Source organism: Hyla sarda, chromosome 6 (assembly GCF_029499605.1).
Source record: "Hyla sarda isolate aHylSar1 chromosome 6, aHylSar1.hap1, whole genome shotgun sequence".
NCBI classification, from domain to species: Eukaryota; Metazoa; Chordata; class Amphibia; order Anura; family Hylidae; genus Hyla; species Hyla sarda.
In genome coordinates this window covers 282,010,066-282,082,154 of record NC_079194.1, presented here as the reverse complement: position 1 = coordinate 282,082,154, position 72,089 = coordinate 282,010,066, and the positions used below count along the sequence as shown (strand labels likewise).

The window sequence follows — 72,089 nt, the reverse complement described above, 5'->3', positions numbered from 1 at the left end:
AGGAAGAAAGGAAGGAAAAAGCAGATTAAGCTTTTTCTTTTCTTCCTTCCTATTTCTTTTCCCTTCTCTCTTCCCCCCCCCCCCTTTGTTTCTTTTTCCTCCCCCCCCCCCCCTTTTTCTTTCCTCTCTTCCCCCTCAAATCTGAAATATACTATAATTTATATGCATATGAATACACAGGGGTCAAGTCCTGGGAAAAAAAGTGTGGGAACTCACCCAAGATTTCCACTCAAGTGCTGGTACTGCTAATAGGAAAGGTGTTCCTGCTATGGAAAAAGTGCAGGAACTCGGTTCCCACGTGTTTCTGCAGGACTTGAGCCCTGTATATACATATATATACAGATATCCTGCAGAGAGGCCTAGAGGACTGATATGTTTTATCATTTCTTATCCAATTCTGCCTCAAGTACTCTGAGTATAGAGCGCTCCCTGTTAAGCTCAGACTTTTCTGACATCAGGTTCTTGTCATCTGAACTTTTCCTTTGCACAGGTTTTGATAAATCTCCCCCAAAGTGTTTGTATTAAAGGGGTATTCCAGGATTTTTTTTAATTTGACTTTGCTACAGGGGCTGTAAAGTTAGTGTAGTTCATAATATAGTGTCTGTACCTGTGTGCGACGGTTTTCTCACAATTCTTAGATAGTAGCTCCCACCATCCTAATTTTTTTTTTTGCTAGCCCGTTCCCCCCCCCCCCACTACGGCACTAGCCCGTTCACTCTCACCCCCCAACCCCTACACCCCCTCCCCCCCGGCCCCGCATACCCCGTTCCCTCATTACACTTGTAGTTGCTGCAGAGTCCGGCAGCGGGCGTGCAGGGACAGCGGCAGCAACGAGGCGACGGCGATGTGTGGGAGGAGTGGCCTCCCAGCCAGTGGCCGGGGAGCCAATGCGCTCGCTTCTGCCTGTCTGATTGACAAGCAGGGAGCGAGTGCAGCCTAACTGGAAAAGGACTGATTGCCACTCCAAAATCAGTCCTTTTTCAGTGGCCGGTTTTTAAATGTAAATTAAACCTTTTTAATGAAAAAAATAAAATAATAAAAGTATATTAGAGATATGTTGTAGTACATAAGTACTACAACATATAAAAAAAAAAAAGTTGGTGACAGTGCCCATTTAAGTGATTTTCACCCCAATATTTATTTTTAACAGCATACAAAATTACTGTTGTCTCAAATTTTTCCCAGGTTGCAATGCGGCCGAGATCTAACTCACTAGTCCGCTGATGACAGGGAGCCTGTCTGCTTCAATGGGTGGAGGGAACACTTGGTGGGAGAAGGATCAATCTGCAACTAATGCAGGCACCGTGATGGAAAACCACAGGTCTTTTGAATGGATGCAGCTCATTTATGTTTCAATGGGTGGGGTGGCTGATGTGTGGGAGGGAGGAAAATGGAATTGTGGGATTTGTAGTAAAAAAAAGAAAAGTCAAACAGGAAATACAAGCTCACAAAAAGCTAGCCACATTAAGCCCCAAGACAAACACAGCATGTCCATTACTGCCTGCCAGGTATGTACCAAAATCACCTTATAGTGGATAACCCCTTTAAGTAGGAAAGGAACTCACCTTTTTGAGTTGTGTAAAGACACAATACCTATGAAAGAGTTTCAACAGGTTCAGCCATCAAACCACAATCATAGGTTGACATGATAAGACCACAACATACTATCAAAACAAAGAAAAATCCATGGATTCTGTACTGACACCATCAGAGTAAGAAGCAATATAGATGGAAGAAGGGTACAGAGCAGTGCACCATCAAGACTAATTGTGTTCCTCCCTTGGGTTCCCAGTTTAAAACTTAATAGGTAAATTACTAAATCCTGGGTCAAGATATTGTTTTTCCCCAATTCTGCAACAGGTTGTGATTTTTACTGGTCCAATCCAGCCCTTGGATGTCACCATCTTGAGTTTCCCCTCTCTCGTTCTTATAGATTCTATAGAGAACATGCGGACAGCTTTATTGCTATATACTACTTCTTTACAAATAACACTCTTTTAGCAAACATACATGTATTACCAATAGAGATATAGAAAAGTATGTAGTTCTAGGTTATATACCCTTGCAGTGACGCATAAAACACACAGATTCTTGAACATCAATATTATGTTATGTTATTTTACGCCTTGGTTACTGTAGGTCAAAGCTTAGAAACAAAATAGCATGTAAGGATAAATTCCTTAAAAATGTTACAGCACTGATACATTTCTCATGCCACGGATAAGCATGTTTTACATTCCCCTTCATAAGTTATGTAAGGTGTTTTTGTTCAGGCTTTTACAACATATAAATGTATCCTCGGGATAGGTCTTCAATATCCAATCATTGGGGTCAGCAGTGCTCTAGCTGGGCATTATTGCCTGTTCAGTGTCTATATGTGCCTGTACTAGTACACGCCATACTTTTTGTAGGGGTTATACAGCAGCCCGTTTTTTAATTTTATGTGAATATCCATACAAATAAAATCTTAGAACATTACACTTTTGAACCACACACACAACTCGCTGTCATTTCCTGTTCTTGAGGCTTTGCTTTGTAGACTAGAACAAGGTCAACGGTGAAATCTCATTATTATAATTAAAGGGCAAGAAATGTAATGCTAGATGACAGCTGTATTGTACTGGGGCAAATAAAGTAGGATAACAACACCGTCCACTGTAGCATTTCGATAAGGCACTGTATGCATGTATATTGTCACTACCTGGAGATTGTTATAGTCTACCAACACTTTTCTGACCATGACTTCCCATATTTTGCAGTATACACCCTTCTGCTTAGTATAGCTGCCCTATTATTTCTCATCTCAAGCCCTAATCTTGCACACACCCTCTGTCCCTGCTTACTTGCATACCCATCCTAAACAACAGGTCCACAACCACGAGGACGGTCCCTTCCTATTATATGTGCAGGGACAGACAGAGTCAAAATAATAAAATAATAATAATAAAAAATACAATAATAAAAAATTCAATACAGATGGAGTAAAACTAAACACATACAGTAAAATCAGAGTCAAACTAGCTGAGTCAGTGTTACGCCTAGCGCTCCGGGTCCCCGCTCCTCCCCGGAGCGCTTACGGCGTCTCTCTCTCCGCAGCGCCCCGGTCGGTCCCGCTGACCGGGAGCGCTGCACTGTCATGGCCGTCGGGGATGCGATTCGCACAGCGGGACGCGCCCGCTCGCGAATCGCATCCCAGGTCACTTACCCGTCCCGGTCCCCTGCTGTCATGTGCTGGCGCGCGCGGCTCCGCTCTCTAGGGCGCGCGCGCGCCAGCTCCCTGAGACTTAAAGGGCCAGTGCACCAATGATTGGTGCCTGGCCCAATTAGCTTAATTAGCTTCCACCTGCTCCCAGACTATATCTGATCACTGCCCCTGCACTCCCCTGCCGGATCTTGTTGCCTTAGAGCCTAGTGAAAGCGTTACTGTGTTTGTCCATACTGTGTACTTGACCTCCTGCTATTGCCTTATTGACTACGATTCTTGCTGCCTGCCCCGACCTTCTGCTACGTCCGACCTTGCTTCTGTCTACTCCCTTGTACCGCGCCTATCTTCAGCAGTCAGAGAGGTTGAGCCGTTGCTAGTGGATACGACCTGGTCACTACCGCCGCAGCAAGACCATCCCGCTTTGCGGCGGGCTCTGGTGAACACCAGTAGTGACTTAGAACCGGTCCACTAGCACGGTCCACGCCAATCCCTCTCTGGCACAGAGGATCCACCTCCTGCCAGCCGGCATCGTGACAGTCAGCAACAGGAGATAGCAAGGTACCGATACACAAAAGCAGAAGAAAGGTGAAAACCGAGCCAAGATCAATATCAAGATTACAGAGACAAACAATGCTAGTTACTCAAAGACAAGTTCTTTCACTGGCAACTAAAAACAGAGTGAGCTAGACTTAAATGATCACCCCACAGGTGCAGGCTCAGCCTGGAAAGCTGCTACAGCCCAGATTGGCTAAGGCATAGCCAAGGAACCAGGCGAAGCCAAATCTCAGGGAGGGTTAACCCTTCGAGTTCTTACACTTACATTGAACTTCTAATCCTAAATACATGGTGGCTTAGGGGAGGATCCACCTCCTGCCAGCCGGCATCGTGATAGTAGATCCGGCCATGGATCCCGCTGAGGTTCCCCTGCCAGTTGCCTCTGACCTCACTACGCTGGTCGCCCAGCAAGCTCGACAGATCGCCCAACAAGAGCACCAGCTGTCGTACTTGACCACCATGACTCAGCAACTTCAGTCGCAGCTACAGCAGCTTCAGTCTCAGCTACAGCAATTTCAGTCACAGCTACAGCAGCAACAACCTTCTCCTCCGCCAGCTCCTGCACCTCTTCCGCAGCGAGTGGCCACTCCTCGCCTCCGCTTGTCCCTGCCGGACAAATTTGATGGGGACTCTAAGTTTTGCCGTGGCTTTCTTTCACAATTTTCCCTGCACTTGGAGATGATGTCGGACCAGTTTCCTACTGAAAGGTCTAAGGTGGCTTTCGTAGTCAGTCTTCTGTCTGGGAAAGCTCTGTCATGGGCCACACCGCTCTGGGACCGCGTTGACCCCGTCACTGCCTCTGTACACTCCTTCTTCTCGGAAATTCGAAGTGTCTTTGAGGAACCTGCCCGAGCCTCTTCTGCTGAGACTGCCCTGCTGAACCTGGTCCAGGGTAATTCTTCCGTTGGCGAGTACGCCATACAATTCCGTACTCTTGCTTCTGAACTATCCTGGAATAATGAGGCCCTCTGCGCGACCTTTAAAAAAGGCCTATCCAGCAACATTAAAGATGTTCTGGCCGCACGAGAAATTCCTGCTAACCTGCATGAACTCATTCATCTAGCCACTCGCATTGACATGCGTTTTTCTGAGAGACATCAAGAGCTCCGCCAGGAAAAAGACTTAGATCTCTGGGCACCTCTCCCACAGTCTCCGTTGCAATCTACGCCTAGGCCTCCCGCCGAGGAGGCCATGCAAGTGGATCGGTCTCGCCTGACCCAGGAGGAGAGGAATCGCCGTAGGGAAGAAAATCTTTGTCTGTACTGTGCCAGTACCAAACATTTCTTGGTGGATTGCCCTATCCGTCCTCCACGTCTGGGAAACGCACGCTCGCACCCAGCTCTCGTGGGTGTGGCGTCTCTTGATTCTAAGTCGGCTTCTCCACGTCTCACGGTGCCCGTGCGGATTTCTCCTTCAGCCAACTCCTCCCTCTCAGCCGTGGCCTGCTTGGACTCTGGTGCCTCTGGGAATTTTATTCGGGATTCCTTGGTGAATAAATTCTGCATCCCGGTGACCCGTCTCGTCAAGCCACTCTACATTTCCGCGGTCAACGGAGTCAGGTTGGATTGCACCGTGCGTTACCGCACGGAGCCCCTCCTAATGTGCATCGGACCTCATCACGAAAAAATTGAGTTTTTGGTCCTCTCCAATTGCACTTCCAAAATTCTCCTTGGACTACCCTGGCTTCAACACCATTCCCCAACCCTGGATTGGTCCACAGGGGAGATCAAGAGCTGGGGTACCTCTTGTTTCAAGGACTGCCTTAAACCGGTTCCCAGTACTCCCTGCCGTGACCCTGTGGTTCCCCCTGTAACCGGTCTCCCTAAGGTCTTTATGGACTCTGCCTGCCATAAGAAGTGCCTCTCCCCCCCTCCCAGTCCAGTCAGGCAAGCCTCGGTGCCTCCTCATGGCCCCCGTCCTGGTGTCACACTGCCCCGTGCCAGGCCTCGCCCTCTGCCCTCCCTCCCCATTCCCACTCCTGCTGTACTGCCTGCCGTTGAGGAAACCCTCCATTCTTTCCCGGTGTCCTCATCCCAGGGGAGGCAGTTACCGGACAAAGAGAAGGGGAGACCTAAGGGGGGGGGGGTACTGTTACGCCTAGCGCTCCGGGTCCCCGCTCCTCCCCGGAGCGCTTACGGCGTCTCTCTCTCCGCAGCGCCCCGGTCGGTCCCGCTGACCGGGAGCGCTGCACTGTCATGGCCGTCGGGGATGCGATTCGCACAGCGGGACGCGCCCGCTCGCGAATCGCATCCCAGGTCACTTACCCGTCCCGGTCCCCTGCTGTCATGTGCTGGCGCGCGCGGCTCCGCTCTCTAGGGCGCGCGCGCGCCAGCTCCCTGAGACTTAAAGGGCCAGTGCACCAATGATTGGTGCCTGGCCCAATTAGCTTAATTGGCTTCCACCTGCTCCCAGACTATATCTGATCACTGCCCCTGCACTCCCCTGCCGGATCTTGTTGCCTTAGAGCCTAGTGAAAGCGTTACTGTGTTTGTCCATACTGTGTACTTGACCTCCTGCTATTGCCTTATTGACTACGATTCTTGCTGCCTGCCCCGACCTTCTGCTACGTCCGACCTTGCTTCTGTCTACTCCCTTGTACCGCGCCTATCTTCAGCAGTCAGAGAGGTTGAGCCGTTGCTAGTGGATACGACCTGGTCACTACCGCCGCAGCAAGACCATCCCGCTTTGCGGCGGGCTCTGGTGAACACCAGTAGTGACTTAGAACCGGTCCACTAGCACGGTCCACGCCAATCCCTCTCTGGCACAGAGGATCCACCTCCTGCCAGCCGGCATCGTGACAGTCAGCAACAGGAGATAGCAAGGTACCGATACACAAAAGCAGAAGAAAGGTGAAAACCGAGCCAAGATCAATATCAAGATTACAGAGACAAACAATGCTAGTTACTCAAAGACAAGTTCTTTCACTGGCAACTAAAAACAGAGTGAGCTAGACTTAAATGATCACCCCACAGGTGCAGGCTCAGCCTGGAAAGCTGCTACAGCCCAGATTGGCTAAGGCATAGCCAAGGAACCAGGCGAAGCCAAATCTCAGGGAGGGTTAACCCTTCGAGTTCTTACACTTACATTGAACTTCTAATCCTAAATACATGGTGGCTTAGGGGATACAGTTCTAGGTTCAAATCTTACCATAACTAACCTCTTCGTTGAGTTTGTATGTTCTCCCTGTGCCTGTGTGGGTTCCCTCCAAAACATACTAACAGGTAATTCGCTCTTTGCATTGTGGGCTCACAATATAAATAAAGGAGCTAATATATAGAGCTAAACCAGAATCAAATTTTATGACTGAGCTACAAATGTTTCTAACCTGCTTTTAAAAATATGAAAAACTTTAAAGGGTTTGTCCAGCGAAAGAAAGAGCCTGTGTATAGTGTCAAAAAATATAATAAAGCAACTTACTAATATAATATTATAAGCCACAGTGCACAGATCTCTCTATATGAGCTCTGCTCACTCCTGTAGCTGTGACATTACTTTACATTCAGAGCTTGCATCCCTTCCTCAGGTTTAGACCAAAACTATAGATCACGGCACAAAAAAAATGATCCCATACAGCCCCGTATACGCAAAAATGAGAAAGTTAGAGGTGGTCAAAATAGAGTGATTTTAAACAGACTAATTTTGTTTAAAAAGTTTGAGATTTTTTTAAAGCAGGACAATTATAGAAAAGCATGTAACCATGGGTATCATTTTCATTGTATTGTCCCACAGATTTAGGAAAACATGTCATTTCTACCGTAAAGTTTACAGCCTGAAAACAAAACCTTCTAAAATTAGCAAATAATATATATATATATTTTTTGGTAGCTTTATACATTTTATGGTAAAATTAAAGGTGTCATTGCAAAGGACAATTGTTCATGCAAAAAATAAGCCCTCATATGGGTCTGTGGATGGAAATATGAAAGAGTTATGATTTTTAGAAGGCGAGGAGGAATAAAGGGGTACTCCGTGGGGAAAATAAATTAAAATCAACAGGTTTCAGAAAGTTATACAGGTTTGTAAATGACTTCTATAAAAAAAAATCTTAATCCTTCCAGTACTTATCAGCTGCTGCATGCTCCGGAGGAAGTTGTGTAGTTATTTTCTGTCTGACCACAGGGCTCTTTGCTGACACCTCTGTCCATGTCAGGAACTGTCCAGAGTAGGAGCAAATCCCCATAGCAAACTTCTCTTGCTCTAGACAGTTCCTGATACAGACAGAGGTGTCAGCAGAGAGCACTGTGGTTAAACTGAAAAGAACTACAGAGCGATCTCTGTAGCTTACAGCACCCGATAAGTACTGGAAGTTTTAAGAATTTTAAAAAGAATTTAATAGTAATTCACAAATCTGTTTGATTTTCTGGCACCAGATGATTTGAATAAACATTTTCCATTGGAGTAACCCTTTAAAGGGGTACTCCGCCCCTAGACATCTTATCCCCTATCCAAAGGATAGGGGATAAGATGTCTGTGACGGGTCCATCTGCTGGTTAACCTCTTGGCCCCAATTAGAACATTGTGGTTAACCGCAGACACCTCTCTATTCCATTTGTACGGGTGGTTGTCTTTCGCCAACCACGAGGCGGCGGCCGTTTTTGGGACCCGAGGAAAAATCAGCAGTGTGCTGTACAAATCCTATGGAACTAAAAACGTACCCTTTATCTACCAAACACTGCTGGAAGCTGCCGCCCGACTTCTATTTCGTCATTTATATGTTTCAATGTGTTTTCTTGTTGTGTTCTGGGATGGTGATTGTCTCTGTCCTGGGAGATAATTGGATTTCTTCGTCCTGGGAGATAATTGGATTTCTTCCCAGTTGTCTGGGGGATAGAGAGGAGGGAGGTATGGGTAAAGTGGGAAGGGCTTATGTTGAAGCCACTGCGATTGGCTACTGTCCACTATGTTTTACAGTCTTCCATCAGGTCTCCTAGGGGAGTGTCCACCTGGTGGAGACCTACATAAATACCGGGCAGGTGGCCCCATTAAATTCATTCCTGTTTGACCCTCAAGACGGAGCTGGTCTCGTTTGTGGGGGGAATTACTATTTGGACAGCGCTTTCGTTATTTCTAGCTATGGAAGGAGTTCGACTGATTTGCTGATCGGGAGCGGCCGTGTTCGTATCCTCCGGTCGGGAGTTGGACGGTCGGCTGGAACCAACCTGCGTTCCTAGAGAAGGGGATCATTCCAAGCGGCGGCTTCCTCTACCTGTCGGGGAATGTCATAACAATGTCAGATCGCGGGGGTCCCGCTACTGGGGACCCCCGGGATCTACCATGCAGCAGCCACCTTTAGCGGCTTCCGGAACCGCTGGAGGTCCTCGAGTCCATCTCGACCATGAGGACGGAGCATAGTGACGGAGCAGCTGTCACGCCCCTTCCCATAGGCTTGCATTGAGGGGGCGGAGCGTGACGCCACACGGGGTGGAGCCGTGACGTCACTATGATCACCGTGACATCCCCTGATCACCAGTAATCAGACCCGGAGCGAACACGGGGTGCAGCGTGGAAGATCATGGGGGTCCCCAGCGGTGGGACCCCCGCGATTAGGCATCTTATCCCCTATCCTTTGGATGGGGATAAGATGTCTAAGCGCCGGAGTACCCCTTTAAGGCCTTAAGGGGTTAACTATTATAAAAAGTCCAACATGGTCAGATTTCTTGTGATGGACACAAGGTCCCTCAATAAAGACTAGTTAAAGACCGTGACCGTGATGTCTAAAGGTGACCTGTTACCTCCATTTTGTTTAGGAAAACACCTGTGTTCAAAGGGACCATTAGATGTAGTAGAAGAATATGGGAACTGGGGTAACTTAGGTTTTACTAGCAAAAAATTACTGTCACTGTGGCTATGGTACAGGTTCGTTTTAACATCAAATACAGCTATCTACCTTCAATATCAGTCGTGAGAATAAAGTGTCCATATAAATGAAGTTCTGCCCGAATCCCCTTATAAGTTTGTTGATGTCGGCCAGGAACAAGCCGGCCTCTCAGATTAGATTCCAGGCTGGTGTGCTACATTCTTGAAATTCTACACTGCGGACACATGAATACAATCCCTCCCACAGGGCAACATGGATTTATAGCATAATAACTGTGTGAGTGTTTTTCTATTAGAAATCAACAGACAAAACATTCAATGAATGAAACCACAGAGGGAAGATATTCATGGAAACTACACAATGAATAAAACAAGTGAAACAACCATGGCAATTATGTATTTATTTAAAGGGGTTGTCCAGAAAAATATTGCTTCTTTCTTGCAAAAAAACAGCTCAACTCCTGTCCACAGGTTGTGTCTGGTATTTCAGCTTTGCTGCAGAATAGGACTGAGCTGCAGTCATACACACAACCTGTGGATAAGAGTGGTGCTGTTTTTTTGCAAAAAAAGAAGTGTTTTTTAAATCTTGGACAACCCTTTAACTTGTTAAGGACATCAGGCATACAGGTACGCCCTTAATGTCCGTTACTTAAGAAACCAGGGTGAACATGTATGCCCTGAAGCAATAAGGGACTCTGAAGCAAGAGCAGCTCTTGCTATCAGTAGCTAAACACTCAGCGCTAGTTACGGGGAATGGCGATGCTGACACTTCCCATCGTTAGCCCTTTAGACACCGTGCTAAGTCAAAGATGCCGGCTAGCTCAGGGGGCTCATCAGACCCCACAACCCGGTTGCAGGGCTCTAATGAGCTAAAATGGCAGCACAGGGTCCATTTCCCCAATGTGGTCCGCACTCCCCACATCCCATAGGAACGCCATTGCCCTAACTCTCCTGGTTTGACCACTGCTTCAATTACTTTGTTTATGAATCTGACTTGGTACTGCATTCATCTTCTGATCCTCTGGCTTGTTTCTGTTTTTCCTCACCTGTCAGACCGTTCCCTTAGCAACCCATGCACATAGTGAGTGTAGGGATGTTTATGGTGGATTATCAAGTAGGTAGTCAATGTGGGTCCTTAATGGATCTAACTTGCAAATTGGGAATTTAAAGGATCTGACTTGTATTTCCGGTACATTCGACAAGTTGAAATCTGTGGTATTTGGAGGACAGATAGACACCTTGAATACTATGTTCTTCAAATTATTTATGAGCAATTTTTTGAAGTGTGCAAGGTGCATCTTCCTGCAGAGAGATAGAGAGGCTACTGTCATTAGGGATCACTATTACCACTAAGTCATGTACTTGATCTACAACAATGTTTAGGTAGGTAATATGTGCCAAAAGTTATGTCCACAAGATTCCCAGGACCCAAGGTTTTCCAGCAGAAAATTGCCCAGAGCATCACACCACCTCAGTGATCTTGTCTCCTTCCCACAGTGCATCCAGGTTCCTTATTTCCAAGCCAGTAACCTTGCAAGATCATTCACACCAAATCACCTTCGGATGGTTAGGTACCCATTTTTCCCAGGTAAACGTGTCAGCATGGGCAAGTTGAACCGTATACACAGTAAGTTGTTACATTTCTAACATCTTTCTATTATTATCAGTAATAAATTATTTTAGCAATTTGTGTTACCATAGCTTTTCAATATACAAAGAGATGTATGCATCTAAAGAATTTAATATTCTTCTGGTCAAGTCATATGTACTCTAAAACAACAATCTAGACAAATTCCCTAGACTATGGGGAGATAGAATATTTCAGGAATTTCAGGATGCCAGAACAGATTCAAATATTTGACTCCGCTAACCAGGTTACAGGCAAAAGTGATGAAGTGAAAAAGGATTAGGAACAGGTAGCACTAAAACACCCAATAACTGATTTATCCCATCACGATGTGCCCTCCCGTGTCACATATCGGCATCCTGTCATAATGGTATCAGATATATACGAGCACGTGTTGGCACAAGTCCCATTAACTTTATTGGATTCAACCTAGTCAACTAGAGACTACAATTGGATAATTTCCTACACGTTCACTTTCATTCTGTGTGTGGGACTCAAAAGTGTATTTGCTAGTTGACTACGTTTGTATCGTTAAGACCTAGAAGACGTACGACATACATTAGCGCACAGCGTTATATATGTACATCACAGAATGATGATCTGAGCAGAGGAGTAGGAGTTACTGTCCTATCTGGCGGACTCTATTGCAGTGTCCCCTGAGTCCCTCATTAAGCTGTGTGTTATGAATAGTTAATTATGCCTTGAATTATCTATTGCATTGTCTGCATAATGTATATGCCTTTAAATGTTGTTGCTATGTCTTGTAATCAAGGAAGATGCCAGTGATCAGATGACTTGTGGGTGACCTATAGGACCCCTCCAAAGTCTCCCCCATATCAACCCTGGGAGGAGCTAGTTCAGTCTTTTTGAGAGTGCAGTAAAGTCAAGAACTGGAGAGAGTGTCTGGTGTCCTGAGGAGACCCAAGGCCTACCACACAGCCACGCTTCCACTAACCAAGTGCCCCACAGGTGAACGTCAAAACCTGGTAAGCTACATACAGGGTGAAGTCTGTCTAGTCAGTCCTAGTCAAGTCAGTCAAGGTCAGTTTGTATAAAGTAAGCATGGGCCTGCAGCAAATTGTCCAAATCCCCTACCACTACCCAGTCCCAGCTAAGCCCTAAAGTCTCTGAAGTCACTGTTCACCTCCTTGTGCCTAACTGAGCTGTAAAGACTATTCTATCTGTCTGCCTCAGTAAAGCTGCTATTGTTCCGTAACTTGGCGTCGGAGTCATTATTTGCCCAGTGCCTAGCCCAGAATCCAGTGGCCATACCTTTGGGTGGGGTAGAGGTAAAACCACGCCCTGGCATCATGAACATAAGGGGTTAATGCCATCTGCCCCTAGGGAAATAACATCTGCCCTCCATCACACCCTCACCACACTGCCTTCCGGGTTTAGCAAAGTAGTGGTGCCAAAGCAGAGCGATTACCTACGTCACATCCTAGTGAGATGAGAGTAAATACATTTGCATATTTATCACGGGCAGGCCGAGAATATAGAGGAGGCAGCGGCCGAGAATATAGAGGAGGCAGCGGAGCTTGGAGAGCCAGCTCCTCACCTCAATTGCGTACAGCAGTGCAATAACAATGGTAGAATAAACAGGAATAATCAAATAAGGATAACTTCGTGAGGGTAAATAAAGTTATGGGAGGTGCTTAAAACTTAACATTTATTTCTATATACACATAAAAGGTCATTCACTCAATAGTGTTGCGGAGTGGATAAAGTTAGGTTGGTGTAAATAGTGCAACACCAATCTAACACCATAGGAAGCTACTGTTAAATGAATATTAATCACAAGCCTCCAATGTCATTTCAGGAGGCTAAACCTATATTGGTATGTCTTCCAACGCGTTTCTAGCGCACAGAGGATGGTGGCGCCATCCTCAGGAGAGTGACAAGAGGGTAAAAACTCTGTATGGGGAACACTGGGAAGTAATCCCTACATTGCATGTAGAGTACCAGTATAGCAAAGGTCCACCACACAGTTATATATCATAACACTTAGGTTAGGTCAAGCTGATCATGCTTCCCCGTGGAGTCATATGGTACATGTCTCCATGTGCGGGTACAGTTACGTATATCCACTCTCAGTATGACCAATGACACGCTGTTGCAGTGGCAGAGATGCTGACTTGCTCAGCCTGGCACATGTGCTGAACAGGAATAATTGAAGGAGAGGCACGAACTAGGTGCAGGGCGAAGAGGGCTCAGTGCCCCGTAGCGGCTGGTTTAGCAGGTGCACAGTCCAGAAAAGCAAAACGTATGTCAATACAAAGAAGGCACAGAAGACGGCACTCACCATCCAGAGGGCAGCTTGATTCAGGAAAAGCAATGCATTATGGGTACAGGTATGTATGGCAGATGTGGCGGGGGCAATCCGGGATAGACCGTTTCATGCCATGACGCACTTCCTCTAGCAGGTATGCAGCTTCCGCTCTCGCACCTACGCATCATATTGCGGAGGTGCTGAGTGGTTGCCTAGAAAATCAAGCATGCTTATGAAATCATGTGACATAGGGGAAGGATAGGGGTAAGTACAGACTAAAAACAAGGAAAGGCATCAAAGAAAAGAACTGAGCTCATTGCGATCATTAAGCCCTAATGGCCCTGTGGCCTCAAGCTTTGCAATCCAACGAGCCTCTTTTTGCAATAATAGCAAATTACGATCCCCACCATGAGGGGGAGGAAGAACTTTATCTAGGCCAGGAAATTTAAGGCCAGTAAATATTACTCAGTGTGTCTCTTTCATGTGGGCAATAACCCTTTCCTTGTTTTTAGTCTGTACCTCCCCCTATCTTTTCCCTGTGTCACATGATTTCACAAGTATGCTGGATTTCCTAGTCAACCACTCAGCACCTCCCCTAAATGATGCGTAGGTGCGAGAGCGGAAGCTGGATACTGGCTAGAAGAATTGCATCATCGCATGAAAGTCTGTCCCGGATTGCCCCCACCATATCTGCTATACCTACCTGTACCCATTATGCATTGCTTTACCTGAATAAAGCTGCTGTCTGGATACTGAGTGCAGTCTTCTGTGCCTTCTTTGTATTGATAAACTTTGAAACTATTACACTGATTAAAGTAAGTGACCAATGTTTTTTATGCTGTAACCCAGTATATTGAAATAAATGGTATATATTTGGTGCTCTGTATAAAAAGATAGGTTTGTACTCTAACACGCAGGCCTATCTCTGTTAGAGCACACATTTTGTTGTGTAAATGTCAATGAAATATGATGTGTATACAAATATACCTGTCAGGAAAGACACTTTGCATAATTACAATGTGTAAGGTCAGCAGTCGGTATGTGCACTCTTGGCACTCATCGCTGCCGGGTTGTTGCCCTCGGCCCGTCTCTCCCACATTCTATATCACCTGTGCCTGACTACAATACCCTGCTGCCTGCTCATGACCAATGCATGGCTTCTGACCTGCCTTTGATTGACCTCTTTGGTGACAGCAATCACGCCCCCCCCCCCCCCCCCATAGGCTTGCATTGAGGGGCGGAGTGTGACGTCACACGCCGTCGGCCCTGTGGCCGCCGGTAATCAGACCAGGAGCGACCACGCTCCGGGGACTGATTATAAACGGGGTGCCGGGTGCAAGATCACAGGGGGTCTCCAGCGGCGGGACTCCCGCGATCAGGCATCTTATCCCCTATCCTTTGGATAGGGGATAAGATGTCTAAGCACCGGAGTACCCCTTTAACTAAATTTTCCTACCTTCAATGTGAGTGTGACATTTCCACCTGATCACTTTGCATAGCTCAGAGCTGCTGGGCAGAGGTTATCTAGCCTAAAAAATAGTTGCTCAAGTGTCTATACTATTTTCTTCAACACTCCTTGAAGCATATCTCCATTTGCTACACTAAAGGCATACCAGCACTTTCAGTTGTCATTTGGGTCTACATGAGAAGCAATATTTCTGGCCATTACAGTATATAACTTGTATACAGCATTGTTGGCCAGTCTTCCTGTCTGCAGACTCGGTCTCTATGTGTCAGTTGTCTTTAAGCTAGTGGGTTTAGATTAAAGGGGTACTCTGCCCCTAAACATCTTATCCCCTATCAAAAGCATTTGTTTAGAGTGTCGGGTGCAGCGCCAGAGGCTCATGACATCACAGTCACCCCCCCACTCATGACATCATTGCCATGCCCCCTTAATGCATGTCTCTAGGAGGGGGCGTGATGGCCGCTGTGAGGTCACGAGCCTCCGCCCCGCATCGCCAGTCATCCGGCACGGAGCAAAGTTCTCTCTGTGCACCGGATGGCTGGGGTGCCGCAGCCTTTGGTTAGGGGATAAGATGTCTAGGAGCGGAGTACCACATTAACTTCTATGATGTCTCACACACAGGCAAGAAGATTCTACTCCTCTACCCTCTATAGCACACTATTAGTGAGAAATAATACTAGAAACTGCAGCCTGAGTCACTGTCTGCTTCTGTCTCTTTAGCCTAACCTGATCCCTCAGTGAGCTAATCTGTCTCCACACACTTGTTTAGAGGGGTAAAGGGAGGGTATTGGTGTCAGAAAAAGTAGCCTGATAAAAGTAGAAAGAAGCATTTTTCTCTGATAAGATACTGTTGGTTTATGCTATTTGTTTTCAGTGTAGTACATATTTAAAGACTGGATAGTATTCTGGAGTAGAAGAAAAAAAAAAGAATTGGTTCTATAGGGAAAATAAAAGAAAACAGACATACACAATAACCATCAATATATTTTTAATATAAAAATACAGCTTTTACATTTCATGTAAAATAAAAATAAGTGCAATGCTATTTTGCTTTACATTACAGATACAGTGAATACATAAAAATTACACATCTTGGCATATCACAGATTTTGTATATTGACAATAGATAAAATGAAGGAGCTGGTCTTAGGATCATTTATGCCACCACATTTATATCTTGCGGATGGGGGCATCAGCGCATTTGTGTAAACAAGCTCTAAAAAAGTAACTATTAGTAGTGTTTTAGTATGTCACAGTATCATAAATCACATTAGGAAGGGCAGCAGACATGAGATCGTTGTGAATCTGCTCTGCCGAACCATACCGAGCGAGCTCTGCTATCACAACTTCCACTTACAGTAAGTTACCGCACCAAAAAAAGTGTGCCTGTAAGGTTTTATGCCTAACCCAACCATCCGATCCATCCAAAGGACGTGGCGCACAGTTCATTCAATTTAGTAGGTTAATATCAATACACAGTATTTCCGTAAATTAGTCAAAACATTAAAACCCCATTAAGAGATTCATGATAAGGAATTGTCGCGAAAATAATCAAATCATTTACCAATAAAGTTGTACTTCACATTTTATATAAAAGAAAAGGAACAAAAAACAAAGACTAGCCATGTAATACTGACTAAGGGTAGGGTCACACACAGAGCATCCGTAGTGTATGTCACGGGGCGAATTCACTGACATCAGAGCAACGGCTGAGGAAACTCCCTGCTGCGGCCGGGTAGTTTCGTGTGTCCGGTCGGTGCGCCGGATTTCCCACCGGCAGTAACAGAGCTACCCAGCCACAGGAGAAAGCTCACTCTGTCGCCGCACTGTGTGTGACCCTATCGTTACATAGAAATATTTCAAGACAAAATGGTGTCCTGTCTAAAACATAACCTCAGGCAGTGATGTTTTAATATTTACCCACATTGGAAAAGAGTGTCGTATCCGAATTTTTGTATTTGCCATTAAAGGATTCCTGTCATTTATTTAAAAAAAAAAAAAAGAAAAGCAATGTCAGAAGTTTTGATTAGGAGAACAAGCGGGGATACTAACACTGTAGCGCACTTTACTTCCCTGCACTCCGCGATCTTTGTCTCGTTGTTCCATCGACTAAGGCTATGTACACAAATTTTTTTGCTATTCCACTCAAATTACTCACAAAAAAGCAGACTGCGCATTTTTCACAGTTTTATGGAATTTGAGCGATATTCCAGCAGATTTTTCACGTCCAGGTGCCGGCCCCAATTATCGAGGAATCTCGAGCCCTAGACCACTTTGTCTCTATTTTAAACTCTTGCCATATAAATTGTAAGCTTCACAGAGCAAACTATCTGAGAAATGAACTACAGACGGCCCAGGCACCCCCCCCCAAAAAGCTGAAATGTATACAAGGACCCCTACTGAATGCTAAAATGGAAAACAAATCATGAAGATATTTAACAATTTACAATATTTACATTCACAATTTTAGATACTGAATAACACTTTTACCGCTACCATGAATTTCAAAGCAAAACTGCATGATGGGCAAAAAATAAAAAAGCATCCATTCAATTCATCAAGCGTCAGAATGAGAGGCACTACTATGTAAACCTCAGGTATCTTAAAAGTTCCCGATGAATTGATAGATTTCATTGTCAAACATTTACTCAAGAGCAAAGGGCAGCTCCCCAGTGCCCAATCCAGATCATATTCATTCACATTATGGGTTCAAAATACTTCCGGAAACCTTCAATGCGACCCATTTGGAACAGGATGATTTGCAGAAGATGGTATTGAAACGTTTTAAAGCTGGGTAGGTTTTCCGATCACCGTCCATGCAGGTAGGACTCACAGTCCCAACTTCTTCTTATGTAGGAAATAGGCATCAAACCTCGCCATGGCATATTCCTTCGCAAACAATAAAAAGAGACACAGAGTTAAGACAGTTTGTATACACAAGAATGATTTAGTGTGTTCTCTACTAAAGTGGTTCCTTCACTTCATTGTACTAATGACTTAAAGGGGAACTCCGGTGGAAAACAAGTGGGAAACAAATGTTTTCAAATCAACTGGTGCCCGAAAGTTAAACAGATTTGTACATTACTTCTATTTAAAAATCTTAATCCTTCCAGTACTTGCCAGCTGCTGTATGCTCCAGAGAAAATTGTTGACACCTCTGTCCATGTGTCAGGAACTGTCCAGTGTAAAAGCAAATCCCCATAGAAAACCTATCCTGCTCTAGACAGGTGTTAGCAGAGAGCACAGTGGTCATACTGGAAAGAACTACACAAATTTCTCTGTAGTTTATCTGTAGTATACGGCAGCTAATAAGTACTGGAAGGGTTAAGATTTTTAAACAAAAATAATTTACAAATCTGTATAACTTTCTGGCACCAGTTGATTTGAATTTTTTTTTTCCCACCGGCGTTCCCCTTTAAGTGTATTATGGTCCAGATCTGAGATAAAAATTTAAGAGAAATACTCACCTGCCCTGATCAAGACCGAGCAACACTTGCTGCTTTCTATCCACATGCTCAGCCAATCACTAGCTGCAGTGGGTCCTTACTATGGCCAGTGGCTGATCAGGTGTTTCCTTGTTAAAGTGGTACTACGGGATACAAAAACTTAGCCCCTATCCTAATCCTTCCCCCTATCCTCCCATCTGGTGTCCCCTTAATGCAGCTATGTAGGAGAGCCAGAGATTGCAGAGATAGCACTCTGTCTCTGCAAGAGCTGCATTGAGGGGGCGTGTTGGCCGCTGCTTCGTGCAGTGGTCAAACACACCCCATTCAGGAGGAGAGCTGGGATGCCGTACGGAGATGGCTGGGGGTCCCAGCGGTGGACCCCTCGCAATCTGACACTTCTATCCGTAGGATAGGGGTTACGTTTTTGTATCCCGGAGTACTCCTTTAAAACCGAAGTGGTGGTCAACTGGGAAAGGAACTAGGTCAGAAGTGGGGGGGGATCGAAGCAGGTGAGTATAATTTTATTTTCAGTCTTTTTAAATGTTAAAGTAGTATAAGTTGAGATATGATCGGCACCACTATCTTATTCAAAACTACAGGAGGCTATGTGTTTTACTGCCAGAGGTCCATGGCATACGGGGATATCAGATCTCAAAATAAATCCTTCTTTATTGGTCCATAACAGGATCCGATGGGAGGATTGATCAGAAAACCGACAAGGGCTAGTTTCGCGTAATTACGCAAAACTAGCCCTTATCGATGTTCTGATCGATCCTCCCATTGTATCCTGTTATGGACCAATAAAGAAGGATTTTTAGATGCTATCACAGTATGTAACACAAGGCACTTAGCCCAAAACAGATTTCACATGAGCATATAACATGTGTAATTTGTGCAGCATGTTTTGGCCACAAGTCCTAGTCTGTGACAGCACTTGTATGATCCCCAACCCTGCACTAAGGTGCAGAATTCTCCTCTGCAATTGCATTGCTCACAACTCAAGTGAGCAAGGTAAAAAGCTGATTTAGAAGACTTAAGGAATCCTTGATGTCACTTGTAGCCACTGTTTTTTGTCTAATATACATCATATACGGATAGTCTGTCGCTTGGACTCCCCCCCCCCCTGCATTCTATGTGGGGCTGCTGTTCCAGTCCTAAATACCATGCAATAACACATCTTATCCCCAAGAGGATAACATGTCTTTGGCCGGAGTACCCCTTTAAGAGAACTACACAGAACCCTTGTAAATAGGGCATGCCAAGCGGAGATATTTACTCAGCAAACATAACCTAGATTAATTTCCATAAGACTAAACCACAACCCTGTAGATTTTAGGGAAGTATGCACTGACTCCCGCATGTCTGGCAGAAACTGTGCATCACATACAGCTGCAATGGGGCCAAGGGGACAACTATAAACAACAGCTATTGCCTGGACATCATCATGTACAGACCGGGTGGTGAGGGGAGAATCACCAAGTATATGGCGATATCTGCTGCCTGCCTCTGTGTGGAACCAGTGCACGGCTCCAGGGGAGCAGTTCAGATGCATCACTGCATCTGTTTTCTACATTTTTGTTCCCGTAGTTTCCTGTTTGATGTCCATTTGGATGTCAGAGGGAAGACGAAGGAAACAAGGGGGCTGGGGAGAGCACAGAGCCAGCGGGGGTGAGACTTCTGGGTGAGACCTGGGGCCACACTACCAGCTGCAGCCTTACTAGGAGGGCACTGGCAGAGGAGAAGCACATGTCACCCTGTAGTCATTGCTGCCCAACATAGGATTGGTTAGTGATGACCTGGATAGAAGCACTGCAGTTTACATGGTTAGAAGGCAGAGTTGTAGACAGCGTATATATTATATCCAGTGTATACTTTATATCCCCTGGACACATTATATTTGCTCTACCTACACATGTAGACCTGCCTCTAAACAGTGGAACACAGAGCATCCTGAATGGTTAATGTGGATGATCAGTGCTATGGTCACCCCTGGCTACACACATATAGGAATAATGGGGGGCATTCGTCATAGTAGGTGTAAGAGAAGCATTTTTCTATGCCTTTTTATGTGTGCTGGTAATGTGGAGGGCATTTGATACATTTTGTGCAGGTCACATTTTCTGAAATGTCACTCTTCACATCCACCAAAAAACTAAGCTAAGTCTGGGCTGGTTTAGTTTTGGGACTTTTTGGTGATTTTGCCCTGCTGCACCCGGTGTTCGTTTGGAGTGTCGGGTGCAGCACCGAAGACTTGCATTGAGGGGGCGTGGCCGTGATGTCACCAGCGGGCATGAACTTGACATCACAAGCCTCTGCCCCACATGGCCAGTCATCTGGCATGCGGGACCCCCGCGATCAGACATTTTATCAACAGGGGCATAGATGCCCATGACAAGGAAATAATTCTACCGCTGTACAAATCACTAGTGTTGAGCGCGAATATTCGCAATTGGAATATTTATCGCGCTATATATTCACAATTACAAATATTCGTAATTTTTTTTTTCCCCCCACAGAACACATTACAGTGATCTCATCCCTGTTTCCAGCTTGTGGTCTAAAGAAGGCAGGAGCACCCAGCGTGTTCCAAATGCTAGAGAAGTCTCAAGTACCAGAGTAAATATAAGTTCTCCGATTGTGAGAGTCTTTGTCAATGAGTTTATATGACCCCATGGGAAGGGGATATCTGCTCTGTAAACAATGAGTAGTCTCATAAGCCTCATCCAAAACTTGTACTGAAATGCAGGTATACAGCATTCAATATCATGTGATGTGAGGTTCTCTCTTCAGAGTAATACTGATATGATATCTGAACTAACCAACTTCAGTGACTATGTTTGATGTTGGGTACTAAAATATAGTTACTAACCAAACTTATTGATCTGTCATTGATTTTAAACATATTAATATCTGACAGCGTGTCATTGATATTTCTTATACATACTCAAATATATCATGGTGTATTCATATACTCTTTTACATTGATCAATTATAACCAATAAACATGCATGTTTTTATAATAACTGTGTTATTATTTTATTATATTGCAAAAGTTACTAATTAGCACTACTGAGACTACAAAACTCCCAGCTGCTTAAATAGTCAGGCCCAGATAAGGTATATTGCATTATTTGTATCTTTCTGGCGATTTATGAAGGTCATAATATTTTTATAATTTTTGTTGAGCATAAATAATATTTTAGTTATGGTATTCTTCTGACATAATGGAGGTCTTAGCGAGATAATGTCTCCTACATAATTAGGTCCCGGTGTCGAGGCTGTTTCCCGACAGGAGCTATTCTTCTATCACAGATCATCTTGCTGTGCTGCAGTCTACTATCTCAGGAGATTTGCACAGCGGCGTGCCAAGTTCTACAAGTTGTTTCTGCAGGATCGGGGCTGGAATCATCAGGTTTGTACTTGATTATACAGTAGGTTTTTACAGTCAGACTAGTCACATGTGTAACATTTAATCTTTTGAAGAATCTGTTTATTTAGGCATGTGAGCTTGGCAACCCAAGGTTTTTACATTTTTATCAAGTTCAATGTACAAACGTATAACTATACTGCTAAAACAGCTGTCAACATATCTAATGAATAAAGCCATGACCAAGTCTAGAGTATAAAGGTATGTTCCAACGTTGTGTTAGACTAAAAACACAAAGCAGAGGCGCTCCCTGTGGAGAATCACAAGTGCTAATGCCGGACAGGGACAGGGGTCAAGATGGTCTCTTACCCGCTCCGGTTGTGTACCGACATACACAACAATGGTTAGCACGTTTTAAATGATGGAGGATTCTTTTGTCCGTCAGCAGCCTTCCCATATAAACTTGTGCAATCCAATGAACTTCGTAGGTGGCAGGGAATTCTATGGCGCTGACCAGGACAGAGACAATTCCAGTAGATAGGTTCAAATAAAAAGACTTTATTCAGCCAAGATGCAACACGTTTCACTGCGCTTGCGCAGTGAAACGTGTTACATCTTGGCTGAATAAAGTCTTTTTATTCGAACCTATCTACTGGAATTGTCTCTGTCCTGGTCAGCGCCATAGCATTCCCTGCCACCTACAAAGTTCATTGGATTGCAAACGTTGTGTTAGGTCAGTGTATTAATGTTGTTCTCCTCATCTATCTGCAGAGAGCTGAAAATTAAGGTAATCACTGAATACCGTGACTGCTTATACAGTACAGGTGAGGGGTTAAAGTCAGCTTGCCCTGCCCCCTCCTGCCCAGACAGTAGTGATTGACAAGCTGAGCGTGGACTGATTGGTGGGAGGGGGCGTGGCAAGCTGACTGTAACCGCTCGCTGTATAACCAGTCACGACCGGTCAATGATTAAATTTAGTTTTCAGCTCCGTGCAGCATCACAGAAAGCTCAGCAGAACAGTGTTGGGACGCTGTTCTTCTGACCCGAGGCCGGTGTGAGGTCTCATGGATCTGACAGGTTCCCTTTTAAATATTCTGTATCTCCATAGATAATGACAAAAATTAAACTTACCATATACCCAAACTCAATAGATGAGATTTTTGCTTGAATAATAGACCACAAACCCCAGAAGAAATGGGACGCCAGGGCAAACCTAAACAAATAAATGTCAATAATGAATAATATGTGTTATATACTGAGCTAAAGAATAATACATACAGTATATGTCATTTACAGTAGGTAAACATCATTTTATATTTGCATTGGATTAGTATCTGCCAGTGCTCCTGGTGTTGACAGAGGTATCACGTGGTCTGGTTTGCCTAGTACACCTTGTTCCTAAAGTGTAGAACATTTACAGTATGCTAAATATGTGAACTTTTTTTGGGGTGTCATCCTTTACATAAAAAAAATCTTGTATAAATGGAAAACCAAGAAATAATTAAGCTTTCATTGTGTTCACAAAGCTAAGAGAATTACAATAAAGTAGAAAACTGATGTTCCATTCCTAGGGAAGGCCATCAATGCTATAAAAGTAAGTTATAGCCGGGTGAAGCGCACCGCAATATGCTTCACTCCTCAGACCAGTGTTTCCCAACCTGGGTGCCTCCAGCTGTTGCAAAACTACAACTCCCAGCATGCCGGGCATGCTGGGAATTGTAGTTTTGCGACAGCTGGAGGCACACTGGTTGGGAAACACTGCCTCAGACGGATGCCCAAACCAACTGATTATGGTCTACGAAGTGCATAAGACGGATCAGATGCAAGGGATGCGTGCTTTACCAGGCTATTATTAAAATTAAAGCAAATCTGTCATCAGTATCATCCGCACTAACCTGTCATACAGGCTTGTAGTGCGGGTGATACTGATCAAAATGATACTTGCGGCGTCCCAGACCGTGAGTCCTTTCCGCCGTTCCACTGTGACGTCATCTTCCCCATATTCATAATCCTCCTCCCTGCTCGCTTGGCCTGTACTGAGCACGCAACGCTTCCTGGGTGCACCCGGAAGTGGCGTTTGGTAGAGATTGACTCCCGGCGAAGATAATGTCACAGTGCCCGGAGCAGGGTTCGTAGCTCTGCCCATGCCCAAGCAATTAATTTGCATACACTGAAAGAGATTCATTATGGCGGCATGGAGTGACGGTTCGAGGCGCTGTAAGTATCATTTTGATTAGTATCACCCGCACTACAGGCTTGTATGGCAGGTTAGTGCAGATGATGCTGATGGCAGATTTCTTTAAGTTCACGCCCATCTGACTGATTCCCTGAATGTCATACAAAGTATAAACCATCACATCTCAGGAATGGAAGAACAGATCAAAAAAAGTGTGTGATCAGGACACCAGAAGATATTTAATGATAATGCAATAACATTCTTGTGGGGGTTGGTCACAGCTCCCCTCTAACTGTACGATTACCAGCTTACAATTATAAAGTGTGTCCTAGACTCCCCTCACCTGTTAACTTCAATTAGCATTTCGTTCTCAATCTTACTTCTCTCTTCTTCGCTCAGGTTTTCAAACCCAGGTTGAAATTCCATAAGGTAACTAGATATAAAGTGAAGCTAAAAAGCAAATAAGACAAGTCATGTACCTTCAAATGAATAGCTGTCAGGTGCAGGCAAGATTTGCTTTTGACTAAGATTTACAACATTTAAAATAAAATAATAATGAATAGCTTTGTAAACACTTTCTCATCTGACATGACTTTCTGAATGTAGTCTATATTTACCATGATTTACCATTTACCAGAATCCCACGGGCTTTGACAAAGCCAGAGGGATCATCACTGTGCTGGAGTCCTAAGTGCAACAACTGATTGACACAGAACTTTTGTTCCCTAATTCACACTATGAAGAATCATCATAAATGCAACCATTTTCCCTCATGATATATTTTTCCTGTCAGCTTTTACATGCAGGAGATCAGTGTCAAGGATACACTAGAGAACCTGAGCACAGTACTGGTGGCCGGTAGCCATAAAAAAACAGCCTTGTGTATGAATGTGATGTGGATATAAAACATACATAAAATTAAAGAGTACTTGTCATCCAAAAAACTTTTTATATATGGTGTATTAATGTATGGCAAACAACTTTCTAATTGAATGTAATTAAAAAAATGTTTATTTCTAACCGTATTTACTGTTAGAAAAATTCACCACTAGGGGTCTCCCTACATGTCCCGGCCGCATAGATTTCAGACTCATGCTGGCCTGGCATGAGTCCAAAATCTCAGACTGCATCCGGGACACGTGACCAGCACAGCACTGCTCCTTGCCTGTCAATCAGACAGGCGAGAGCCCTGTGCCCGCAGCTATTGATTGTGGGGGAGAGTCACCACGGCTGAATCCCCCCCCCCCCTCTGCCTCAAGCCGGGACAAGCAGGGCCGTGTACACCGAGGACAAGCAGGGCCGTGTACACCGAGGACAAGCAGGGCCGTGTACACCGAGGACAAGCAGGGCCGTGTACACCGAGGACAAGCAGGGCCGTGTACACCGAGGACAAGCAGGGCCGTGTACACCGAGGACAAGCAGGGCCCTGTACACCGAGGACAAGCAGGGCCCTGTACACCGAGGACAAGCAGGGCCCTGTACACCGAGGGCAAGCAGGGCCCTGTACACCGAGGGCAAGCAGGGCCCTGTACACCGAGGGCAAGCAGGGCCCTGTACACCGAGGACAAGCAGGGCCCTGTACACCGAGGACAAGCAGGGCCCTGTACACCGAGGACAAGCAAGGCCCTGTACACCGAGGACAAGCAGGGCCCTGTACACCGAGGACAAGCAGGGCCCTGTACACCGAGGACAAGCAGGGCCCTGTACACCGAGGACAAGCAGGGCCCTGTACACCGAGGACAAGCAGGGCCCTGTACACCGAGGACAAGCAGGGCCCTGTACACCGAGGACAAGCAGGGCCCTGTACACTGAGGACCTCACTTGCAAATGCGGGATCACTCGCACGCGATCCCGCGCCCTCCCCCAGGCGGCTCACTCGCATTCCCGCTGCCTTCAACCACAAAGCTCGGACAGCGAGGCTGTGTGAGCGGACAGCGGGGCTGTGCAGCTGAGGCAATGTGGATGACAGTCGTCAGTAGCCGTAGGCTGGGGACAGGTGAGAGCGGTCGCACCTTCTCCAGGCCAGTGTAATGCAGTTTCTTATTCCGCTGCTCTCCTCGGCGAAGTGAGGGCAGGTGCAGTCCCCCCAGCAGGCTTTAGTGATGTAGCGCCTGCTATGGCACGCCCACATCCTCCTGCCGACAGCTCACACTATGTGAGCAAGAAGAGAGGCAAGATATATAGCTTTTTAAAGCTATTACATTTTTTAAGGGCAGGGAGGGTGTTAGGTGTAGTTAGAGAACATAGCCTGAGTTAGTTTAGAAAATTTTATTTAGTTACAGGTACTCTTTAACTAATAACAATACTTAATACTTAATCAGAACCCCTTCATCAGCTACCATCTATATGCAGATACTGCATGATATTTACCTGTTGTTTCTTTGTGGGATACTTTGAAAAATTGGCTTTGAAGAATGGAAACTTCTCGTAGGTGTAATCGTACATCCATTCACAAAAGTGATTACCAATGTCAAATCCCCTGAAAGAAAAGAAACGCAGGACCGTATCAAACACCATAGTTCAGCTTCACCATTGGGGTCATATCAGTACAATAGGGAAATAGGGCTATAAATGGGACAACTGACTGCAGCTGCAAAATGAAAACAAGGTGAAAAGTGCACCTCTAGGATTGAGAGTCTGCTGCATAATCCCTTCCAGGCAACAGCGGCGTATACATGTAATCTGATCACCACAGGCAGGCATCACTAATGCCGGCACAATAGAAGATCTTTCAGACCAAGCTGCTTACGATGGAGCATAACTCCGTCATGTTCTTAATGAGTTGGAAGAACTTACTGTACCGGTACAATCTCTACACTTCAGGGACCTGGGAAACCCATTGATCGCGAATCAACAGAATTAATTATGTATCATGAATAATGGATTCTGTCCAGTTCATGAAAAACACAATAAAAAAGGTTAACACTGGATGACCTGTTATATCCCACTTAGTAGAAAATAGGGCAGGATCAATGGTGATCAATCCTGGCTCCCCTACTAACTCCAGCCCTCGTAGCCAATTCTGGAATATTATAATGACTGCGACCTATTGACCTGCTTGCATACCTTCTTGTGGTGGTTAAAGGGATACTCCGGTGCTCCAGCGTTTTGAGCATTTTGTTCAGAACACTAGGAGCCGGAGGCCGTGATCATGATGTCACGGTCACGCACCCTTGTAACATCCCGCCACGCCCCATCCATTCTTGTCTATCGGAGGGGGCGTATCGGCCAACAAGCCCCCTTCAATAGACATGAATGGAGAGGGTGTGGCGTGACATCACCACCATTTATTTAGAATTCTGGGTGCTGCAGGAGATCGCAGGGATCCTGCTGCTGGATAGGGAATAAGATATCTTGCAGCGGTGTACCCCTTTAAGGGTTAAGGCCTGAGGATCCCTTAGGGCTGTATTGCACAGACAAACTCTTGTTGACACGAGTGTCAATCTCCTAGATCGGTGCAGGTTTACTGAGGCTATTATATGGTTTGGTATTGGGAGGGCAGGGTGGAACAAACAATTCCTGGATCATTTGTGGGGCCCTACACATAACCTATTACACTAGAAGATGTGCAGCCACGGAATGAGGATTTCTTGACAGGTTAAAGGGGTTGACTGGGGAGGAAAAAAGGTCCTACCTGTTCTGCTCCCAACACTTTAACTCCACTTCCTGGTAGTCACCAAAGTATACTGTTGGGCGGGTGCTTGACCTGATAATCATGTTCGGGCGAAACCCATGCACCATGCCCATGCGCCATTTCCAATGGATGAAAATGTCGCAGCAACATCGGAAACATCATGCAGCTATTGCACATCTCGTATGGGTGTGGTTTCACCTGCACACGATAATAGGGACAAGCACCAGCCTCCTCGCGTCATTTTTATTTCTGCCTTACTTTCCGGCACATGGCCGCAAGGATATGAGTTACTTCTGTAAAGTATAAATCCAGGATCACTTACCTATAATTGTAACTGCTGTATTCAAAATCTATTAGCATTAGTTTCTGCTTTTCCGAATTCTCCCTTCCATCCAGTAATAAGACGTTTCCTGGAAATAAAAAAAAAACATGAAGAACGCATGCCACAAAACCGCTAAGGACAGCTGCAATACGGGTGCTTTAATACGCGTTATAGTAAACCATATTATCCTTTGCTGGCACTAGACATGCCAATTGCTGGGTTCTATAACTATGACGATGCAAAAGAGCCCAACCTGCAAGTGCTTCGTGTCTAGTTCTGATTATGGCACAAAAGTGTAGGATATGGAATAGACATAAGACACTAACAGATTAGAAGGAATTTGGTGATTTCGGCAGGATTGGCATGCTCTCCGCTGACAGAATACAGTTGGGCAGCCCTCTTAAAGGGGTACTCCGCCTGTAGACATCTTATCCCCTATCCAGGGATAGGGGAAAAAATGTCTCATCGTGGGGGTCCCGCCACTGGGGACCCCCGCAATCTCCCTGCTGCACTCAGCATTCGTTTAGAGCGTAAGGTGCAGCGCCAAAGGCTTGTGACAACATGGTCATGCCCCCTATCAAAGACTTGCATTGAGGGGGCGTGGCCGTGATGTCACGAGCGGGGCATGACCGTGACGTCACAAGCCTCCGCCCCGCATCGCCTGTCATCCGCCACGGAGTGAAGTTCGCTCCGTGCACCGGATATCTGGAGTGCCGCAGCTGAGATATGGATAAGGGATAAGATGTCTAGGGGCGGAGTACCCCTTTAAGCATGTTGGTGGATGCCTACCATCGCCATTACTTTGTTCCTATAAGGATTACTAGGGCATCAGAGGAATTAATCATCAGTTAGTGTGCATGACTGGCTTTAGATTTCTCCATTTGTAGATACAAGGAGGGGGAATTTATCAATGTCGGTGTGAAAGAAGTGATCTTCTACGCAATTTAAAGTTGTGTGTTTTTTTTTTTGTGTATGTGTGTCAAATTTATCAAAAGAGACCACATTGGGGGGAGATATTCAAAAACTACTGTATTCCTGTTCCAGCTATATTAATCACACTTTTTTCATTTTCGTGCCACTTTTGTTTGTTTTTTTTTTGCACCAAAATTGGCAACAAATCTTTTTTTTGTACCAAAATTGCTGAATTTGCCACCAAAATTGGCAAATTTTACATCCCAGAAAATTCTGGTGGAATCATCTCACGTAATATTCCATGATTACTAGTGCCCAGACAAGCGATAACAGTATAAATAAAACATTTCTAGGGCTTAAATGTGACCATGAAAAAAAATAAAAAAATAAAATTATTATATATATTTTTATTTTCTTTAATGACATTTTCCAATAATAATTATTTATTTTTCAATAATTGATTAAATAACACCTTTCCCCCCCCCCCCCCCAAAAAAAAAAAAAAAAAAAAAAAACTATTTCTACGATTTCTACAAAATTTCTACATTAATTTTTTTTTTATGTAAAATGGACTTTCACCCCTTTGAAATCATCATGTAAAACATGAAATTTACATAACATGCCAAGTTTTGCAAAACTGGTGTGATTAGTGTAACCCATGGATAATTCTCATGTAAAACACTTCAAATATCTGATGTAAACTTTTTTGCGCAAAATTTTTGGTTGAAATGCGAAATTTTTGATATGAAGAGTTTTGAATATGACCCCCGTTGTATGATAAATTAGGCACAAGTCCACAAACCTTACCTAACTAATGCAAAAATGCTGTTGAAAGCACAGTAAAACAATGGTGTAAACTGGTGCCAAAATGTATGCACAAAAATTTGCACCTAAATGTAAGGAGGCGCAGTTCATTCTTCTGCTTCCACTGCAAATCACAGCAGAAAATATTTGTTCTACTACAACACAACACTTACAGCTACACTATGTGAAAAGGCGCAAAATTTTGTCTCAATAAAGCCATTGTGCAACCAAAATGCAGCACAAACTGCCTGTAAAGGACAACGTGAAAACAAAAATACCAAGAAATCACCCATCCATTACATGTCTTACCTTCTTGGCAGTCATTGTGACAAAACACAACAGGGGACTCCGTTGCTTCTAGTAAGGACCTGGAGAACGGAGGGGGAGGGGAACAGTTAGGATTTAATAACCGTCTCGGACATGATTTAAAATACTTAATCTGTTAATAATTTATTCCGGCTGTGTGAACACTGGCTTTCACATTGTTACAATCTCTTAAAGGCGTACTCCAGAAAACTAAAATTATCAGACACTTATCCCCCTATTCACAGGATAGGTGATAAGTGTTTCATTGCGGGGGATCCCAGCGGTTGGTCCTCTCCTTTATGGGGCCCTGGCCACTTGCCCCTCCTCAGCATGCTCTGGTCCCACCTTTCTGGACAAGAGATGGCCAGCTCAGCCAATCACTGGCAGGACAACGCTGAGGCCAATGATAGGTAAGTAGCTGGTCTCTGTAAAGGAGATTGCGAGGGGGTCCCAGTGGGTGGACCCCCGCAATTAAATACTTATCACCTATCCTATGGACAGGGGATAAGTGTCTTATACATTCAGTTCCCTGGAGTACCCCTTTAAATTGAGCCTGTGTAAATACTTGTATTTACCATGGAATAAGAATTCTGGACCCTTTTTTCTAATAGCTCTGTGTTGTGTCGTTTCTCTGTTATTCCTCCTAGAAATGTTTACTAAAAAGTCAACCGGGTGTTACCAATTGGTAACACCCAGTTGACCTTTTTAGTCATATTTCTAGGAGGAATCACAAAGGAAAGAGCCATAGGAAAAGTATAGAATGAAAGTACAGAATTCACTAAAACTGGCAAGTCAAGAAAGAACACAGGTCCTCTTTAAACCATAATAAAATCTTAAAGTATAAATCCAAAGTTGGCCTCTGCAACTGTACTGCCCAAAGTGAGCTGCGTCTCTCAGCACCGACCTGTGCAGAACTGGTGGGAGTAATGTTAAAGGGATCTGCAGTGTTAGACACTTATCCCCTATCCACAGGGTAGGAGATAAGTGACTGATTGCGGGGGGTCCCCCCCTGCTATCTCCCGCAATGCTAGGTCCCTGTACGGTAGATTGCGGGGTGTCCCAGTGGTCTGATCCCCTGGAATCAGACACTTATTCCCTATACTGCAGATAGGGGATAAGTGTCTAAGACTGCAGTGCTACTTTAACATAGGAAGATAGATAGTGTTCTCCTACGAGAAGTCCTCCTAGTTATTCTTGATGGAATATCAGGGTTTACTTGAACAGAAGACTATATTTACTTAAGAACTTACTTCAGATTAGCCATTTCCTTAGGAAGATTGTAATTTAAAAACTTGTTCAGTTTCTTAGTATGGGACTCTCTTGTAAATTTGATTTTCAGCACCTGCTTCAAGTACCTAAAAATAAGTAAAGAGCATTACATATAGTTACAATAAGACAGCAATACCTGATAAAGTAATACCATAGAATTTGTTTTTATATTACTGCTAGACTTTAAAAAACAAATCTTCCGTTCTGATGTGTTCTCATATATCAGAATGTCTAGTATCCAAATGTCTAGTTGGGACTCAGAGACCAACATTAAAAATACAAGCAACCATGTTAAATCCTTGCAAAACTCAGACCTATTCTTCCACTATATACCATTTTGAAATATAACACTTACAAAGGCTTTATTCACATGGGCTCTGTGAGAATAATCTTAATTTAGCATAGGAAAAAATTAGATCTCATTATGGAAAAACATAGAAAACATCTTAAAAAAATGAAATGCGGCTTGCACATAATGCCATCATCAAGACTGAGAGAAGACCCTGCTCCCCTAAATCTCTTAAGCACACCCTCAGAAGCAGCAACAGCATGGAGAACATTATGGAGTAATAAGGAATAGTGTGGCTGGAAAATCGGAACTGGGATGAAACAGTAACAGTTATTAGATGCTGCACCTAAGTCATTAACTAAGAGTGGAGTGTCGGTTTGTGTTTAATTTTTGCTTTTCCAACCTTTTTTTCGCTTTGTATTTACTAATCTGTCACACTTTTACCGATCTTTTTAGTCGCAGGGAAAAAAAATCTATCGCACAGTCATTTCTGTCACAGGGTTAATACTGTTGCACAATCTGGTGCATGCATAAATCTGTCGCAATGCAAATTCTGTCAAAGTGGGACAGATTTTTTAAATAAAAAACAGGATTTTTTTTAATAATAATAATAATAATAATAATATATTATGTGAAAATATATGTGTATAGAGAGATCTAGATATTAATACATTTTATATTATATAGATGTATTAAAATGTGTGTGTATATAAATATATGATTTGATTCAGATTTATTACTGAAACAATAGAAAACAAAAGAAAAGAAAAAAACATGTTGAAAATATGGCTAAAATGTTCTCAAAAATAATTTTTTTTATAATACAGTCAGATAATTTATTCCGCTTTCTGAAACTTCAAACATGTTTTAAAGTGTAGGTTTTTCTTCTCAGAAAATTCACGATTTTCAGAAAAGACGAGTGATTTTGGATGAAATTTGGGAACACGCCCCTTTTCCCGAAAACAACACCCATTTTGTATTTTTTTTTTCTCACTCAGATTGAGTCACATTCAGATTTGGGCGCAAAACCCGACAAAAGAGTCGGAATCCTGTTAGTAAATGTGGGCCAATGTGTGTCTCTTACTCTCCACCAGTTCACAACTCCTCCTCATCCCTCCCCTTTCCATAGACTTCTATGGGCAGAAAATAATTTGATCCCTTAGCAAGCTGAAAATCGGACAAATTTTGGAGTGAACGATCATTGTAGGAGGCAGGAGGGAGAAGAAGTGACTCATAAGTGAAGAAAGAGGCATTTCCCTAAAAAGATAAATGTCAACCTCTTTTATTTGCTTGTATTATTGATTTATGCAAAGTACATGTAAAGTAACTTACTTCTCCATTGTTCCAAAAAGCCACTTGGGTTCCTTGTTGAATGGCATACTCATGCCATGAAAACGGGCCATCTTTTCTGCTATCTCAGCCGATATATCAGGGAAACTCAGCTCTTCAGTCTGAAGCCTTCGACTCTATAATAAGAAAGTGACCAGGATCATTTTACTGCAGGATGGGCAGTAACTGGGGCCCAAAAATATCTGATAATACAATAACCACCAACACTTAATCCTCGGGAAAAACGGGAAGCAAGGAGGAAGTGTTGCTGGTTACTGAATTGTCTTTGCGCCAGAAGCGTGTTTGGGAGGAGCTGCAGCTCTACTGTGGTTCGATTGGGAACCCTTCCCATGCTACCGTATGATGTCACTGATGAAACATTTGTATGATGTCACTGATGGAACATTTGTATAATGTCACTGATGTATGATGTCATTGATGGAACATTCTTATGATGTCATTGATGAAACATTTGTATTAGGTCATTGATGAAACATTTGTATGAGGTCACTGAAGGAAAATTTGTATGATGTCACTGAAGGAACATTTGTATGATGTCACTGAAGGAACATTTGTATGATGTCACTGAAGGAACATTTGTACAACTAACTGTACTTTACTTATGTAAGTCTCTGATCTCCTGACTGAATAAGACAGAGATTAATGTGACTGTGTGGAAAATAGATTCCACTGACACTGAGGCCAAAGAACAGCAGTTTCTGGCACAGCGCACATTGGAAACTGAGAGTGAGTCAGTGGCCAGCCGCAGTTACATAATCACCTGAAGCCGAAGACTCTTGCACAACACTTACTCATTCATCCGACGCCAAAGAATAACGCAATATATTAGCTGCACTTACCGGAATGAATTGCTCCAGACGCCCTTGAGGAAAGATCCCATACAACTTGGGTCCGAGAGACCTTTCTGCCAGGATTGCAAACATCACACTCTCCATAACCATGGCTGCAGCACCCTGATGGTAGAAAAAAATGTCGCTTAGAATAAGCCGATGCTGGGAAAGTCTAACATAAGAGGGGGGTGTCCAGTGATGAATAAATCATGTTTCTTAGTGTTAAAATGGGAAATAAAGTCTCTTAAAGGAGTACTCCTGTGCACTTTTTTCATGTTATCCCGTCCGGGCTGCAAAATAAAAGAAAACGCACTCTCTCTTACCTGCCAACGAGCCCCCAGAGCTCCGGTACAGGTGTTCGGTCCCCGGGCTGTATTCTTCTTACTTCCGGTTAGCCCGGCACGTCACAAGGAGCTTCAGCCTATCACTGGCCGAGGCGGGACATCGCTGCGGCCAGTGATAGGCTGAAGCTCCGTGTGACGTGCCGGGCTAACAGGAAGTAAGAAGAATACAGCCCGGGGACCGAACACCTGCACCGGAGTGTACCGGAGCTCCGGGGGCTCGTTGGCAGGTAAGATACAGTGTGTTTTCTTTTATTTTGCAGCCCGGACGGGATAACATGAAAAAAGTGTGCACCGGAGTACTCCTTTAATAATATAATGTTGTCTTCAGGCAGGAGAGGCACAAAGTGCAGGTCATTGATAGTATGGCACTCCCTCAGCCCTATTGAATACAGTAGAATCTCCCAATAACAGACACTCATGGAGAATAAAAAAGTGTCCGCTATTGAGAGATGTCCCCTATTGGGAAAAGGCTCAAAATCCTTCCTAAATGACGGAATACTGTACTGTACTCACTCCAGAGTGTAACTACCTATAAAACATGACAAAAAAGCAATATTAAAGTAGAATCTCCCAGTGTCATTTAACCTACCATTATCTCACTTATCATTTCATCCCCCTTTCATACCCTGTGCATTGTGCCAAATTATCCCCCCTCGGGGATGATTTGGCACAGGGGAATAAAGTGGCACGGGGGGGGGGGAATCAGGGAAGGAGGGGGGTGAATGATGTGGCCGGCAGACATACAGAAGCAGGAGACCACTGTTGAAACATCAGTCTTCTGCTTCTGTCCTGGGTCTTCTGCAGAGGGGTGCAGCAGGGGCTTGGGATTGGGGTATTAGCTGTATCCCCTTGATGGCGGCCCTGTGTACAAGGGCCAGCACATAAGCCCGGTTGTCCCCTATTGGGAGTGTTTGTCCCCTATTGGGTGTGTCCACATCTGCTATTGGGATTGTCCCCTATTCGGAGGGTGCAAATACATTGTCTTATGGGACTGCTGGGGAATTAAAAACTGTCCCCTATTGGGAGGTGTCCGCTAAGGAAGATTTTACTTTAATAGTTCTAGCGCAACACAGAGAGACAGCTGTGACAGCGAATGGAGCTCACAGCTTTACATCACTGGTCCCCTACAGATACACAAGGAGGGGGAGAAAGCTCACTGCAACTTGAGGCTGTGGCGGCAGGTCACAGCTTAGGATGCTTCCAAACCACATTTGAACCCTCCATGGCAAAGATATGTTTAAAAAAATGGGAAAATAGGGTGCCGACAGCCAAAATACTTTTAGCAGAGTGGACATAGTAAGTGACCGTGTTTGGGTCATTTTCCAAACAAATAAATTTTGTCTTGGTCTCAAAGGTACAATACACTATAGAGTCTGGGATAATACTATGCAGTCACTAGTTGACTACGGGCCATGGAAGGTAACGGTGCTTGTGTCTTTCCGTGTACAGATATGTCGACACCACATTTTCACATTATTACAACGTACTCATGCCACGGTGTGAAAGCACCCCCACAAGAAAGTTTCAGAACTTCCAGCGAAAGAGAAGGGTGGCTGCAATGGATGATCCGTGGACTTTTGAAAACAGTAGATAAGTAAATTTTTTTACTTCATATTTTGACCATAACAGAGGATTATTTTTTTTGTTTCTGGACAACCTGAGACTACCACAAGTATAATGTACTGTCAACATCATGCTTCAGTTATCAAGTTGTTAAAAGTAAGGGCTGCAGATGTGTCAGGTTAATATAGCTGGTCAATGAAGCATCTAGTCGGCTTATCTTAATCCTTACAACAGCAGGGCAGTTCATTAAAGACATCTGAGCAGACAGGATAGCTGACAGAGTCAAGTCGTATTTACCCTTCTTGGAGCGTGCACAGAGGTTACCTTGAGATAAAGATGTTTTGCGATCAACATTAGATGCTCCGAACACACAGAAAGCTACATAACACATCAGAACGTAACCAAGCCAATACCTTCAATGAGGGCTGAAGAGATTATGGGAGACGGTGCTCCAAAGCAGACATGGTCGAGTTTATCACAAGGGGCAGATAAAAGATTGGACTTTGTGCTGCACTTTCTCAATGTACAACTACGTGTGTATGTCAATATGAGTAACTTCTTAGGTTGTTTCTTATCTTGTTGAGATATGGGTTTCCTTCACTCATGTGAATATACATAAAGGCAGCACTCTCTGTACTTCTATTATGATGGGCAAAGTATAATAAAGAAAGACTGACTAGCAACTTGAAAAACTGACAGAAAGAAAGCATAAAGCTGGTCATATCCATTAAAATTTTGGACATATCGGAAGGCCGGTTGACCATCAAGTGCTTAAGGTTGACCTAAGGTGTCAAGGGAGATATGGGTCAGGCATTTTGTAAATCAACTGCCCAAATCATTTTGTTCTTAGGGTAACATTCCAATGCCAGAGCAGTCTGGCAGGAACTTACCTCCTAGTAAAAATACATGCACTCTTGACCAGGCCAAGTATGCAGGTGTGTGGGTGGATCAGGACAGTCAGCTGTCAGCTGCATGAATGTCCTTGTCTATAGGACATATAACACTGTCCCTATATATAAGGGCATATAGCAGTATGCATCTGGGTACTAATAACCTAAATGCATAATTTGTCCTAGTGGGAGTAAAACTGGGTAGAGAAAGATCTGGGTGTGCTTGTAGATCATAGTCTACAGAATAGCATGCAATGTCAAGCAGCTGCTTCTAACGCCAGCAGGATATTGTCATGTATCAAAGCAGACATGGACTCGCAAGACAGGGACATAATATTACCGCTTCATAAAGCAACGGTACATCCTCATCTGGAGTATGCTGTTCAGTTTTGGGTACTGGTTCATAGAAAGGATGTCCTGGAGCTAGAAAAGGTACAAAGGTGGGCAACTAAACTAATATGGGACATGGAACAACTTAGCTATGATGATAAAAATAATTACTTATTTAAAAGAACAAATTATTTGGGTATAAAATGGCCCATGCAAAAAAAAAAAAAAATGGAAATAATTGTTCCAGATAAAACCCCCTTATAAGACAAGGGGTTATCCCACCATCTCGGGAAAAAAAGATTAAATCTCCAGAGGCGACAAAATGTCTTTACCATAATAACTGTGAATTTATGGAACAGTCTACCTCAGGAACTGCTCACAGCAAAAAAACAGATGAGTGCTTCAAAACAGGGTTAAATACCATTCTTAGAACAAAATAAATGTAATGCATATGTAGAAGTATAGAATCAGATCTGCTTCCCGTTATCCACCCATAACCATTCCCATCATGCACATCCTCCCATCCCAAGTTAAAGGGGTAGTCCAGTGGTGAAAAACTTATCCCCTATCCTAAGGATAGGGGATAAGTTTCAGATCGCGGGGGGTTCGACCTCTGGGCCCCCCCGTGATCTACTGTACTTGGGCCCCGGCTCACTGGCCAGATAGCGGGTGTCAACTACCGCCTGAAGCGGCCGCCAACACGCCCCCTCAATACAACTCTATGGCAGAGCCGGAGATTGCCGGAGGCTGCGCTCCAGATCTATATTGAGGGGGCATGTCAGCCATCGCATCGTACGGTGGTCAACACCCCCCCTGCCCGCAGGCTGTTGGGGCCCCGTACAGGAGATCGTGGGGGGCCCCAGCGGTCGGGGCCCCCGCGACCTGAAACTTATCCCCTATCCTTAGTTTTTCACCACTGGATATCTTCTTTAAACTTAAAGGACCTATGTCTTTTTTTTCAACCATACTATGCAACGATGTAAGTAACCTTGAACATAGGGCATAAAACAGTGTTTCCATAAACAGAGCATTTAAAATGTATATATAGAGCATAAAACATTGTCACCAGATAAAAAGCCTGCAGCAACTAGATAACCATAATGCTGCTTATTACACAATTAACACAGATGAGGAAGTTCATTAGCGGGTAATAAAGGGTACTGAATAGGTCTGGATGCCTTACAGGTCAGGTTGACTCTACTTTGATCAAAACAACAGACAAGCTCTGTTATTGGATTAGTTTTGGCAATAGTCAACCACGATGCAGCTTTCAGTAATTTTCCACAGCTCCAAAACCTTGGCCCGGAAAAGTACATGTGAAAACTACATATGAACTATGATCCCCTCAGTCAGCCAGAAATAAGTAAATAGAGCGTCAACGCGTGACTCTGCATACATGCACAGTTCTAATGTGCTAGGCGCCTCACGCTTCACAAAACAGGGATTTTCTAGGAAGGCGTATAGATAAAAATAGATGCTCGCACTTGTCTCAGCTTAAAGCATTCTACCTTGGCTTTGTTTCCTGCTCTGCAGACTAATAGAACTACAGTTTGCTGGTGACTCGCATAGTAAAATCCTAAAACACAGCTTGTTTTTTTTGACCTGCTCATTTTTGGTAGGCATAACATATTGTATACATAGATTGTATGCATTATATTTTAATTATTATGACAAAAGTTGGACTTGGAGGTTGAGTCTTGGAGGATAATTAACTGTGCAAAAATTTGCCTGAGGACAGTGGACAATGCATCTTAAAAGGGGTACTCTGTCGCTAGGCATCTTATCCCCTATCCAGGGGATAAGTGTCTGATCACAGGGGGTCCGGCCGCTGGGACCCCCCTGCCCAGTACTCTGGTAATCCACATGCACAGAGCGATCTCCGCTCCGTGCCGGATTACTACTGGTGACCAAGGCCCAAAGCTGTGGCCAACAAGTCACCTCCCTATATCTCCATGGGAGTTATGGAGATACGCGAACGCTGTATCTCCGTCTCTCCCACAGACTTTAATGGAGGGGGCCTGACGACCACAGCTTCTCTGAAGCTTAGCAATGTTGGTGTTTGTAACCTAAGTGTTCAGAACTACCGGGGGTCCCAGCAGTCGGACCCACAACCCCCCCCCCCCCCCCCCTGCGATCAGACTTCTTATCCCCTACCCTTTGTATAAGATGTCTATTACCGGAGTACCCTTTTAATCATTTGTGGTCTTATAAGCATAATGTAGCAGCTTTCTAGGTCAATGTTTCCCAACTAGTGCACATCCAGATGTTGCAAAACTACAACGCCCGGCATGCCCGGACAGCCAAAGGCTGTCTGGGCATGCCGGGCATTGTAGTTTTGCAACAGCTGGGATGTGCACTAGTTGCGAAACACTGCTCTAGGTGTTCACCACTCTGTGGCTCTTCATACCCCTTTAGATTCAGCCTTCAGTGATTTTTTTATTTTTACCCATACTGTATGTTCACTACAGGGATGAGTATAACAAAGGTAATAGGGAACTGCAAAGACAAGTTGCTGGCGAGCCACTAGAGGAAGAAATTATCTGCACCCATGCCAAAATCCACTGCATATACTTACTTGAAAGAAATTCTCTCTTTGGGTCTCCTGGTTCTCCCCTTTGTTACAAGACATCTGTCACAAATACAACAAAGTAATTTAATCAACAAGAAATGCCAGCCGCTCATTAAGTAACAAAAAAACGTCAGCAGGCACATACTGTATATCTGAACCGCCAAAGTGTAAATGGGCGGAGGTCTTCCTGGAGGTCTCCTCAAACGTTACAGCCATAACAGTAGGTCGATGAGCAATAATACAGTGTTATATATAGAATACATGGCAAACAACTGGACATTTGTCTTCTAGCCTGAAGAGCAACAGCATACATTACATTATTGCTCTTTAACTCTTCTAACTTTATCTTAAAGAAGCTAAATACAGTCATTGGTCAGTGTCAGATGTGACAAAACATACCTTCTCAAGAGCTTACCAATATTCCTGTATGGAAACATATCAAGGTAAAGGGTAATGGGAAACACAGAGGATAACATTTCTCATACTGTACCCAGGAAGAAATGGCTACAACCAACTATATGCAATATATCAGAAAGCAGGCTTGTCAAGGTTTAAGCTTGGTGTCTATATCATGCAAAAAAATGGATGGTATGGGTGATTAATTTTATGGTAAAATGGAGCCAAACTGCAAAGTCTGGATGAAATTGACCACTATTTTTCATACTGCGCACAAGCTACCCATAGTGGCCCATAGAGTAAGGGAATATATATATACTTAAAGGGTTTACATAATGAAAGAAGAAAATGAGAATGGGAAGATGTGCATTGGTCATCTGTTGGCTCCCTAAAGTGGTACTCCAGGGGGATACAATAACTTCTCCCCTATCCTATAGAAAAGAGATGTGTCAGACCGCGAGGGTCCGGATCTCCCGTATGGGGCCCCGTCTGAAACGGTAGCCTTTATGCCTTTAGGACTGCAGAGTGCAGCTCCTGGTATGGAAGATCTTGGAGGGGGGGTTGGCAGTCGGATCTTCCCCGATCTGACACTTATCTCCAATGCTTAGGATAGGGGATACATTTTGTATCCCGGAGTAAAGTAATTTACATGACTATATTCTTATAACAAATATAATGGACAAGCTTAAAACCTGGTTTCTAAGCATAGTTGGTGTCATTTTATGGAAGCTTGCAATGTACCAAAAATGAGCTGAGGCAGTCATTTGTAATAGAGACTAAGTCTTTCGACAGGTTCTTGAAAAGTAGACAGGCACCCATAGATAAATTAGGTCGTGAGGCTATATATAAAAATTTAGAAGAACAATGGCGAACAGCCATTCTACACATTACTCTTGAAAATATGGTGGGAAGCCAAGGAGAGCAAGAACTCAAGTTGTTCCCATCTACAATAAAGCTTCTCCAAGAGACCAATCTTTTACATAGGTCAGATTTTCAGTTTTTCATCTTCCTCTTGAAGACCATTTGCCTAATGCAGTTTGAGGTCTTCTCAAAAAGGTTATACCTTTTCACCAGAGGTTTCTTGGGGCCAGAATTGACTTTTGAATGTTTTATCATCATTTTAATTTCCAAATACATTCCTTTTTCAATCCCATTATAAAGGTTAAAGAGTACCTGTCGCCAAACTGAACTTTTAATATGTTGTTCCTTATGTAATTATAAAGACACTTTGCGATTTACTTGCTGTTAAAATTCCCAACCTTTATATGTTTTTTAATGTGATTGAAAAAACGGACATTAGGTGACTCTGTTCTGTTTCCTGCACAAGTCAAACAGTTAGTTTGGCCTCCACCCGGACTTGAAGAAGTCCAAACTCCGGAAGTTCATACGGGGCATGGTGGGGCACAGCTCTCGCAGGCTTCAGTGACCTCGTGCCTGCTAGGGAACGCCCACTTTCTCCTGCCGGGAGCTCAGACAATGTGGGCAAGGGGAAAGGTATGATACAGACCATTTTAGAGCTCAGAAATTTTTTTAAGGGCAAGAAGGGTGTTAGGCGTAGTTAGGGCATATAATCTGAGATAGTTTAGTAAATATGGTTTGATAACAGGTACTCTTTAAGGAATGGGACAGTCAAAGGTTGGAGAAATAACCTGGTGTAAGTATGTAATATGTCCAGTTTTGGTGCCATCTAGAAAATTGCCTCTACAGTTCATTTTGGCCTGAAGTCCAGCTAGTCCATAAAACATACATAAACATTGATGCATGCAGAATATACCATTGCTTATAAAATTAATAGAAAGTTTTACTCCGACTCTGAGATTGCATACTATACCGTGGATCGTGTCTGTCACCTGGAAACCAGAGTGTGCAAGGCACGATGGGCATGGGTACGCCTGCAGCAAAGAACACATGCACATACAACTAAAGAGGTATAACACCCTGCCCCACCAATGTTTAGTCTCCACCCGCAAAACCCACCCAACAAGACCTAGAGAAATGCCAAAAAGTTAGGCTGCATTTTATAAGGCACAATATATTGAGCCACGTTGGAACATTACAATTATATCAATAATATAATTTTAAGTAGGATTTCCAACACCTCCAAATTGGAAAGTAAAATGTTGGATAAAATTTTGTACCAAGCAATAAATGTCCAAAAGATAAACTGTAGTGATAGAAGAATGAGAAATAAAACTAGGCTTTACATTTACATTAGCCAGGAGGGCCTGTATACTATCAAGAGTAAAGTATAGCATTACCAGCCACAACAGTTTTCAACGTCAGTTTCTTGGTATAATTTGATCTAGTCCGTAGTCTTTACCTAATTCCTAGTGTGAAAGAAAAATAAATATTTGCCTGGTATCTCAAAAATAAAGGACAGCAAATATCCCTTCTCCACCGGTCTCCTGACCGCATTGGGCCAAGATGGCTGCCGCGCTTCTACCAGAAAACGGGACAGCCATTCTTTGAAATGGTGTTGAAAATAGTAAAAAGTCTTAGGCAAACATGAAGCCAAACAATTGAATGTGCATGGTTGACTGAAATTATTGTTATACAGCATAAGCAAAAGAAACCTTAGCTTAAAAAATAAATAAAAATAAGCACATGGGCCGACTGAAGGATTGTGTTCTCAGTGTTCAGGAATATTTATTTTAAAACTTGCAAAAATACACAATGCACAGGAACGAGTGTAAAATGTTATAGGAGGTCACCAAACTACGGCGACCATGTAACACGAGAACACGTCCCTCAACTTTCCATTCTTTTTGTTTTTAAATTTGATAGTATAAATTCCAAATTAAATTCGGAAAATCACAATCCCTTTAAGAGTCCATGATCTAGGTCAGGGTTCCCTAACCAGGAGGATGGAAGCCACAGGAGTCTCTTCAGCTCCAACAAATCATGGCAGCTCCACATATGACACACCTGAGGTCACGGCATTATTTAAATTTGCTACTAAATTCTATACCATGTCACTATGGTGAAGCCATATCACTTGGCTTTTAATCTTTTAGTAGTACCTTTTAGTGTTAGCTCAAAACCTACAGAAGTTTAGGGACCTCTGATCTGGATCATGGTTAGATGGCTTATGTTACTCATCTACTATAAAGCATATCGGGACAGGTAACATTTACATTCCTTGCAACAACTTTTATAGTATAAAAAGCATGAATGACTCTTTCTATTGCTCACACATGGATTTTTAATGGCAGGGCAGAGTTCATAGTCAATGGCAGACATGCCAGTGTACAATTACTGAGCAGGAAATCATCTGGACAACTGTACTGGGTGTGTCATTAGAGAGAATGATTCAAGTACAGAAAGGTGATTAACCATGATAGGAAAGTAGAGCCTTTACCTAATCATTCCTGACGTTACCAAAGTCCATGCCACACTGCTCTCTTGGCTTGGACTTTGAATGGTGACCTACTGGGATAAACACCCACAGGTAAATACAGAAGCTGCCAAAGTCAACAATAACCTTAAATGGGCACTGTCACTTGCAAAAATGTTTGACGTGTCCAAGAGACATGTCCAAAGTTTTTATCAGTGTGGGTCTGATTGTTCAGACCTCCGGGGATCAATTGAACGAGCCAGGAGAAGTCCACATTCAGAGTTTTTTCACCCAGCTCTGTGTCATGTGACCGAGACACCCTCTCAATGTAAGTCTATGGAGCATGTATCGATCACATGACACTGAGCAGGGAGAGGAGCGTGTGGTCACGTGCTTGTCTCCGGGCTTGTTCTACTGATCGAGCTCTGAACACTCAGACCTCCACTGTTCAAAACTTTTTACATGTCTCTAGGACATTTAAAACGTTTTTTAAGTGACAGATACACTTCATATAAACTCTGAGTTGGCATGAATGGGTCTACAAGGCCAAATTATACTATTAATGGAGAAGTCCTATGCCTTGAAGTACAGAAAAAAAACGTATCCCCTATGCACATGACACAGAGCGGCGCTTCATGACCTCTGCCCAAAGTAGGGGCCGCTATGCCCCCTCCATATATCTCTATGGGAGAGCCATTTGCGCCCCCCTGTATCTAAAACTTATCATCTAAGTTTATCTGTACTTCTAGGCATGGGACTTCTTCTTTAAGTAAATCATTTATAAACCATGTCTGAATATTGTGGAATAGGACTTATTGTTTCGCTAACTATATAACAGTTACTAAATATAATAGATCAAATATACACTATACCACACAGTAAATTATAGGTGGATGATTTATGGGCATATATAAACCCATCCACATTCTTAAACAAGTGTTCACTGAACATGATGGAATGTCAAGGTCCTCTATTGTTATAACATATCTCTTAAACTTACCTATAAGAGATACAAAGGCTTAGTGGGGGTAACGTAGCTGTGATCTCTAAGTCTGGCATGACCAATCTACGGTCTCCAGCCATTTCTTCAGAATTACAACGCCACCCATCAGCCGGAAATACTGAATCTGGAAAGCACACAATGATAACCCATGCCCATATTACGGAGGCATTTGCCACTTTTTTATATTAAATTCTAACCCGCAAAGAGTTTATGTAGAATACCTCAGGATATAGACAACCCCTGATATGTCAGATGTTTTTAATGGAGGGGTAGGGGGGAGGTTTGGGTAATTGACTGGGGGCATAGATGCTTCAGCTCTTGTTATTGGCTTTACTCAGAAGAACTATAATGCATGTCTATAGGTCACTTTTTGCCAACCAGAGTGCCTCCAGCTGTTGCAAACTACAACTCCCAGCATGCCCAGACAGCCAACGGCTATCTGGGCATGCTGGGTGTTGTAGTTTTGCAACATCCGGAGGTCCACAGCTTTGAGAACATACCTAAGTCATTAAAAGGAAAGCAAACTTTGTTCCCATTATGGTGCCCTGGGTATGCTTGGATTTAAGTTTTACAACAGCTAGAGGCACCCTAGTTGGGAAAACTGCTGCATGCACTCTTTAGCGTGGTTTAAAGGAAAGGCATCTATTTCTAGCTATATACACGCCAACCCATCTGATGAAGATGCTCCTAAGCCTCGAAACGCGTTATCTATGGTAAATAAAGATATTTTTTACATAAACATCACTCTCTGACTTGTGGATCGCGCCAAGATTTTGGCCCTTTCCTCTACCTTACTTCACTACTTCAACCGGCTAGGGAATCCCCATGCTGACACCGGGAAGGCTGCACCACCTATACCTTTCATGCCTATACAGAAGTTATGTTTAATACACAACCGAACAAGGTGAGCAGACACTTAAGGGGGCCTGCTCTGTTACTTTCTTGCTACTTTTGGCTGGGACATATTGCCCTATGGGAAGCTCTGCTTTCTTTTTCGTTCAGATGTATTGCCTACCCTTAAAGAACATTTTTTGATGATACATTCCCTTTAGGTACAGCAGGAAGGAAAGCTTTCAGGGTAAGCTGATCTTAACTTAAACTAAGTGGTGGGGTCTCAGATCCCTTCCAAATAAAACATCTGCCAGGTCTGACATATCAGATTATTGCTATAACTGGAGGTACATGGATTGCCAAGTTTAACAATTGTGTTGCATTGTATATGCCATTGCCATCTGGGGATGATGCAAAGGAATGTTCATTAGAATTGGTATATTAGTAGCTAGATTATATATTTACATTTTCCAATTGGTATTTTAGATATCAGATAAAGTGAGAAAACAATAAGTGAAGATAATATCTTGTTTACATTAAGACTGATACTAAACAACAGGCAGCTCTATATACAAATCAGACAGAACACTTACAGTAGTTGTCTGATATCGATTTCAAGGTTCTATTGTAGTTAAATGGTCACTGTCAGATACAAAAATGTTTTATATGTTGTACATCTTGGCAAAACATTAATCTTTCAAATATACTTCATAAGAAAATATTATTTGCTTTTTATAGAAATCACGGCTTATAAAATCATGGCTTTGTCCAAGCTGAAGCACAGGCATGGACAAAGTCCAATAAGTGAGGGTGGGCGAGCACTCCTCTGTGCTCTATCCTGTCTGATAGCACTCCTCTGTGCTCTCTCCTGTCTGATAGGACATAAGAAAGCACAGAGGAGTGCTATCAGACAGGAGAGAGAGCACAGAGGAGTGCTATCAGACAGGAGAGAGCACAGAGAAGTGCTATCAGAAAGGAGAGAGCACAGAGGAGTGCTATCAGACAGGATAGAGCATAGAGGAGTCCCATCAGACTGGTGAGAGCACAGAGGAGTCCTATCAAAGGAGAGAGCACAGAGGAGTCTTATCAGACAGGAGAGAGTATAGAGGAGTGCTATCAGACAGGAGAGAGCACAGAGGAGTCCTATCAGACAGGAGAAAGCACAGAGGAGTCCTATCAGACAGGAGAGAGTACAGAGTAGTACTCCAGCCCACCCTCACTTACTGGACTTTGTCTATGCCTGTGCTTCAGCTTGGACAAAGCCATGATTTTATAATGCATAATTTCTATAAAAAGGAAATAAAATTGTCTTATGAAATATATTAGAAAGGTTAATGTTTTGTCAAGATGTACAACATGTAAAAAGTTTTTGAATCTGACAATGGAACACATGGTTGAGAATTTTTGGCTTTTAATATACTGTAATTGTATTTGCCAGGGAACCGGCCATTTATGCTAAAGGCAACGAAACGTTCAGGTGAAGTTGATAGAATAAGCCAAATGGCACAGATACAGACCTTATTTTTAAAGTTATGCAACAAATAGACCCACCTGCAAGATAGCGCCATATACCCGCACCAGGACACTTCGTGGTTCATTGCCAACACTGACCTCATCTTCTGGCAAGGAGCAATGAAACAGCATATTGCTCAGTCCACCCCTAAAGGAAAAATAAGACAACCTGGTTACACACGGACCACGTAAGTGGAGGTGATTTAGAATAGCATCAGATATGGTTTTACACTTTTATTACAGCCAATTAATTTCCATGTTACAGGTTCAACAACCACAAAAAATTTTCCTCAGATGTAGATCAGACAAGTGGTAAATATGTCCATTTTTGGCATATGTTTTTTTTTCCAGTTATATAACATAATATTACAAAGCTTTTCTTTACATTCTAAAGATAAAAACAAACCAAACAGATAAATGTCTTATCGCTGCTTGAAGTTTAAGGTCTCAAGGCTTTAGAAATCAATGCTCCGACGATAACTTGACCTTGACCATTGACTACTGTTCACATCAATAGACATGTATACACGCTAAATGGGAACTGTCACTTTAAAAAACCTTTGACATGTTTTAAAGACATGCCAAAAGCTTTGATTGGTCAGGATCTGAGTGTTGAATCTCGGGCCGATCACTAGAATGAGCTGGAAGGAGAGTGCACTGAGACGAACTTAATTAACTATTAAATTAACTATTAGCCCAGCGCTGCGCTGTCCCCATCGGGGTACTACTCACGTCACCCGCAAGCGCTGCCCTCCTCGTCGTCCTGTTTGTTGCGGCCGCCGGCGCTGACACTCTATAGTGTATCCCTATGCCCGGGCTGCAAAATGTAAACAAAAATAAACTTTAATGCACGTTCCTACGTCGGCCTTACGCACGCTCTTCCTGGGGACGTGAATGTCGGACAGCCATCAGCCTATCACCGGCCGCAGCGATGTTCTGCCTTGGCCGGTGATAGGCTGGGCCCACTGTCATGTAAGAAGCCGGCTTCTTACATGACAGTGGGCAAAACCCATCACCAGCCGAGGCGGAACATCACTGCGGCCGGTGATAGGCTGACGGCTTTCCGACATTCCATTCCCTAGGAAGCAGGTCCGGACTAACGGGGAAGGCGAGTTAAAGTTTATTTTGTTTACCTTTTGCAGCCCGGGCACAGGGATAAAGTATAGAGCAGTGGTCTTCAACCTGCGGACCTCCAGATGTTGCAGAACTACAACTCCCAGCATGCCGGGACAGCCAACGGCTGTCCTGGCATGCTGGGAGTTGTAGCTTTTCAACATCTGGAGGTTGAAGACCACTGGTACAGAGTGTCAACACTGCAACAAACAGGAGGACAAGGAGGGCAGCGCTTGCGGGTGACATATGTGAGTGGTACCCCGATGAGGACAGCGCAGCGCTGGGCTAATAATTGGGGGGGGGGGGGGTGGAGGGCAGGACAGCACCCACGGGGTCACATATGATTAGTTCCCCGATGTGAGGACAGCGCAGCGCTGGGCTGATAATTCATTCATTCCCGAGGGGGGAGGGGCCAAACCAGTATTGCGCAAAAATTCCGGTATTCGGTATAAACCGGTACACCGCCCAGCCCTGATATGGGATTGTCTTGGTCAGAATGTGTTCCTGTCCCTGCTCATTCTAGTGATCGGTCAGGGTCTGAACATCCAGACATGTGAAGTTTTTTTAAACGTGGTCTCGGTCTCCAGATCGTGATAGTCTGCATGTAAGTCACAGGATCAGATGCACCCCGATATTTTTGGACGTATCATGCCACTGGTTGCTTTGTTCTTATTAGGATGCAAAAAAAAATAAAAAATTTTGCTTAATTTTGCTTCTACGGCCATTGCAGCTACCTCGGTGAGCTCTATTTTTTCTCAATACTTGTACACAGTCAATATGATTTCTCAGTTCTCAACAGGGAAAACATTCAGGTTTATGCCTTATTGAGAGCTAAGCAGTGGTGACCCCATCATGAATGGACATCATTGCAGTCATGGGGACAGTTACTGCAAATGGTTAATGCAACTCAGATCCTGCTCCTGAACAATACCTGAGGTGGAATAACCAGGCACGGACACACAGTAAATGGAGCTAGCTACTTTCAGGCCCATAAACAGTATAGATCCATCTACATCAGCCTCCCTGATCGGCAGTGGGTTGAGGGTGTCGACACTTCACCGATGAGCCCACATATAAATATATATACAATATAGATATAATACATAATACAGAAACAGGTCGGGATACATGGTTGATCTACACCACACAGAGATTAACCCTAACAATGTATAAACTGTTTTCTACCAGATATATCAAAGATATATATATATATATATATATATATAAAGATCCCATATGAGGCGAGTTATGACATACGGTCGACAGAAACCTCATCAACGTGTTTCATCATAGCTCGTGACTTGAGCATGATTCATCAGGAAAAAAAGAAAATCCCAGTAAAATTATGTGTTGGTTGATAATTATATGCTGGGTTTAATAAGGATGGCAGCATACACAGTAAAAACATATATTATGTTACACTTCAAGAAAAATACAGCTGATAATAACACCTGTTGTGATCGATGATTCCCCCAAGATAGTCACATAATAATACACCAACATAGAGATATTAAAGCACAAGACCTGGCTAAGAGGTAGAAAGAATGTTCTGTCTACTAGATAAAGAATAAAGTAGCATATACTTCAATTAGATGTACTGCAGTCTGGGCTGAACCCAGTATATTTTTAGCAACCAACAAATAATTTTACTGGGACTTTCTTCTTTCCCTGATGAATCATGGCTCATAAGTCTATGATGAAACACGTTGGTTTCTGTTGATTATATGTCATAACACACCTGATCTGTGATCGGATATATGTATATGTGAATATTCTATCTTTTAAGTATATACAGTATCTGTGATACCTCTGGCAAGGTGCAATATTAATCGGTTCCAGGACCACCATTGTATGTTGAAACCATAACTATGGAAACCTGGTAATTGGTTCTGAAGCCACCAAAATGTCATCCAAAAATAGGAAAAAGTGAGGATTAAACAAAAATAAGATAACTAATATAGATAAAGCAATTCCTTACAGATAAAAGTAATAAAGATCTGCGGGGAGCTGTAATCACTGTCTATGTAGAGGACAGGAGCTTCTTCAAGGTCCTGTACAGTACACAGTGCCCTAAAAAAGTAAAATGGAGCCACCCTCACCTGGTGTGGAAAGGAGTAGCTAACTGTGGCACAGGTTAAGAGTACAGAACATGTTATACCTCCTTGTGCTGTAGGGGGCGGTACCAGACAGGAATTTAGTGCATACGCTTCAGTAATACAGGGGTTTTTACCAGTGAATGCCCATTTTAATTGGTCAGTTCTTCCAGCCATTGACAGGTATCAAAGATCTGGACTGTCTGTAGCATTGTATGGGGAGTCTGGTTTCACATAACAATGGTCCAGAAAAGACCACTGTATATTGAAACAATTGTATGTTGAGGCCATTGTAAGTTGAGGGATCACTGTATATACATTGGCCCTGATTTACTACGTGTGTTAGGTTTTTATAAATGTGGAATGTTGTTTCAGACTTGATTCCATTCTGTTTACTATGGAGAAAGTTCTGACCATCTTCTTCTTGATGGGAATTTTCAGCCATCTTCAGGGATGTGGAGGTTGTATCGCCCGGGACATGCAGTTCCAGGCGCCGGGCAGGTGAATTCTTCAGGCATTTAGCCCTGCTTATGGCAAGCAAGGCTAAATGGAATTCACATATAATGGGCAATCAATTTTGCCCTGTAACTAAACTCCTATAGACTGCAGCCTATAGCAAGCCACGCAGGACAACAGCTTCCCGACAACAGTGTGACATCACTCATCGTGCTCCCCTCCGTCCGGACCAAGGATGCGGTCCAGTAACAGTGACCACCGAGCCCCTGAGCCTGCCGGAGCACACATGGGGACGGAGGACAGGTAGCAGGGAATCAGAGAGGAGGTGAGGGTTGGTAAATAATGTGGTACAGGAGAGGAGAGGGGGTTGGGCTGAAATATGCCACGGCATCAGAGGGGGGGGGGGGGGGGGGAATATAATCACACAGGAGTCATCAGAGGGGGTATAATGGCATGGGGAGCCCTACTTGATCCCTACCCGATAAAGGGATATACATTCCACATACCTGAAGGCGGGACTATCTACTTAAAGGAATACTGTAGTGCAAAATAACTTATCTCCATAAGTGATAGAGCTTGGGGGTCTGACCGCTGGGGCATACATTCCCCCCCCCCCCCCCCCCCACGCCCACACACAGACACACCCTGATCTCTTGTATGGGACCACAGCAATTGCCATGAAGGGAATGTTCTGTCCCCGCATGACATGGTGGCCTAAATGCCCCCTCCAGGTATGCCTATGGGATACACGGGGGGGACGAAGGGCGTGTCGGACGCCGCGTCATGCGGACAAGCCCCTTCCTGCCGGGGACCATTACAAGAGATGGTGGGGTAGGGGTTTCCCAGCGGTCGGGATAAGTTATTTTGCACTGCAGTATTCCTTTAATGGGGCGGCCTATGAAGTTTTTTTTTTATAAAGACCTTATTTTTATTAGGGATCGACCGATATCGATTTTTTTAGAGCAGACACCGATACCGATAACCTGTGAACTTTCAGGCCGATAGCCGATAACTTATACCGATATTCTGTGCATTTTAATTCTGTGCATTTTATTTCCACCCTGCGCCGGTATACCCTGATAAACTGTTTCTGGCCCCGCAGAAGCCGCTGCATATCAATGATTTAACTCAATGAACTGCAGCGGCTTTTGCGGGGCCAGAGACCGCCGCTGCTGCCCGCTTCTCTCCCCTGCCTGTCCTGGGGTCCTGAGTCCAACCAACACCGCTGATCGATTGCCTCCCCCTGCCTATCCTCTGGCCAGAGACCACCGCTGCCCCATTGCCCCCCCATCCCCGGTTTTATAATTACCTGTTCCGCGCTACTTCTGGCTTCGGCGTCGTCCTGAGTTGTCACTGTGCGCCGGGCCACTGACAGTGACATTGCATTGAGGATGTCACTCATCACTGCGCAGCGCACAGCAACAGCGCAGGAGCAACAGTGCAGGACGCCACCGGAGCCAGAAGTAGCGTGGACCCCGGGAACAGGTAATTATAAAACCGGGGATGCTGCTGCTGCAGTTCATTGATTTAAAGCCCCCGCATTATCGGCAAGGTAATTGCGGATACCGATAACTTAGAAAATCGTGAATATCGACCGATAAAATCGCCCAAACGGATAATCGGTCAATCCCTAATTTATATACTATTTTGATTAAAATTATTTTGTACAAGGAAAAGTGGATAATTATGAAGGACAAGTAGATTCTGCTCTGTTTTAGTCCCTTGGACAAGTAGTTTTTTTATTTAAAATGTCCCCCCCCCCCCCCCTGCATCTACTCACAGGATTCTGTGTAAATTCAAAAGATAATAGGTCGAGGTGTGAGAACAAGCCCCTTTTTCGTGTGACCACGCCCCTTTTTCTGGGTTTGAAGGTCAATTTTGGCGAGTTTCTCTCTGTGTGGTGTGAGGACATCCTGACAGCCCATTTCTGTATAGTATATTATATGCACATATAGAAGAGACAAAGCTTATGACCTGAAACACTGGACTCTTTCTAGTTAGAGGTGGATACTCACTGGAGATCTAAGTATAGGTTTACACAAGTATTTTTTATTGAAGGTCAAAAAAGATATTTTAATATAGTCATGATGCAAAGTTAAGTTGTATATCAAACTTTGGGACAGTTGAGGGTTTGGCCAAATTTTGGTCCTTCTGAGGAGAGGCCAATCAATCATTATTTCCAGGAAAAACCCTTTTAGTCGACCCCTATGTAGCCTTAAGGCTGTCATTCAGCATCCTGCCACTCACAAAGTTGGATCCATTCAGAAGAACTGGCACTGTCCCAAGGGATCACAGATGTGTTATGTGTTTGGATTCCGATCTAACCTGGGATATAACAAGTGATATAACTGGAAAGACCGGTCTCCGAGACTTTAAAAACAAATACACATATGTTCCCTTTGTTGCAGAACAGTAACAATCTCTGCACTCAACATTTGGAGGTCACTTCCACAGTACACAGTGCTGTTTTGTCCCCGCTACATAGACCTGAACACTTAGGCATTAAAGTACACATCTGTCTGCCTCAGTCTGAATAGTTTACTTCTCAAGTGTTAATAACCCCTTCTCTATGATAGTAAGTAAACAGGTCACTGCAGGCTTTACTTTGGCTGAACAATGAATGAGGTCTCTTGACCTTTACACAACAAGGTAATTGTCATAAGGTCCCTGTGATCTTTTGTAATGCTGACCCACTTAACAGAGCTCACTTGTTCAGTGGTGAAATAACTAAATCTGCCCATTAACAGAAGTAAACAAGTTTTATACTTTTAATGTGACTTAAAAGGGGCCAATAAACCCCAAAGTTCATGGTCTGTTAAACTTGTCAGGGGGAGGAATAATCTTTCCTAATAGGCCTTCCCTCCTCTAAACTCTCCCCTCTCCAGTCCATCCAAAATGCGGCAGCCAGACTCATCTTCCTCTCCAGCAGTTACACGGATGCCTTCCCTGTGTCAGTCACCACACTGGTTACCAATTCAGTCCAGAATACAGTACATAATCCTCTTTCACCTGCAAAGCTCTCCCCAGTGCTGCACCTCCCTACATCTCCGTCTACCACCCTACATGTGCCCCCAACCCCCACTCTGCTAATGTTCTTACAATAACATCTTCTATAATGCAAACCTCTCACTCCCGTCTCCAAGACTTTGTTCGTGCTGCACCAGTTCTCTGGAATGTGATACCATGAACCCTCAGACTTATACCCAACATCTACAGTTTTAAACATGCCCTAAAGTCAGATGTCTTCAAAACATTCCCTAATTGGTCTTCCCTACTATCACTTTTCCCCCCTTTTGATATATTTTGTTAAAGTAATTACTAATTATGACATTATTATTATTCCCTACTATGACTTTGCCCCTTTTTAAAAATGATTAAAATAATTATGAGTCATTACATTATTAAAGGAACAAAATTTAGGATAGGGGATAAGTCTCTGATCTCGGGGGTTCCGACTGCTGGGACCTCCCCGATCTTCCAGCGGTGTGACCCCTCGCGATAAGACACTTAAAAGGGGTAGTCCAGTGGTGAAGAACTTATCCCCTATCCTAAGGATAGGGGATAAGTTTCAGATCGCGGGGGGTCCGACCGCTGGGGCCCCCCACGATCTCTCTGTACGGGGCCCCGGCTCGCTGGCCGACACGCCCCCTCAATACAACTCTATGGCAGAGTTGGAGATTACCGAAGGCAGCGCTCCAGCTCTGCCATAGAGTTGTATTGAAGGGGCATGTCAGCCGCCACTCCGTGCAGTGGTCAACACGCCCCCTTCCCGCGGGCTGTCGGGGCCCTACACAGGAGATCGCGGGGGGCCCCAGCGGTCGGACCCCCCGCGATCTGAAACGTATCCCCCATCTTTAGGATAGGGGATAAGTTTTTCACCACTGGATATCTCCTTTATTTTTCGTTTGCTGCATATCTCCTTTAATAACTATCATTATTATTATTATTATTCCCTTCTATGACTTTGCCCCTTTTTATAAATACTATTAAAATAATTATTTATTTTTAAATTATTATTTTTTTTATAATAATAACTATTATTATTATTATCCCCTACGATGACTTTGCCCCTTTTGATAAAATTAGAAAAATTAAAAATTATTATTATTCCCTACTATGACTTTGCCCCCTTGGATGAATAATATTAAAATAATAATTAATTATTAAATTCTTCATAATCATAATAATCCCCTAATATGACTTTTCCCCCGATTGAAAAATATCATTAAAATAATCATCATTGAATTACTAGTAAATATTATTATTTTTCTTTTAAATATTAACTATACACAGTACAACCATGTGTTAAGTAAAATACCGTACGGTTAGGGTACGCCCTCAGCATACAATGCAACAGTGTTTGCTTACAAAGTGTTTGCCAACAAATGTGTAAGGTACAGTGCTGCTCAAGGACAGTTCTTTTTTTTTAAAGGAAAACTATATATAACGTAACATCACAACCCCCCCCCCCCCCCAAAAAAAAAGTTCCCGATGCTTAAAATGCGTGTGTATTCCGTGTGGCTTTTATTAAAGGGCCCTATGATTTCCAATGGAGCGTCAAGGCAGAACTGCATAGAAAAGGGACTTTGTTGTTATTATTATCTTTTTTCTTTTTCATGTCTCCGACTGAAGTCAAGAGAGAGTTATGGATGGGGATGTCGGCACAGTTTCCATGTCAAAACCCACACAGTGTGAACAAGCTCATACGGTCTGGGGCAGTGTTTCCTAACCAGTGTGCCTCCAGCTGTTGCAAAACTACAATTCCCAGCATGGCCGGACAGCCTTTGGCTGTCCGGCCATGCTGGGAGTTGTAGTTTTGCAACAGCTGGAGGCACACTGGTTAGGAAACACTGGTCTAGGGAGCTATGGAATTATTCAGTATGGAATATCCACATCACTTATAGCAGGATGCATGAGTTACAGTTTCATTGTATCTCATAAAGTAAATATTTAAATGTTTGTAAACAAAAGAAAGATACATTGTAACAAGCCTCTCCAGTCCTCAACCACTACAATGTGATTTCTTAGGCGTAGGTTCTCATCTGCTCAATTTTTTTCCCTTGCCCTGTTGTGTCAAAGGAGCAGAATAGTGAGAAAATGGACAAGTCAGATGTATTGCATGCCGGCCAGCGACGGCGCCTTATAAACCTCATTGATTTAAAGGGGTTATGCAGGAAAAACACACACACACACATATATATTATATATATATATATATATATATATATATATAAATATATAGGGGAATATGCAAAGCAGCTCATTACACCACCTTCTCAGGCGATGTTCCCTGGTATCAGCTTAGCTCCTGTTAAGGAATATAAAAAGCTGAACGGGATATATGCCAAGCCAGACTACTCCCCAAAAGGGAAGTTTCGACCCATCTGCAGACAGCTGTTTCGGAGTTTTTGCCCCTCGTCAGTACAGAGCAGGGTGATCTGGCTTGGCTGTGGTGAGAGGCCTGAGGCTTTAAAAGGGGTCAGTACTTTCCTCAGGGAGAGGACACCTATATATATATATATATATATCTCAACTGGCTCCAGAAAGTTAAACAGATTTGTAAATGACTTCTATTAAAAAATCTTAATCCTTTCAGTACTTATGAGCTGCTGAAGTTGAGTTGTTCTTTTCTGCCTAAGTGCTCTCTGATGACACGTGTCTCGGGAACTGTCCAGAGTAGAAGCAAATCCCCATAGCAAACCTCTTCTACTCTGTGCAGTTTCCGAGACAGACAGAGATGTAAGCAGAGAGCACTGTTGTTAGACAGAAAACAACAACTCAACTTCAGCAGCTGATAATTATTGGAAGGATTAAGATTTTTTTAATAGAAGCCATTTATAAATCTGTTTAACTTTCTGGAGCCAGTTGATATATAAAAATAAATGTTTCCTGGAATATCCCTTTAATGTGATCAGTGGGGTTTCCATTTGTACAGTGTTTTTTTATTTATTTATTTATTTTTTAACTATTTTTTCTATTGATTTCACTGTAACTAGAACTGCTCTAAAAAGTGATATCTAAGTTGTTTTGGGTTTTTTTCAGCGCTTTTTTTCCCTTTTTCTTTTTAAAACTATATATATATATATATATATATATATATATATATATATATACACACACACACACACTGCAATTTTTTTTTTTTTTTATAATGTAAACCATTTGGAAATGTATTCTGCTGTATGGTATGGGATCTTTTTGGAAAGCAGTTCATTAAATAGCGCAGCCTTCCCCAACCTTTGCGTCTCCAGCTGTTGCGAAACTATATATTCCAGCATGCCCAGATAGCAAAAAGGCTATCATGGTGGAAGTTGTAGTTTTGCAACAGCTTTAGGAGGACAAGTTGGGAAACGCTGCGCTAGTTAATGATCAGCTTTCCAAAGATATTTCACTGGACACTAGAGGGTTAATTCTACGATGGGATTGGTCTGATGGGAATTAGATTTATATATATGGCGTTCAGTAGAGAATGAAAAGAGGAAGCTGGTAGAGGATGATAGGAGATGACACAGAGAGAGGTCTCATGACTGCTCCATCATCAGACTTCCCAAGTCACCAGACAGGGCAGGTCTATGGCAAAGACAGAAGGATCAGTAGCGACAGTATGATAATGATAAAAGGATCAGTACTGACCGTATGATGTTACAGAATGATCAGTACTGACCATATCATATAACAGAACGATCAGTACTGACTGTATGATATCACAGAATGATCAGTACTGACTATATGATATTAAAGAATTATCAGCACCGACCTTATTTTATTACAGAAGGGTCGCTACTTTCCATATGATATTACAGAAAGATCAGTACTGATCATATGACACAATGATCAGCACTGACTGTATGATATTACAGAAGGGTCAGTACTGATCTATAATAATGACAGAAGGATCAGCAGTGACCATATGACACAATAATCAGCAATGACCTAAGATACTGACAATGATAGAAGGATCAGCACATAGATATAATGATCGGCACTGACTGTATAATAAAATGATCAGCACAATGATCGGCACTGACCGTAAAATGATACAATGATCGGCACTAACTGTATAATGATCGAATGATCGTCACTGACTGTACAACAAAATGATCGGCACAATGATCGGCACTGACCGTATGACGCTGATCCTGAAGCGCTCCTCCTCCAGATACCTCCACGCCCCGGGCAGGAACTCCTTACACCAGCGGTAAGCCTTGCGCCTGGTGCGGGGGTCTGGCTCGTCCTCCTTGGCTCTGCAGCTCTCCTCCTGGTCGCCGTTGCGGTTTTCCACCCCCATTGAGTCTGCGTTTCTCTGTGCGGTCACCAGCCCCCCGGCCGAGCCGATCAACAGACCCAGAGAATTCGGGAGCTCATCCGCGCAGGCGAATTTCGTCTTCATCCTGGTAGAAAAAAAAAATACAAGAAACAGCAGAAAGGTCCCTGTGGGTGAGATAGGAGTGGAGCGGGAACCGCGTCGTGTGATTACTACTCAATGCTTTATAACGTTAACGAGCGGCACTTCTCCTGTCTATGTGGCTGTCGTGTAACTGTCGCACTGTGGACCGCTCCCTTATATAGAGGCTACGTCACAAAGCCCCGCGCTTCGCCCCGCCCACCACGTCTGGCTCTCGGTTCCCCTGGTGACACGTGTGGCCGCCGCGGGTATTACACCCTGATTCCTTTCTTCATGGTCAGGGCAGCTGCTGCAGTTTCTATGGTTACACAGATATGAATGCCAAGGAGCTGAGTGGGTATATTCCAGACCTCAGAACTGGAGAACATTCAGACAAATGCCAGTCTGAGACAAAATGAGGCCCCCACATAGAATGACTTGGAATCTGGAGAAAGAGTGGGGCCCCCTAGAGGCTGTAATGCGATCTTTATATATAGCCTCTCAAGCCTATCCCATGCGTTTGAGTCTATGAGATAAAGGGGCAAAGAATACTAAGCAGGGGGCACCATCATGGGAACTGAGTTTGTCCAACATTTCATTTAACATTTTTAGGGTATGTCTTCAAGCTGTGGACCACCGAACGTTGCAAAACTACAACTCCCAGCAGGCCATTTGAAAGAATTTGGGGGCCCCAAGCAAAATAGACATGGAGGTAGGAGGAGACATGATGTTGGTGCACGTCACGCCCTCAGAATACCAAGGGTTGGCATCAGGACGTAGTAACGGCGGCCCTTGAATTCTGGGAGCGTGACGTGAGCGAACGTCAATACGAGGCCAACACGTCACGCGCGTAGCTGTACGGCACTGGGGGCAGGGACAAAACTACAGGTGAGCCGGGGGGGGCACAAAAATAGGAGCCGAAGACCGAGCGGATTTAATCTCTGCCTCCCGCTCCAGGCTCTCGCACTTCTGGCCCTGCTGGCCGACAGGGTGAGCTGCCGAACTGGGATAGGGGCAGGAGGACCGCAAGCACTGGCTCTGCTCAGGGCCCCAAGCAATTGCTTGGTTTGCCTGTCCTGTAGCGACGGGCATGCTTGGAGTTGTAGTTTTGCAACAGCTGGAGGCACCCTGATTGGAAAACACTGGTATACACTGTATATTTTATGCAATTTAAATTCATATCAATAAATATTTGAGCACAGCATGAAATCTGCAGTGTATACCCTTAGGGTACGTTCACACAGACGGATGCTTTACGAGTTCTTGCTGCGAGTTTGCGAGTTCCCCACTGCGGCAGACTTGGTTGACTTTATTGTGGTCTGCGGAAATTCCGCCTAGGCTAAAAACCCTCAGCGGGAAACTGCCAAATGATTCACCCATTTTAACGCACCCTAATGGTAGGGTCACACGTAGCATAAAAGCAGCGTATTTGACGCTGCATATTTCAGTTCTTGTAGACTATATGGGTGTTTATTATTACTCCCGTAGACTTACCACACACAGAAATATGCACCCTAAGGGTGTATTCACACTTATAGTATCCTGCACATATTTGAAGCAGCAGATTTGAAGCTGTGTTCAGAATTTACATTGAAATCTGCAGTTTCAAATCCTGTGCATCAAATATGCGTATAATACTGTACGTGTGAATACACCCTTAGGGTCCATTCACACGGGCGGATTTTATTGTGAGATAGCAGTGTGTTCCCTTGCTGCGAGTTTGGGCTCTCTGCGGCAGATTTTCAGAAGCAGAATTTCCGCATCGGAAAATTCACATCAGATTAAAGGGGTACTCCAGTAGAAAACTTTTGTTTATTCATATTTTTAATCAACTGGTGCCAGAATTATTAAAAAAAATCTTAATCCTTTCCAGTACTTATTAGCTGCTGAATACTACAGAGGAAATTATTTTCTTGTTAGACCACCGTCCTCTCTGCTGACATCATGAGCACAGTGCTCTCTGCTGACATCTCTGTCCATTTTAGGAACTGTCCCCAGCAGCATATGTTTGCTATGGGGATTTTTTCCTTCTCTGGACAGTTCTTAAAATGGACAGAGGTGTCAGCAGAGAGCACTGTGGTCATGATGTCAGCAGAGAGCTCTGTGTTCCAAAAAGAAAATAATTTCCTCTGTAGTATTCTGCAGCTAATAAGTACTGGAAGGATTAATATTTTTTAATAGAAGTAATTTACAAATTTGTTTAACTTTTTGGCACCAGTTGATTAAAAAAAAAAAAAAAAGTTTTCCACCGGAGTACCCCTTTAAATTGACTTCAGTTAGGTCGGCTGCCGATTTTTTGCATCCGAAATTCCTCTGCCGAAAATCTGCTGTGGAGAGCCTGTCCTGGTTCAAACCTGCAAAGAAATCCGCCCGTGTGAACTGACCTTTAAAGGGGTACACCGGTGGAAAACTTTTTTTTTTTAATCAACTGGTGCCAGAAAGTTAAACAGATTTGTAAATTATTTCTACTGGCACCAGTTGATTTAAAAAAATAATAATTAAGTTTTCCACCGGAGTACCACTTTAAAGAGGTTTTACACAGTGAACATCCAGATGCAGCGGCTTTGCCAAATAGCCAATCAGCAAAGGTGCCTGATATTGATAGCAAACCCTGGGGAGAGGACTGAGCCAGGCATACGATATCCACCCTGGCTCAGACTGGAAACGGGGAGGCCACAGTTTTGCCTCAATTTTGGCAAAGCTACACAGCAGTCCATCAGCAGTTATAATCTTAAAGGGATTGTCCATGTTGAAATAAAATTAAAAAAAATGTAAATGCCCCAAATGCATTAAAATAACAAACTTTTTGATACTTGATCCTGTATTCATCCCCCATTCACTCATTGGTCGACCCTCCAGTCTTATTTTACGAGCTGAGGCCACGAGACCACTGCAGCCAATCTGTGGTTATGCTACGCACTGGCATCATAGCTCCAATCATTGAAAGTTGAAGTACGGTATGGCCGTTGGTTGGCTGTGGTGGTCACATGAAGGTAAGACAGGAGGGCAGTCAGCAGGATGAACAGGGATCACTGAGGGAACGCAGGGGTAAGTAACAGTTTCTTATTTTAATGCATTTGGGGCCTTTGATTAACAAAAAAAATGGATATCCCCTTTAAGGACCACTGATGATGTCAGCAAGGCCCCTGAACTCAAGCTAGAGCACAGCACATCCAATGAATAGCTAAAAGCTAGGATAGGAGTCTGTGAGGAAGAGAAGGAGGCATAGAGACAAGTTAGGGAGGGGGCTGAGCTGCAGTCTGCTTTGGGGGTGGGGGGGCAGACAGTGTGTGTTAATGAGGGAAGGGCCATAAGCTGCAGTCCATGTAAGATGGTTATGAGTGGCGGTCTGTGTGAGAGGGGGCTTGGGAGCAGTGTATGAAAGGGTGTCAAATGTTTTGTATAATGATAGTAATGCTTTAAAGGGGTTGTCTAGTAAAAAAAAAATCTTCTTGTACCCTAGGGCAGGGTATTCAACTGGCGGACCGCGGTCCACGGCTGCCAGTCATCTGGACCGCCTGCCGGATCTCCCCTCATTTATTTGCATAAATGTCTCTAAAAGACACCGATACAAATGAATAGTTGTGGCCCGGAGCAAGGGAGCACTGTGTTCCCTGCCCGACCGCCTGGCGATTCCCCTGTGATGCAGGCGGCGCAATTAGCGCTGCCTGCATCATCTGCTCTGGCCAGGCCTGACTAGAAGAGGCCAGAGCAGCGGAGCAGCGTGAGACCATGGATAGGAGCCAAAGCTCAGGTAAAAATTTGTGTTCCCCCACGTGTGACTCTCCAGTTGTTTTAGAATTACAACTCCCATCATGACCTTCTGTCTGTGCATGATGGGAATTGTAGTTTGCAACAGCTGGAGAGTCACAGTTGTAAAGTTCATGTGGGGGCACAGTGGCATCATTAGTTCTGGGGGCACAGCGGCATCATTAATTCTGGGGGCACAGCGGCATAATTAATTCTGGGGGCACAGCGGCATCATTAATTCTGGGGGCACAGCGGCATCATTAATACTGGGGGCACAGCGGCATCATTAATTCTGGGGGCACAGCGGCATCATTAATTCTGGGGGCTCAGCGGCATCATTAATTCTGGGGGCACAGCGGCATAATTAATTTTGGGTGCACAGCGGCATCATTAGTTTTGGAGGCACAGCGGCATCATTAATTCTGGGGGCACAGCAGCATAATTAATTTTGGTGCGCAGTGGCATCATTAATTCTGGAAGCACAGCGGCATCATTAATTCTGGGGGCACAGCGGCATCATTCATTCTGGGGGCACAGCGGCATCATTAATTCTGGGGGCACAGCGGCATCATTAATTCTGGGGGCACAGCAGCCTCATTAATTCTGGGGGCACAGCGGCATCATTAATTCTGGGGGCACAGCGGCATCATTAATTCTGGGGGCACAGCGGCATCATTAGTTCTGGGGGCACAGCGGCATCATTAGTTCTGGGGGCACAGCGGCATCATTAATTTTGGGTGCACAGCGGCATCATTAGTTTTGGAGGCACACCAGCATCATTAATTCTGGGGGCACAGCAGCATAATTAATTTTGGTGCGCAGTGGCATAATTAATTTTGGAGGCACAGTGGCATCATTAATTCTGTAAGCACAGCGGCATCATTAATTCTGGGAGCACACCGGCATCATTAATTCTGGGGGCACAGCAGCATAATTAATTTTGGGTGCGCAGTGGCATAATTAATTTTGGATGCACAGTGGCATCATTAATTTTGGAGGCACAGTGGCATCATTAATTCTGGGGGCACAGCGGCATCATTAATTCTGGGGGCACAGCGGCATCATTAATTCTGGGGGCATAGTGGCATCATTAATTCTGGGCGAACAGTAGCATCCTTAATTCTGGAGGCACAGTGGAATAATTAATTCTGGGGGCACAGTGGCATAATTAATTCTGAGGGCACAGCGGCATCATTCATTCTGGGGGCATAGTGACATAATTAATTCTGGGGGCATAGTGGCATAATTAATTCTGGGGGAACAGTGGCATAATTAATTCTGAGGGCACAGCAACATCATCAATTCTGAAGGCATAGTGGCATAATTAATTCTGGGGGGACAGTGGAATAATTAATTCTGGGGGCATAGTGGCATAATTAATTCTGGGGGACAGTAGCATCATTAATTCTGGGGGACTGGCATCATTAATTCTGGGGGCACAGTGGCATCATTAATTCTTGGGGCACAGGGGCATCAATAATTCTGGGGGCACAGGGGCATCAATAATTCTGGGGGCATAGTGGCATAATTCATTCTGGGGGACAGTGGCATTAATAACTCTGTGGGCACAGTGGCATCAATACTTCTTTGGGGCACAGAGGTACAATTAGTCGGTACATGGCACAGTTTGTCAAAAATGTATTTGGGGGCATAGCGTGTGGCAGTAATATTGCAGGGGAATAGTGTGTGACAGTAATATACCAGGGGCTTAGTATGTGGCAGTAATATGCCAGGGGCCCAGTGTGTGGCAGGTTGTAGACCACTGTTAGAGGAGGTTGTACTCACCTGTCCTCACCGCTCCGGACCGTCACCACTGCCCGGGATGTCCCCGTCCATTGCTGTCGCCGTGTCCCCGAGGTGTTCCCGACGCTCCAGCACGGCTTCTGCTTCCCCGGCATGAGCGCTCTCCGTCGCCGCCATCACGTCGCTACGCACGCCGCTCCTATTGGATGACGGGACGGCGTGCGCAGCGACGTGATGATGTCGATGGAGAGCGCCGAAGATGCAGGGGATACCGAAGAGGACGCGCCGGAGCCCCGAGGACAGGTAAGTGATCGTCAGTGAACCACACGGGGCACCGTAAACGGCTATCCGGTGGCAGCTGAAGCAGTCTGCGCTGCCAGATAGCCGTTTATGCGATGGCCCCTACATACAAAAGCATCGTATGTTGATGCTGCCTTCAACATGCGATGACCTCTGAGAGGCCTTCGCATGTTGAAATTATCGTATGTCGGGGTCATCGTAGGTCGAGGGGTCACTGTATATGCAGGAGGTACAGTGTGTGGCAGTAATATACCAGGTGTACAGTGTGTGGCAGTAATATACCAGGGGCTCAGTGTGGGCCAGTAATATACCAGAGGCTCAGTGTGGGGCATTATTATATTCAGAGGGTACAGTGTGTGGCAGTATTATATTCAGGGGTCCAGTGTGCGGCAGTATTATATTCAGAGGGTACAGTGTGTGGCAGTATTATATTCAGAGGGTACAGTGTGTAGCAGTATTATATTCAGGGGTCCAGTGTGCAGCAGTATTATTTTCAGAGGGTACAGTGTGTGGCAGTATTATATTCAGAGGGTACAGTGTGTGGTAGTATTATATTCAGGAGTTCAGTGTGTGGCAGTATTATATTCAGGAGTACAGTGTATGGCAGTATTCAAGTCATACATCTAGAGATGAGCGAACTTACAGTAAATTTGATTCGTCACAAACTTCTCGGCTCAGCGGTCGCTGACTTTTCCTGCATAAATTAGTTCAGCTTTCAGCTGCTCCAGTGGGCTGGAAAAGGTGGATACAGTCCTAGTAGAGACTTTCCTAGGACTGTATCCACCTTTTCCAGCCCACCGGAGCACCTGAAAGCTGAACTAATTTATGCAGGAAAAGTCAGCGACCGCCGAGCCGAGAAGTTCGTGACAAATCAAATTTACTGTAAGTTCGCTCATCTCTACATACATCCTCTACACTTCAGTTGCCCATTTGCTCTTTGCTTCATGGCACTGAGGCCGCTAGGTGTGAAAGAGGGCCTTAGCATTCAGCTTGGACCTTTACCGGATGTCAGACCTGAATAAGCGGACCCTCTATAAAAATAGTTGAGTACCCCTGCCCTAGAGGATAAGTATCTGAAGCGTGCGCTGTCTACAGCATGTGCTCTCTCTGCGAGCCAATATCCTGTTCTGGAGATCATGGGGGGGGGGGGGGGGTTCCAGCGGTTGGACTTATCCTCCATCCTTTACATAGGGTATAATATATTTTTCACTGAACAACCTTTAAAGCATTACTATCATTATACGAAGCATTTGACATGTTGCAGACGGAGACCCTCACTGATCACATATAGCCAGGTGAAGCACGTGTCAGTAACGTGCTTTACTACTCGACTTAATGTTCAGTCCGTCTGACAGCTTCTATAGACTATAATGGAGCCTGTCTTGTGAGAACCAAGCCAGGGAGTGAATTGTGCTGCTGCTGTGCGCTTCGCCTAGCTATATATAGGGATCAGTGGGGGTCTCAGCACTGAGGCTCAACCAATAAAAACTTTGCACATGTCCCTGCAACATGTCAAATGTTTTGTATAATGATAGCACACTTTAATTTTGTGTTTTGGTCAAGACCCACGATTTTTTTAGTTTTGCCACTGAAGTGATCTCTATCGTTGTGCTCTGGCACTGTTATATCTAGAGCATGGTATTTGGGTGTATTGGGTAGAGCTGAAGGTACAGTAATAGGAGTATATCAATTAGCACAGAATTGGCACTAGTAGCAGAGTGACAGTATTAAAAGATGGGGTTGTGTTGCCATAGAAGGGGGGGGGGGCGGTATGCATAAGTGTGCAGCCAAAGATGTCTTGTATAGTGTGCAGCAGAAGTTTTATGGAAGTCTGGTCCAGATGTAGAAAAAAATAAAAAATTACCTGTAACACAGTTATTATGTATTCTGTGACTGCATCTAATCCGTATAACATGAAACATATACTGTATCGGCAGATAAGAACTATTCGGCCCATCTAGTCTGCCCCATATTCTGAATACTATGAATAATCCCTGGTCCTATTTTATACGAAGGATAGCCTTATACCTATCCCATGCATGGAGGGGAGGAGGGTCTTGCAGATATTCCTATTCATTTCTAGGGCCCAGTCTTTTCTAGTTATACCCCTGATCCTGTGTAAGACATCTATGAGCCATCTGAATAAATGAATAGGACTTACCATAATGTAAGTCATGTGACCCCTCTCTGACCTTGCATTCAGTTAGCAACATGGCTACATGACTTACTTGTTGGGTCAGCACACAGGACTTCTTCAAGGCATAACTATGTGGGACTAATGGTGGAGTAATGTTGTTTTTTACAACATCACTGTCTGTGTATTTCCATTGCTTCCTGTCTCTTTGATGTCATGTTTTAAGCATACATGTCATTTCAGGGGACTTTTTAGAATAGAAGTAGAAGGAGTCGGCACTCATCTGTAGTGTGGTGCACGTGGACCAGTAGACATATGCAGTAGGTAGAAGTAGTCCAGGCACACACGAGTTGGATGCAAAATCACCTGAAGTGTTTATTTATATGCATAGCAATACAGCAGCTCAAGGACGCATTTTGGCCACCTCGTGGCCTTCATCAACTGATATCAGTTGATGAAGGCCACAAGGTGACCGAAACTCGTCCTGTGAGCCGCTGTATTGCTATGCATATGAATAAACACTTTAGGTGATTTTGCATCCAACTCGTGTGTGTCGGGACTTCTTCTACCTACTTTTTAGAATATAGTATCACTATTTCTGGCCATTATATAACTCGTGTATTGCATTTTTCACTAGTTTTTTTGTATACTTTTCATTACTGTTCACCTATTTATTTTTCATCACCAGTTTTCACCTCTTAATTTCCAGTTTTCCATAAGGTAGTCACTGGAGCCTAACCTGGCAGAGAAGTATAGTGCTGCCTGTGAAGAGTGTACCCTTTGGGTGGTTTTACATCACAATTTTGGCCATACATGACACTTCTACATCATCATCCTGTCAAAATGTGATGCCAACCTATACCGGCATTTACTGGCAAAGGTCTCATCACTTTAATGTGCTAAAAGAAAATGTTTTTCATCTCAATATACTATAGCTGCTGAAGAAAGGATCTATGGCAATCCTGAAACTAGTCCAGCCTGAATATTAACCGTATTTCATCATTGCCCAGTGAGGTCTGCTGCTGCCCAGCATACCGCTACAGGTGCCTTGGACAGATAGTGCCCTGTCAATCAAGCACCCCTCGTGCTCAAAGTCACGAGGACACCGTGGCTACATATACCTGCCGCAGAGCAGAGGTCCACACGTCTCCAAGGACGTCTATGTGCACGGACTACAAGTGGCACAATGCCCTACTAACTTTAATATTGGATTTTTATATTTTTTTGCACTTGATTTAATGCAGCAGTTCCCACGGCACTATATCTTTTACTTATTTCCCATTATAAGTATCATTATTTCATGTTTTAATCGTTATTTTTATATAGCTAGAAGTCATCCACAAGGGACCTGTGGCTTGTCAGACGGCTATATATTTTATGTATTTTTTTATATAGTTATTTTTAATAAACACTTACTTGAGATATAATATCCATGTAACTTTGAGCACCGTCATTCTTTTACTAAATTTACATTATTTATTTAACACCTAGGGTATAGGTGTTTAGATGGGTTTTGCTCAGTTTTTGGTATTTAAAGGGGTATTCCAGGCCAAAACTTTTATATATCAACTGACTCCAGAAAGTTAAACAGATTTGTAAATTACTTCTATTAAAAAATCTTAATCCTTCCAATAGTTATTAGCTTCTGAAGTTGAATTGAGTCATCTAACTGCTCTCTGATGACTCACATCCCGGGAGCTGTGCAGTTCCTTTGGGGATATTCTCCCATCATGCACAGCTCCCGGGACCTGACATCATCATTGAGCAGTTAGACAGAAAACTTCAGAAGCTAATAACTATTGGAAGGATTAAGATTTTTTAATAGAAGTAATTTACAAATCTGTTTAACTTTCCGGAGCCAGTTGATATATATAAAAAAAGGTTTTGCCTGGAATACCCCTTTAAGGCTAGGTGAGTGCCTTCCATTTCTTTTGCAGACTTATGACTATGTTTGGGCTTCTTCCCCCATGTATACATGGGCTCAAAATTTCCTGTGCTGTTAAATAGAAGTATATGTGTGGGGAAAGGGGTAACTAGTGGTCACTAGTTGACTACACTCGAGCCATTGAAGTGAAGGGGGCTGCTACCAGCATGCACCAGGATAGATTACCAACCCATTTTGACAGGATGTCATGTATGGTCATACTTAAACCAACCCAAAAAGAACGGTCACAATCTGATAAAACTCTGGATGGAAACAGTACTTTTTAAATCAAAGTTCAGTGTTTTATTCACACTTAGCACACAGCAAACAGTCTTTAAATGCAAAACCAAGGAAAACATAACAAAAGTCCTCCTGTATTCCTTAGATGTTTGTTCACACCTGAGTCCATGCCATGCGGCATCAAGCAAGTCTTTTACAGGCAGACTGTTCACCAGCTTCCAACCTTGGAGCTAACGTAGGGAAGAACTCCACATACATCTCTCTCTGGCAGTGTGAGCTGCAATTAGCAAATCCCCCTCAGCTGGTGAAGTAGGCTGCCTTTAAGGCCAATAAAAGGCGGCCTGGATTGTGGGGAATGACCCCCACCCTGCACTTGGTAATTCCCAGTAAGAGCCGTCCCGGATTGGCTTTCCAGCCATACTACAGCCACAGAGTCAGACTGCATCGCAGCAAAGACACTGAATAAATACTGGCTCTTACTTCACCAAAGCCAGGAGGAGCCACCACGATGCCTTTCACCTTCTCACTATATATATATATATATATATATATATATATATATATATATATATATAAAGGGGTCAGTACTTCCCTCAGGGAGAGGACACCTCTTCAGGTGTAACGGAGATTCAGGTTAGGCCATTTAGCACTCCGCAGGCATTCTGGGTAGGGGAATATGCAAAGCAGCTCATTACACAACCTTTTCAGGTAGTGTTCCCTGGTATCAGCTTAGCTTCTGTTAAGGAATATAAAAAGCTGAACGGGATATATATCCCGTTCAGCTTTTTATATTCCTTAACAGGAGCTAAGCTGATACCAGGGAACACTACCTGAAAAGGTTGTGTAATGAGCTGCTTTGCATATTCCCATATATATATATATATATATATATATATATATATATATATATATATATATGCAGTAACATAATATTTTGTATTAGATAATGTTCTGTTTCAGATAATAAATATTTGAAAACAAAGTCAAGAATATTATGGTTGAATAGCAGGGAAAAGAAGAAGGGACATAACAGAATGTAGCAGTAAGAAGCAGGATAAGCTCACAACTCGTGGTGCCTTAGACTTAAAGGGGTACTCTGCACCTAGACATCTTATCCCCTATCCAAAGGATATTGGATAAGATGTCTGGGGATACGGGATAAGATGCGGGGGACCCCTGCGATCTCCCTGCTGCACCCGGGGTTCGTTTAGAGCATCAGGCGCAGCGCCGAATGCTCGTGACATCACGGTCACACCCCCTCAATGCAAGTCTATGGGAGGGGGCGTGGCGGCCATCACCCCTCCTCCCATAGACTTGTATTGAGGGGGCATGGTTCGCTCTGTGCACCAGATGTCTGGGGTGGCACAGCCAAGATCGCGGGGGTCCCCAGTGACGGGATCCCGATCAAACATCTGATCCCTTTTAAGGCATTTTTCATACAGATCTGTCGGAAAATGCAACAAATTGCAGATTCACTGTAGATCTCTCGTCAATACACAGAACATAAATCAATCATAAATCTACAACTTGATGATCAAGGGAAAACCTGCAGCAGTTTTGATCCGTGTGGATTGATTTATTTTTTCTCCAGGCCACAGAATGGTGGCAGCAGCTACACTAAAAGTATTTACCATTTCTATTGCTCTAATAGGCATTGTCATTGAGAAAAGGAAAGACAACAGAGAAGACGTCACTCAGGTCACTGATATCATTGTGTATTCTCCTGACTGTATCCATCAGAGCTGTAGTCACTGATATCATTGTGTATTCTCCTGACTGTATCTATCAGAGCTGGAGTCACTGATATCATTGTGTATTCTCCTGACTGTATCCATCAGAGCTGTAGTCACTGATATCATTGTGTATTCTCCTGACTGTATCTATCAGAGCTGTAGTCACTGATATCATTGTGTATTCTCCTGACTGTATCCATCAGAGCTGTAGTCACTGATATCATTGTGTATTCTCCTGACTGTATCTATCAGAGCTGGAGTCACTGATATCATTGTGTATTCTCCTGACTGTATCTATCAGAGCTGTAGTCACTAGGGATGTAAGAAAAAATCGATTCTCGCGATAATCGCGATTTTTTCATTTGCCGATACAGAATCGATTCAAAAATTTTTGAATCGATTCTTTTAGGGATGTGGAATTTTTATCTGCGGACGCCTGGAACAGCATGTCATGTCCCGGGCATCAGGAGATAAAAGTTCCACATTTGTGGAGCCGGGCAGGCCGGATCTGACAAGGCTATGGAGCGGGCTCCGACTCGTGCCCACTCCGTACTATGCGACCCCCGGCTGATTTCAGTAGCCGGGGGCCGCCGCTAATAGCCAGCATGCGGCAATCGCCGCGGCTGGCTATTAAAGGAGTATCCGGTGCACACTTTTTTCATTTTATCCTATCCAGGCTGCAAAATAAAACGCACTTTATCTTACCTGCCAACGAGCCCCCGGAGCTCCGGTACAGGTGTTGGGTCCCCGGGCTGTATTCTTCTTACTTCCTGTTAGTCCGGCACGTCACATGGAGCTTCAGCCTATCACCAGCCGCAGCGATGTCCCGCCTCAGCCAGTGATAGGCTGAAGCTCCATGTGACGTGCCGGACTAACAGGAAGTAAGAAGAATACAGCCCGGGGACCGAACACCTGTACCGGAGTGTACCGGAGCTCCGGGGCTCGTTGGCAGGTAAGAGAAAGTGCGTTTTATTTTATTTTGCAGCCCGGACGGGATAACATGAGATAAGTGAGCACCGGAGTACTAGATCGCCGCTGTCAAAGCTGACAGCGGCGTCTATTGGGATCTATGAATGCTCCCAGGTGGGCGATATATCGCGATATATCGCGATGTATCGTCACCTAGATGGTATCGCGATATATCGGGATATATCGAATCGCCACACTGGTATCGCGATTCGAATCGAATCGCCAAATTCTTGGCGATTCACACCCCTAGTAGTCACTGATATCATTGTGTATTCTCCTGACTGTATCTATCAGAGCTGGAGTCACTGATATCATTGTGTATTCTCCTGACTGTATCTATCAGAGCTGGAGTCACTGATATCACTGTGTATTCTCCTGACTGTATCTATCAGAGCTGGAGTCACTGATATCATTGTGTATTCTCCTGACTGTATCCATCAGAGCTGTAGTCACTGATATCATTGTGTATTCTCCTGACTGTATCTATCAGAGCTGGAGTCACTGATATCATTGTGTATTCTCCTGACTGTATCTATCAGAGCTGTAGTCACTGATATCATTGTGTATTCTCCTGACTGTATCTATCAGAGCTGGAGTCACTGATATCATTGTGTATTCTCCTGACTGTATCTATCAGAGCTGTAGTCACTGATATCATTGTATATTCTCCTGACTGTATCTATCAGAGCTGTAGTCACTGATATCATTGTGTATTCTCCTGACTGTATCAGAGCTGTAGTCACTGATATCATTGTATATTCTCCTGACTGATCCATCAGAGCTGTAGTCACTGATATCATTGTGTATTCTCCTGACTGTATCTATCAGAGCTGTAGTCACTGATATCATTGTGTATTCTCCTGACTGTATCTATCAGAGCTGGAGTCACTGATATAATTGTGTATTCTCCTGACTGTATCAGAGCTGTAGTCACTGATATCATTGTGTATTCTCCTGACTGTATCCATCAGAGCTGTAGTCACTGATATCATTGTGTATTCTCCTGACTGTATCTATCAGAGCTGGAGTCACTGATATCACTGTGTATTCTCCTGACTGTATCCATCAGAGCTGTAGTCACTGATATCATTGTGTATTCTCCTGACTGTATCTATCAGAGCTGGAGTCACTGATATCACTGTGTATTCTCCTGACTGTATCTATCAGAGCTGTAGTCACTGATATCATTGTGTATTCTCCTGACTGTATCCATCAGAGCTGTAGTCACTGATATCACTGTGTATTCTCCTGAATGCATCCATCAGAGCTGTAGTCACTGATATCATTGTGTATTCTCCTGACTGTATCCATCAGAGCTGTAGTCACTGATATCATTGTGTATTCTCCTGACTGTATCTATCAGAGCTGTAGTCACTGATATCATTGTGTATTCTCCTGACTGTATCTATCAGAGCTGTAGTCACTGATATCATTGTGTATTCTCCTGACTGTATCTATCAGAGCTGGAGTCACTGATATCATTGTATATTCTCCTGACTGATCCATCAGAGCTGTAGTCACTGATATCATTGTGTATTCTCCTGACTGTATCTATCAGAGCTGGAGTCACTGATATCATTGTGTATTCTCCTGACTGTATCAGAGCTGTAGTCACTGATATCATTGTGTATTCTCCTGACTGTATCAGAGCTGTAGTCACTGATATCATTGTGTATTCTCCTGACTGTATCTATCAGAGCTGGAGTCACTGATATCACTGTGTATTCTCCTGACTGTATCCATCAGAGCTGTAGTCACTGATATCATTGTGTATTCTCCTGACTGTATCCATCAGAGCTGTAGTCACTGATATCATTGTCTATTCTCCTGACTGT

At 43.9% G+C, this 72,089-nt stretch overlaps 1 protein-coding gene across 1 annotated transcript; it reads right to left on the bottom strand.

Annotated features, from left to right (window-relative positions):
- Positions 1-16,928: 16,928 nt before the first annotated feature.
- Positions 16,929-57,625, bottom strand: CHKA (choline kinase alpha). Its single transcript, XM_056527503.1, has 12 exons — positions 57,202-57,625; positions 46,455-46,563; positions 39,346-39,399; positions 33,653-33,766; positions 32,796-32,929; positions 31,156-31,260; positions 29,909-29,967; positions 27,884-27,971; positions 26,298-26,406; positions 24,271-24,377; positions 22,883-22,964; positions 16,929-17,827 (listed from the first exon to the last, which is right to left on the bottom strand). Exons 1-12 carry the CDS (start codon positions 57,465-57,467, stop codon positions 17,768-17,770), a joined length of 1,287 nt encoding a protein of 428 aa, XP_056383478.1. The 5' UTR covers positions 57,468-57,625; the 3' UTR covers positions 16,929-17,767.
- Positions 57,626-72,089: the final 14,464 nt, after the last annotated feature.

Bases quoted from the DNA above. Each gene is read 5' to 3' on its own strand.
- CHKA (XM_056527503.1), bottom strand. From the start codon at position 57,467: ATGAAGACGAAATTCGCCTGCGCGGATGAGCTCCCGAATTCTCTGGGT. The intron at 33,767-39,345 runs GTAAGTATATGC...TTCTACCATCAG, and splicing joins AAAGAGAGAATTTCTTTCAA to GGTGCTGCAGCCATGGTTAT. The intron at 26,407-27,883 runs GTAAGTGATCCT...CTTTTCTTTCAG, and splicing joins TACAGCAGTTACAATTATAG to GGGATTTGACATTGGTAATC.